General features: G+C 33.6%; 1 long non-coding RNA gene across 1 annotated transcript; it reads left to right on the forward strand.

The window, feature by feature from the left end:
- The first annotated feature begins 12,602 nt into the window (after positions 1 to 12,602).
- On the forward strand, positions 12,603 to 23,232 carry LOC120892291 (uncharacterized). The gene is made up of 3 exons (XR_013425560.1): positions 12,603 to 12,733; positions 13,480 to 13,591; positions 20,291 to 23,232. It is a non-coding gene; the product is annotated as an uncharacterized LOC120892291 (long non-coding RNA).
- The last annotated feature ends 48,857 nt before the right edge of the window (positions 23,233 to 72,089 follow it).

Raw genomic sequence — 72,089 nt, forward strand, 5'->3', positions numbered from 1 at the left:
GGAAAAATCACTATGAATAGTCAACTTCTCAATTTATGAATAGTAAAACTAAGATTTAAAGAAGTTTAACTAACTTGCCTCAGTGGGTGACATAATTTAGGAAGAATTCATACCAAAGTTTTGTCTTTATACTCATTCTTCTTCTAATACTGTTTCCATGGTAGGAGTTTTCCCAGATATTTTGCAACATATTTAGAACTAGAGGAAACAATAGAATTTGGAGTCATAGACAAGCCTGATCTCTGTTTTAGTTGTAGAGAGAAGGATGACAAATGTCAGATTTGTATCCTACATCAGTGAACAAGAACAACAAAGCATAATATGTCAGCATTTAAATTGCTGAGGTTATCTTTTTGAAAGGGTACTGACCAGTGATGAATTGCAAACATACTAAAGGCTGGAAATATTTAAGGGTGGCTAACAAGATGGAAACCCTGAAAATGTCCCCTGGAAAACATGGAAGAATTAATTGCTTTTCTGTTGCAGTGTTGTACTTGGCTGAACAGGCTTCAAGTTTAACCTCGCTCTTCTTGCATTTACATCAGTGTTGTTTTTACTGTTCTGCTCTAAAAATCCAGACTTGCTATTTCACAAGAGAAAACTTATATTTAAACATAATTAGTGAATATGCTAGAGATAGCCTCAAGCACTAAAAGTCCAGCATGTCATCAAAAAAAATTCAGCGAAAGATTTACTCTGATATGTTACCTAATAGGAAGAAACTTGGCAAAGAGAAAGAGTTATGGTGACCTCCAAAGACAAAGCAAGAATGTAGGAAAAATATTGAACATATTGCTTTTTCTTTCTCTTCACATTTAACAGAAGGACTCCGAACATTTAGAAGCACCAAGATTACTTTATAGTTAATTTAACACCTTGGTAATATTCTTCTCCTTTCAAATCATACTTTGTCTCTCCTGTACAACTTGCTTCCCTAAGATAATCAATTACACTGGTGATGGCAACAGATGTTAAGCTTGGAGTTTCTTCCACGAAACTTCTTTTGAAAGAATCAGAAAAGGTAAATGATTTTAATTTACTCTTACATTTAACAAAAAGACACAATTGTGGATTAATGGCAATATATTTCATTCAAAGAGCATGAATGTTTTTTCATATTGCAAGAATGTTTTTCATAACTTGACTTTTAAGGCAAATGGCAGCAAAGACTTTAAGAATTGGAAGAGAAATTATTGATACCCTCAAAAGAGAGTTCTTTTGAGTGCAGGGAATAGCCACTGTTGCAGTGAAGTGCTGTCTTTTTACAAGCCTAAATATCACATGGGAAGAGTTCCTTCCTCCTTCTTTACTGTTGCTCAACTTCATGGTCATGCACTCACTGCTTTCAAATCACCTTTTATAAGGGAGAAAAGAACATAGAATTCTGGATTATCTAGTTCTTTAGTAAAGGGAGTTTTTGACATGTTAAACTTTATTATATCTAGACAGGCATCTTGTCAAGGTCTGAATGTGTCTTCTATATCTATATTCATTGAAACGTTGATTAAAAGGAACTTAAGGTCTAAACATCTTGATTTAACTGATCCCCGAATCCCCTCTAGCTTTCTACTTTTAGGAAAGAAATGTGATTTGTTAAGAAGAAAATTTTAGGAGCTTGTTATAAAACGTCGACTTTCAACTTCTTCTTCTTCCAGCCTTTGAGTCCTTCTATTTACCAGATTCTTATGTACCACTTATTTTGTCAGATAAAGAAAATTTGAAATTCCCACCATCAATATATTCAAATCCAACAGCAAAAAACAGTTGGGTATGAGTGACAAATTTAAAGGTAAGACAGTTTTACCAAGTCTACTGGAAACAAAGGAAGTGTTAGGAAAGGCTTAAGAAGAGAGAGAATTTTTCTAAAGTATGCTATCTTTGCTGTCTTTATGTAATTTTCATTGATTTTGAAACTCTCCAAGATTATATATTTCCAAACAATAATTAATATTCACTTTGAACTAAGGAAGTAAACTGTACTCAAATGTCATAATACACAATTAATAAATATCATAGGTATAGAGATCAGTATTCATATAGAAGAAAAGTGATCAACCACAACTTTTACCTAATGCACTTGGTGAGGATTTTCCCCTATAGAGCCAACACTTTGCCTTTAATTTAGGCTATCCTCAGGTTTAGCAAGCACAACTCAGAGGTGTAAACAAATATTTCCTTACTATCTCTTCAAGTGTGTTCTCTGGAGCAGATTTTCCCCATGTTACTAAAAGAGATTAAAGATTGGGCTTGCCTGACATTCTTGTGACATTTTTGTTTGTTGTTTTATTTTATCTTTGCTTTTGGGTAGTTGAAAGTTTCTAGGTCATCAGTGTCAAATTCAGTGTAATCGCAATAATAAAATAAAATAAATAATATATCAAAACAAAGTAGTACAAAAATGTATTGCAAATTATTTTCATCCTCTGTCCTGTGAAGGTTCCAGTTCACTGGTATGATAGGGAAGAAGTATGCTCCTATTCTCTCCCAACATTTCTTTCTTTCTTTCCTTCTCTATTTTGCAATCAGCCACTTCTGACTCCAACATGTAGAGACAGATGGCTTGGAAACAAGGGCAGTATAAGAGCAAAAGAGTTAAATGAGCTAAAAAAGGATAACTCGGCCAGCACTGACATAACTATTTCCCCTGGCTTTAGAAGTTGTATTGCTGACGCTTAATTTTATGGGTGTAGTATTGAGTTTCTTGGAAATACACTTACATGCCTGATAGCAAAATATTTCCTACCTCCTTTGTCTTGATGAAATGAAGTCTTTTTTATTCTGAATGATGTTTACCTGTTCACTGACCTGGAAGCAGCTATAGATCCCTCTTGCTACCTTACTCTTCATTACAGAGGACTTGGAGCACTAACCACCAGAGCCAGTGACATGATCCCCTTTCATGGTATTGAGTCATTCCTTCAAAGTGACACCTTAGCGGCTATATTTTGGAGCCCCTCCTTGCATCTATGTGGGGATATGGACAGGGAGAGACCGAATGTATATCACTTGCAGATCAAAGTGGACATGAAGATGTGCCTTACCAGCAGCTTGCTAAATAGGTAGAATTCTAACTACTTATAGTAATCATGAAGGACCTTCCATCTCTGAATGGAATGCCTACGTGGAAGAAAGTTCCATTTCTACCTGCTTGTGCTTTATGGAAGCCTGAAATAAAATTTTATCTTGTTAAGACTTGAAAAGTCTAAGTTTTAAATCTTTGTAGCAACAACCCATCAATGACAAAATTAAACTGACCCTCTGTGAAGATGTCAGGTATAGGAGCTTAGAAACCTTATGCCTTTTATTTGTTAATCTTAGTGTAAACATGATCAAAGATAGACCTTCCACATTGTCTGCCCCCACCAAGTTTGGTCACTCAAATTGCCCAAGTCAGCCACTTTTCCTTTGTTCTACTCTTAACATAGCTACTATAGCTGTGATAGAAAAGGATAGGCAATTGAAAGTAGAGAAGGGACAACAGGAGAGGAGAGCACTTGCAAGAACAGCCATTTTAACACACCTGAGTACGTTATAAATCAGCTCCCGTTTCCAATTCATGGAAAGCAATATCATGATCTGGGTTGCTTCTCCATGAGGACAACTAAACTATCAAGAAGCAACCAACCTGGGCGAGGTGATGTACACCTATAATCCCGGCATCTCAGGAAGCTGAGGCAGTTGGATCGCAAGTTCAAAGCAAGCCTCAGCAACTAAACCAGGCCCTAAGCAATTTAGCGTTATCCTGTCTCCAAATTAATTAATTAATTGATTATTAATTAAGAAAAAAAGGGCTGGGGATGTGGCTTAGTGGTTAAGTGCCCCTGGGTTCAATCCCTGGTAGCAAAAGCAGAGAAAGTTTAAAAAAAAAATTAAGTTCTCTTTATGTGCCTTTAAAAGAAGGAATGCTATTATGGTTAAATAGCACTCTTATCCCTCCCAGGTACTGCAACCAGAGTTCTGAGCCTTTTCTTTCACTTTCCTTTTAAATAAAATTTCTGTATCACTTGCTTGTGTCATTAGAGGTGCTCATTCTTTGATTCTGTGGAACAGGAACGGAATCCTGACTCCTGCTAGTAATATAAATTTCCTGTGAGTGACTGTGGAATCTTACAACCATCACTATGCTCCAAAAACTTGAGGGTATAGTGATACTTTTTCCAAGTGGACTTCTAAAAGCTATTTTTCCTTAACCACTAACATTCATCTGAGTAATATAGGAGTCATAGAACCTTCTTTTTACCTTCCTTCACAGGTCTTAGGCAAGAGACTCACAACTTATTTTGAAACGTGGTATTGAGCTTTTAGCAAAACTGCTAATGCAGTCTTTTCTTATATTTATATAGCACTTTGAAATAGTCCAAACATTTTTATATTTTGTATTTGATCTTACGATAATACAATAAAATACTTAGGTATGTTATCAGGAAAAAAATGTACAGTTTAAAAAAGGAACAAGGGAAAAAAAGAAGAAAATGAGAGAGACAGAGAGACAGAGAGAATGCTTCCAAAATGAAGTTCAGAGTTCTAATATTTCCTGAGCCTGTGCCAGTTACACTTTCTTAAAATCCTCCTATAATGACTACCATGTGTTTACATTATTTAAATAGAAAGGACAAGACCACAAGTCTTTGAACAAGTACCATTTTCTCCTCTCAGCAGATGCTAGCTATGCTAGAATAGTTGTAAAGAAGAATAATGCTAAAATAAATAAATGAAATGAAAAAGTGGGAGGAGAAAAATTTAACACTGCACAACACAGTAGTATTTAAAAGCTACTCGTTACATTCCGTAGTATGATGTGCACTCTATTCTGTCCTCTGTTTTCCTCTTCCTTGGTGTTTTCAAGTAAAAGGAGCTGTTCTCAATAACTGGTGTCCCGTAATTGATTTTTAAATAGTGCAGGGTGAAGAGAGGTCAGCAATAAAACAAGGAAGAAAAAAAAAAAAAACAGACACGGAGTGTGAGGAATCCTACCAGGAGAAGATATAGGTCTTCTTAATTGTATTGAAGTTTAATCCTTGAGGCATCATCAACTAGCCTGGCAAGTCAGAACCCACAGCATTAAGTTCAAGGACACACAGCAATGAATTACAGAATGCCAGACTCCTGGTAATCCAGGCAATGGCCTCTCCTATCCCCTTTGCATCCTCTCATTTAGTTTGGTTTCTAAATGAGGACATAGACACCTGTTCCAGCAGCAGGTGGTATTTGTTTATTATAGCTTTACCTGCTGGGTTTTAATCAGTCTGCAGCTGTAGGAACCCGTTAAGTAACAGTTTATAGTACCAGATTCTTACAGAGTGGTATTTTCTATGAAGAAGCAAAGTTTTATATAACACTTTCATCATACACAAAACGTCATATAAGAAGATTTTATTCCTCTATCCCTCTTCTCTTAACATTTAGGACTACTAATTAGTGAATCATTTTGCAAGCAGAGTTGAAAAGCCAATTTCTTATTCTTTTTCCTTGAGGGAGACTCAGTTATGTGCTCTCATTACAAAACCTTGTTTCTTAGGAAGAGAACAACTAACCTCTTTCTCGGCCTGTGCTACATCTCTTTTGTGTGCCTCAAAAGGATTGTTAAGGCAACTTTCTCCTAAGAAGGGAAGAAAAAAAAATAAAAAGAATCAAAACAATCAATAGGAGAAAAGAAGCACTGAATGTGCTTGAGAATGAGTCTTTGTACTCAAATTACATCACCGCTCCTTAATGCCAAACAGGAGGATTTGAAAATGGCTTAAATATAATGAGTTCAAAAGAAGTTATAGGAAGTGAGTTTCCCTCATGATGGATATTTTTGCTGATTTTAAAGAAAGCACATATGCTTGTCCTCTTTTTGTGGAAGATGATAATCATTCCATTAAAAACTGTACAGCAATTGTGGAATTGATGAGTCAATCAATTACAATATATTAATGATTCTAAGCTTCAGGGCAGAGACTCCTGTGTTCATACTTTTGTCTCCAGTGTTCAGCAGATATGTTGCCAAAAGTAAGACTCTGGAATCTTTGAGAAGGTAGTGAATGGGTAAGTGATGCTGCTCTGAAAACTCCACAGAGCTCTCTTTCTCCTGCTTGACTGAGGTCTTTGCTGAGCCAACATCTATCTATAGAAGTCTTTCTGGCTCAAAATAACTATCCATGCTCTTATTTGCTTTATTTTTTTTCTTAGTATTTATTATCCCTCAACATAATATGTACTTGTTCCTTTGTTGTTTATCTTAATCTATTTAAAGTAAACTCAATTAGAGTAGGGGTGAAGGAATTGTGATCACTAATCACTATGCCCAAAGAACTTCATATGTCAGGACCATTATTAGTAATGGATACATATATGTTAAATGTAAACATGAATGAATTAGTGCATGAATGAATGAATAACTGTGTTTTTATTTTAGCTTCAAAAATCTAATCACAAAATTATGTTAGGGCAAAGTGTCAATAATCATATAAAATTTTGTTGCATTCTCAAAATGAAATGAGAAACTTTCATATACAAGGAACTGGAGTAGTTTAAAACACACTCACACATATTTTTTTGTGTACTTTATGTAAGTCAGAGATGTAGACAAAAAAAAAATGAGACTTCCTTCAAAGTAGGAGAGGTGAGTCACAGGCAAATTTTAATGCAATAAAACTCTTCTGTATGAAATTTTAATGGTGAATACATAACATTATAAACTTAGCAAAATCTGGAGCATAAAAAAGGAAATCCTAAGATATGCTAAGAGCATCAGTTAATACTGCATTGATAGTAGTTCATCAATTGTTAACAAATGGACCAAAGCAATGTAGATGGGATATGGTGAGGTAAGTGGGAATGCTCTGCACTATGTGTTTGATTTTCTAGCAACCTAATATGCTCTCAAAAATAAAAATCCATTAATTAAAAAATAAATAAATAACTGAGCAAAAGCAGAAATTTCAGGAAGCAAGCCACACTATAATTGCTATCATCTCATATAAAAAAACTATGGAGATCTATACATCAACTCTGTAGAGATACAAAAGATTATCTGAGTGCAGTCTCCTTCTAAAACTTTAGGATGCTAATTTTTCATAAGAACGAGTGACATAAAATGTTTGAACTTTCGGAAAATGTGTATAAAATAAAAATATGGAACTAAATAATATATTTGCAGATAATAAAACCATACCAGAAAAACATGGTTACAAAGCAGAACAAAAATGAACAGTTCCAAACAACTAACAGATATTAAAAGAATTATGGAAGATACAAAATAACAGCTCAAATAGAACTATTCAAATATAAATGATAATAAAGAAACAAAATAATGCAATATGCAAATTAAGGACACAAAATTGAACATATATTTTAATGACAGTGATAAAGTATTTAAGAGAATAAAAAAATATTTCAAGGTGAGGATGTTATCATATATGGTAGTAGAAGTTCCCAAAGAAAAAAATCAAAGCAAATATAACAAAAATTTATTATAGCTATCATAAAATTTATGAAAAATACTTGAAACGCAAGACATATGCTTTACAAATTATTGTTAGTTTTACAAAACCAGTACTTATAGAATCTAGGCACAAAGAGTAAGAACTTACAAGAAAAAGAAAATTGGATCATCTTTTCCCAGAGCAATGTATTATCATAAAAAAAAATGAGGGGTCATTTTTGAAATGTTCAAAGGTAAAAACTGTTCAGGGACTTCTTATTAAGGAAGTGTCACCTCTAATGACAAAGGATATGAAGAAGCTGCAGGATTGACTTGCAAGCAATTGGGGAATGTTTGTACCTGTGCTGTACCCAAGGAGTGTCTTAGGGGAAGGGCTCCAGATCACAAAGAAATACAGAAACACTGACAGAGGATGGTAAAAATATGTAGGTAATTCTATGACCAAGACTAATATAGATTAAAAAGGAACAGCATAATAAACAGCAACTTTATATTACAACTGTTCATAGAAAAGAGTGGAAGAATGGAACACAGCAATATTTTAAAGTTATCATTTCTAACAACTATATTGATTATGAATATTAGTAATCTGAGTATCTTTAATGTTACTCTAAGACCATTGTGTGTGTAACTTGCAATAAAATATACATTATATATATATATATATATATATATATATATATATATCAGGGACCTATATATAATGTATATATTATATATGTATATATTTATGTGTATATAGATGTATATACATACATCTCTCTATATATATACATATACAGGGGTGTTCTATGTATGTGTGTATGTTTATATATACACACACACACACACACACATACATATACAGGGTGTTTTAGTGCTTTTAGCTCTGTGTCCTAGAAAATCAGAACTCTGTGCATAGGAAAGGAAGACTAAATTAAAATAATATAAAATATTTACAATATAGCCTCATAGTTCATAATTTGAACTGAAACTGCTACAACTGAGTTACTTTTTTCTTTAGAAAGTATATATAAAATTGTCTAAGAGTTTGCAGATCTACTTGAAGAGGTTCATATTGGACAAGATGGATTAAGATTGTTATCAGTTGGGCTGATTTAAAACTCATAAAGTGTATTTAAATTTATTTTCTGCACAAACATATACACACATATACATATATACATGTATACATATGAAATTATACTGATTATAATGGAGCAGTAATAAATACTATCACTTTAAATCTTTAAAATAAAAGGGAAATAAGCATTTACTTATATTTCCCATGTTAACTTAAAAACAAACAAACAAAAAAACTGAAAAAGGAATATAGTGTTCAGGGGAACTTTTAATTTCTTGTAAAATTTTCTAACAAAAAAATAAAAAAGAAATTTGTAGGTTTTGGCCAGCAGTAATTTCCCACTTCTGATGTATTAGTGAATCTCAGCATAGAACAAAAATGGTAGTATGACTAATAATAATAATAATAATAATAATAACAATAATAATTTATCTTCTGATGGAAGCAATGTAATAAGCCAAAAACACAAATAACAGCTTCCAATCTTGCCAAACTAATTCAACATTAAGCATGGTCCCGGATAAACCTGTATGCCACATTTCCAGAAAGAAAATAAAAACTCAACTTGCTCAAACAAAAGGTATAGGATCATCCTCCATCTTTTCCTTCCTTTATTCGTCTGCTCTTAGACCTGTTTCATCAGTCACTTCCATGAGGGTACAGGCCTGGCCATCTCATCACTGATATGATCTGGCTGTATCTACATTACTTGTCAAATAATTTAAATTTTTTTTTGATTTTTTGTAATTAGTTATACATGACAGTAGAATGGATTTTGACACATTGTACACAAATAGAGCACAACTTCTCCTTCCTCTGGCTATACATGGTGCTGAGTCACACTGGTAGTATAATCATACTTGTGTATAGAGTAATTAAGTCCATCTCTGAAAGAATAAACTGGAATGTATAATGAACAAATACATAAAGACAGATACTATAAAAACCACAAGCAATAACTTTTTTCCCAGCAATAATTCATATTTTCAGGATAGCATTACATTATATTTTTGTAGTTAAGAGCCTATGATCTTCTGAGTTCAAATCTGTCCTCTATCACTTAACATGTCCCTTAATCAAGTTCTCATGTGTAAAATGGGGATAAAAGAGTTCTTAACTCATAGGTAGTTTGTAAAGTTAAATAAGTTAGTATGTGCAAAGTGCTTAGAAGGGTGGTTTACATATAGTGAGTGCAAAGAAAATGCAACTTAAAAACTTAGCATCTCATATTAGGGAGGCAATCCTACATGACATGTTTTGGTTTGTCCCTTTGAACTCACACTCTTGATAAAAGTGTGATACTATCTTTTCGGGTTTTCTTGGTTTCTAGCTATCACTAGTACAGTTTCCCATTATTTGAGAATGCTTTTCTCCGAACAACAGGGCCAATGGTGCAATTCACTGAATAGTTTTTTATCTCACTGCACATCTTCCTCCTGATATTGAGAGATCGAAATTATTCTCAATCTTTTATCCACAGAAGAGAGGGAAGTGTCTGATGTCTGGATCAAGGAGTCGACAATAGTATAGAAAGAAAAGAGAATGAGAATAAGATGGGAAACACAATGTGGTTGAGAATCCGCATCAAGTAGCAACTAATTAGAAGTGGTTAGGAAGAGAAGAAAGGAGGCGGGAAGGAAGGGCCTGAAAAAGGGAAGGAGGGAGGAGACGTTCCCGAACAGTGACTCCAGGGAGGAGACCAAGGTTGTTCACTGATGTTAGGTGAGTAGCTGAGGCAGGAAAAGAAGTCTCAGTAGAAAGTAAACTGGAGACTTTTCTGAACCCTGTCTGGATTTAGTACTAGGATACACTCTTGAACTCCTGAGATCAGGGAACATTTCAGACAAGTCAAGTAAAAAGCAGACTTCACACAGCCTTATAGAGTGGAAGAGGAGAAGATAGAGTCACAAGAAAAAATCTTCAGGGCACTAGGAGGGGTGAAAATTATAATAAAAATACAAGATATAAGAAGGCACAGGGAGGTGGAGAAAGAAGCGGGCCACAAGAAGTCACAGAATAGATGGGCTAGTACACTTTGGTCATCAACAAAAAAAATTATGTATAAAAAAAAATCTGGCCAAGGAGTATAGGTTGTAAGAGGATGAGAGGTAGGTAGAAGGAGAAAATGAAGTGGAAGCAATTTGTGTGCACAATTCTTTTCCAAATTACGAGTAACAATTTAAGCTTGGTGAGGATAAAGTTTTCTTTAGTTAGAGTTTATTCAAACTGAGACTTAGGGCATGGAAACAAATATTAAAAACACAAAAATAGAAAATAATATATGAATATAGATCTGGGGTTATAATAGAGGATGGCCAGATTGGAGAAGCACTGTAGGGTCTTAAAAAGATCAGTGGACTAGCACCCAGAGACTAGATCCCCTTCAGCTCTGTGCAGATAGGTAGTATGGACTGAGTTCACCTCATCCCTCTGAGTCTCATTTGCTTCTGTTTAAAATGAATGTCATGATAGCATATGAAAGGTCATGGATTCATTTCCCAGTACAAAAAAAAAAATAAATAAACATCTTGAACTAATAATGGCTAATTTACATTTTTGTAACCAACAGAAATAATACTTTCCCTTAGAGATATCATTTGAATTTTGACACAACATTTACCAAGGAAGGAAGGTGATTACAAACAGAAGTTTCCAGGAGGGACAAACAATGGCACCACAGTATAAAAATATTTGGCCATACTCAAGATGGTTTGTCAATTCTTTGAGCTTTAACTTTTTCAAAGTACATAGGTACTACTGATATTTTGGGAAAAGTCAAGTAAAGTGAATCAAAACATGTATATTCCATTTCTATCCAGAGTATTTTGTGGAAACACAGATGAACGTACTGATTGTTAGTGTCATAGCAAGTCAGATATATTATTGCTAGGAAAATGTACATTTCTGAGTTTTATTTTTCTTTTATACACCTACAGAAATTTTCAAGCATTCTTGCTCACCTCTCCTTTCTTTTTTTTTTCAAACTTTAGCCATAAACAATTCATTTATTTACCAATTTAATTAATTTATTTTTGTAATACTGGGGATTGAATCCAGGAGTGCTCTACCACTGAGTTATATGCCCAGCCCTTTTTAATTCTTTTATTTTGAGACAGGGTCTCACAAATTTGCCCAGGCTGGCCTCAAACTTGCAATCCTCTTGCCTCAGCCTTTGGAGTTGCTGGGTTTATAGGCATGGGCTTCCATTCCAGGCTAAAATGAAGGCTACATATTTTTTTCTGCAAAAGGTGAAATAGTGGGCTGGGGATATGGCTCAAGTGGTAGCGTGCTCGCCTGGCATGCCTGCAGCCCAAGTTCGATTCTCAGCACCACATACAAAAAAACAAACATGCTGTGTCTGCCGAAAATTAAAAAATAAATATTAAAAAATTATCACTCTCTCTTAAAAAAAAAAAAAAAGTGAAGTAGTCCAGATTCTGAGCTTTGATATCAATGGTCTCTATTTCAATTGCACATTCTGCCATGGATACAAGAAAGCATCAAAGTATGTAAATGAGAGGGCATGGACTCCAATCTAACTTAATGTACAAAAGCAGGTTTGAGCTGGATTTGGCTGAGATTACCTAGACTTTGCCAGTTTCTGATCTATACTGCTGAAATATGGTTATGAAAAAGGAAGTAAGCCTGATATTGCTTTCTGGTTCATCCCAGAGTTTTTAAAATGTCACAAATATCTGATGTCATAATATATAGTAACGAAAATAATTAAAATTTATCAAGTATTTTATTTTTTCCCCTTCTTATTTAAGCCCCACTGCACCCTTCTTGAAATACGTGATTTTTATTTACATCTGAGGAAATGCCAGGTCAAGGAAGTTAAATCATTTGAGCAAAGCCACATAGCCAAATAGCAGAGTCAGGATTTGAAAGTAAAACAATCCCGTCAACCTCTGGCCATAAGGAAATCACTCTGGTGCTCCTTTTCTGGAATATTCAGAAAAATGAGCTGGGCATTAGATGTATGCCTCTTTGAAATTCACTTTTCTTCTTAAGCTTTTTTCCTAATTATACTTTAAAGATGCTGGTGTTGAGTCTGTGAAAGGAGAAATTGTTCTTTCAATTAGGAGTGGTTGACAGGATTCATGCTAATTAGCCTAGTCTCTCACACCAGAGTGTTATTGACTACAGGAAAGGAAACTGCAGCAACAGGTCTGGCATTGGAGTTAGTCTTCAGTGGCTGTTGACAGATTAAAGGAGCTCCACAAACGGTTCATTGTGAGGTAATAATTTAGAACCTTGGATTTATTTTAACATTCTCTTGGTTTGGGCTGTTTCTGCCCTCCCTCCTTGTTTTTGCCATTATTCATTTTCCAGAGACTGAATAGAACACATTGCTCTGTTCTGCCCTCATTACATAACAGGAAGCGGGGAGTGGGGAGGGGGGACCACATACAAATAGAAATCATACTACTTTGGACATTTATCTTTGGATTTTACTCCCAAGTAAAGACAGTACAAGGAACAAAAGAAAACATTCTTAATTGTCCTTTTATTATTTAACAAAATGAAGCACTATAACCCACGTTGTCAAAGGCAAGACCATTTTTAGGCATCTTTCTCCTCTCCCTGTTGTGCTTCTCCTGGGAGAATAAAGTCATCACGGTTTCTTACACAGTTTCTTTTGTCAAGGCAAAGGAAAATTATTAAGGTCTTATCTGACCAGGGACCCTCTTATTTGGGCCATCTGTCTTTTTGTGCTTTCTTCAGGGAATACAAGAAAGAACTTTTTTTCCCCCCCTCTCATTAAGTGTTTTATGAGATTGTGTGTTAAGCCATATTTTAAGAATTTGAACAAGCAGAGACCTTGCCACTTTGAACATTTTTTTTTTCTTTTCCTTTTGTGCTGGCCATTTCAGTTGGAGAAATCACACGTTTTTTTCCCTCTAATAATATTAAGGGAAAGGCTATCTGAAGATTACTGCTCTCAAGGCCACTTTTGCTCTCCTATTATTGTTCTTACTTCAAGGATGTGATCTCAGGATTGATGTACACAGAAGCCAAACCTGCCAGGTGGACACTCACAGAAAATTAAATGGCATTCACCCACTCCCCAAATGGCCAATTGAAGCTATGCCGAGGTGAGATACTTTGCCTCCTTGAAAATAAATGGGAGGATAAGAGGGAGAGAAGACAGGAAAAGAGGCTCTTAACCAACTGAAGAGAAATCTTACCTGTTCAGTGTCTTAAAGGTTGTGGTAAGTTTTCTCTTCTCAATATAATTGACTGAATGAAAAGGATGGGTGCTTGTGACCATTCAAAAATTGAAGAGGTTGAGTAAATATTTTTTTAAGAAAATCCATCAATATTTATCCCCTGATAAAACAATGCTTAATGTTTGTTACCTATATTGAAGCTATCACAGATGTAAAAGAAATGTGAGACCATAAACTAACTTAATCACTACCTTCTCAGTTTAAAAACTCTGTATACCACAGTCCCATGGCTTCACAGAACAATGACAATGGGTGATGATGCCACTGAGCGTAAATTATTGTAAGAATTGCTTACCCAGGAATAGTTTTATAGTTATTAATCTTATGTTGGCATTCTTGATAACTAATTGTTTCTCCTGATTTTTCAGTAACAATATTAGCCATTTAGTGTGTACCAAGCACTGTTTTAGACCCTGGGGAAGTAGAGGAATAAAAGACAGGTTTCTACCCTCATGGAATTTATGCTTTATACAAGAACATATCATTTTATAATACTATAAGATTACTTTCATTGATATTTATTAAACAGATATTTATTAAGCTACGTTTCCAGCACTGAAATATCAAGATGCAATAGGAGAGTGGAAACCAAACATAATTTGTAAGAAGATATCTTAAAATACACTGCTATTTACTTCAATAATCTGACATACCATCATTGAGTAACTACTATGTTTGAGTACTTATGCACATCACTGGTAAGCTGCACAAAATAGGACCTTCTTTCTGCCTCAGGGAGATAGTTTATAGACCAACAGCATGAAGAAAGTAAACTCAGGTTTCTTTACGAACTCAAAAGAGCCTTCTGTAGAAGTAAAAAAATATATATATTTTTAGAAATTACTTTGTAATCAGGAGTTGAGAAAGAGAAAATAAGTCAGCAAAAGAAGGAGTTGGGATTATTGAGCATATTTCAAGGTGATAGCAATGCAAACACCAAGAGGAAAGAAGGTGCATAATTGTGTGTTTGCCACCCACTGACAAACTTTTGGTAGGTTTGGGACTTGGATTTCAAAGGTGGTTTAAGGAAGGTGGACCTGAAAGATAAGCAGAATCTTCGTAAAAGTCCTTGTAAGCTATGTTTGGTTGCTTGAATTTTAAATGGAAAACAGTGAAAATACACAGAATGGTAATATGAAGCACAATGTGTTAAGTCTCATGGATGACCACGAACTCCTACCAGGCTTTTCCTTGAGAATCACAAGATATATTAATTAGGTTTTCAATGGACATCTCTAACCTCCATTTTTCTGTCATTTTGACCATAAACAATTTATCCACATAAAGATATTTGACCCCAGTTCAGAATCTCAAATCTGGCAACAGAGTGATACACAAACTGGGACATCACCAGAGTTCAGTCATGCTACTGGCATAATAAGAGGGACAAGGACAATCCTTTCCAGCTTTTCTGAGTATTAATTACTCTCTGAAATTTTTAATTTTTTTAAAATTTGTTTATTGTTTTTTAATTATTGCCTTATAGTTATACACGTAGGTAAAATTCATTGTGTTATATTCATATATGTACTGTTTGATACAGTTTTTTTTTCTTTTGCCTCTTGCGACTGAAAAGCCTAACAAGAATAATTAGAGGAGGAAAAGTTTATTTGGTTCATAATTTCAGAGGTCTCAGTCCATAGATGGCTGATTCCATAGCCCTGGGCCTGAGCTGAGGCCAAACATCATGGTGGAAGAGTATGGGGGAGGAAGCAGCTCAGGCCATGGCAATCATGAAGCAGAGAGAGAGCTGAGCTCAACAGAGACAAAATATAAACTCCCAAAGCATTCTCTGTTCTTAGTAACCTGTAGCTATCCAACCTGCTTATAGTTAGCTTTCAGTTAATCCACATAAGTGAATTAATGCACTGATCAGGTTAAGGCTTTCATAACCCAATCACTTTATGTCTAAAATTTCTTGCATTTTCTCACATTTGAGGTTTGGGGACACAGCATATCCAAAACATTAGTATGTACATAGCATAACTTTATCAATTTAATTCAGTAATAATTCAGTAATTCCTTCCTTTTCCTATCTCTTCTCCGTCCTCCTCCTCCTCCTTCCTCTATTTCAAGACTATCTCTTCTACTTTCATAGGATCTACCCTCCCTTATTTTATTTTGCTTCCTCAAATGAGAAAAAAAAAATCCTCTACTTTCTCCGGCTGACTTATTTCACTTAGCATAATATTCTCCAATTCCATTCATTTACCAGCAAATGCACTAACTTTATTCTTTTTTGTAGCTAATAAAACTTTATTGTGTATACACACCACATTTTCTTTATCCATTTACCTGTTGACAAGCACCCAGGCTAGTTCCACAACTTTACTATTGTAAGTTTCACTGCTGTAACCATTGATATGCCTATCTCACTAAAGTATGCTAATTTTAACTCATTTGTATAAATACCAAGGAGTGTGACAGCTGGGTGATATGATGGTTCCATTCCTAGTCTTCTGGGAACTCCATACTGCTTTCGAGAGTGGTTACATAAATTTGCAGTCCCTCCAACAATGCATGAATGTACCTTTTCCAACACATCCTCACTAACATTTATTATTATCTGTATTATTGATGATTTCCATTCTAACTGGAGTGAGGTTCAATCTCAGTGTACTTGTAATATGAATTTTTGTGATGGCTAGGAATGTTGAAGACCTTCATATATTTGTTGGCCATTTTAATTTGTTCTTTTGAATACTGGTTTAATTATTTTGCCAAGTTATTGACTGGGTTGCAGCTACTCTCATATCTGACAAAGTAGTACTCAAGTCAAAATTAATAAGGAGAAACAAAGAAAGTCACTTCATACTAGTTAAGGAAATCATTTAACAACAAGATATATAGTTTGTAAATATTTATGCTTCAAATGTCAGCACACTTACCTACATAAAACAAACCTTTCTCACTGTAGATAATCAAATAGACCATGATACAGTAATACTGGGTGATTCTGACCTACCTCTCAACATCTGATAGGCAATCCAGACAAAAACTAGGTAAGGACTTTTCAGAAGTAAAAAATATTGTTAATCAAATGGACCCAACAGATGTCTATGAAATATTTCATCAGTTAACAACAAAATTCACCTTCTCAGTTAAAATGGACTTTTTCTCAATAGACCATATTATAGGACACAAAGCAAGTCTTAGCAAACACAAGAAATAAAGATAATTCCTTGAGTTCTCTCAGATTGTGATGGAATGAAATTAGAAATTAAGAGCCAGATAAAAAACAAAACCCTTTTTTACACCTGGAGACTAACTAAGTAATACATTTTTTTGAATGAGGAATAGATCATTGGAGAAATTGTGGAGAAATAAAAAAATATGCTTATAAACAAATGAGAAAAGAGATACAGTATATCAAAAATCTCTGGGACAGTCCGAAGGAAGTTCTAAGAGGAAAGTTTATAGCATTAAGTGCCTACATTAAAAAAAGAAAAAAAATTACAATAAATAATCTAATGTTATACCTCAAGCCCCTAGAAAACAAGAACAAACTAATTCTTTCTTAAATTCTTACTGTTTTTTCTTTGGTTAGCAGTTATGTTTTTACCTTAGTCTTTTACATTCAATACTCTTTTGAATAAGTTATTTAACTTCACCTTTCATAAGTAGCAAATAACAGTGTTGATATATTAACTCATCATTGATTCCTCCCTTGACTAACCCAAGTTGGCTTATCTTCTCCTTTTTGATTCTGTTAAAGCCTATGCTTATTTCTCTGTAACACTCAACAGAGAGTTTGTAATAAATTTGAGTTCAACTTTCTGATAAATAATCTATACACTCTGTCTAAGCAATGATTTAACCTCCCTGAGTTCAAATGTTATTTATTGTTTACCTCTAAATTCTTGTCACTTAGTAAAGAATCTGGCATGTATTATGTGCTCGTGAAATTTTGCCAAAAGATGGGATGACTGAAAACTTTTGAGACTCAAAAATTTAAAAATCTTTCTTCCATGGTCCACAGTCTGGGGGGCAGAAGAGAAACTGAGTATGCAGCTGTGATTTTTTAGATCCTTAGTACTGTAACAAGTTATGTACAAATACAGTAAGTCAAATTCACTTAGAGAATGGCTGACAAGCAAGATGTAGTTTGCTTTCTGCCAATGGAAGCACCCCTCCTAAGCTTATCAACTTCCATATTACAGCAAGTCTTTTCAGATACTTCTGCTAACTGATGGTTTGATTATTTCAGATTATTCAAGAGTTTGTATATGTCCCTCTCAGTTAATAGAATGGAAAACTGACTTCTATATCAATCTTGAACTTGGGCAATGTGTATCTGGGCCCAAGACCTGGCCTAGTGTTAGCATGCTATTAGATAAAGAAAGAAAAATACTATTGATATTAGACAACTAAGAACCATGTCTTGGATGATAGCTGTAACTAAGATTTTTCTATTGCATGTGTTTTTATAAGAGTTCTAATCAAAATGTTACCAATTATAACCTTTTGGCATTATTATTAAGAATATATTCCTTTGGAATGAAACATACTTGAATACTCCAGTTTCAAGAAGTGCATTATAAACTAAATATACCAATGCAAGTCACAAAAGGAGATTTTGCATTTAAAAGCAAACTGTGAATTAGAGTAGCTCATTCTAAATTAGGTGACCAGTGATTAGTACCTGAAAGAGGTTTGATCAATCATTTTGAAAGGCCCCACTTTTGTTTTCTTGTTCTTGGTGACATTTTGCTTTCAGTGAACAATGGAGTCTTTAAGAGGAAGCTTCTTCCACCACATTTTTTTAAATCAACACAAGTCTTAGAACATTTTTGTCCAATTACCACTTTCTTTAGCCACCAGAGCTCAGTCAGCAGTCAGCATAGAAAAGTGATAATGAAAAGATAATATCTAACCAGGCCACACTACCCTTCAAAAGAACAAGACACATATAGAATGCGTGTTTTTGTCTGACTTTGACTTTCATTTCCCATTATGCTTGGCTTAGAACATAGCAGATGTTGATAGCCACCATAACAGAAGAGAAAGCAGTGACACATAGAGGGATAACACTGAAAAGTATCTTATGTTGTACTGATAGCTTTGGGTTATAATACTTCAATAGTTATTGGCTCTTTCTCTGAGTTATCATGTGCAATGACCTGCCTCATTCGGATACTGAAATGAAGTTCATTCTACTTGATAAATGAGATGATTTAAAGAAAGAAGAGTTATCTGAGACTATTATAAAGGCAAAAATGGGATGTTTCAAATTGCTCTTATAATTGCAGGCAACATGGAGATTCATATAGATGGAAACTAACAGATCATTTTACTGCTCTCAGACTAGGATAACTACTTTATGTATGTTATAGAATAGGATACTCACAAAGGTACTCCAAAGTAGGGGTTATTAGATCTATTTTAGAGATGTGAAAATAGAGGTCTAGAGAGTTTAATTAACTTGCTTAAGATAACCCAGTTATTAAGTGAAGCATCAAAGATTGAACAGATATACTTCTGTACTAACACCAATGTCAGCTTCTCAAAATATAAAAGACTCAAGAAATAGAGGGTAATTTTTAAACCTCATGTGAACAGAAGAGTGTCCTAGGATGGTCACTTATACTAAAGGATATTGAAGTACTAAGCAGCAAAAAATATCTTTAAATAAGTGATTTTAAGTTATCCTGAGTTAAAGAAGTTAATGAATCTTCTTTACTATTTGAATTATTGTAGTCTTTAATGTGAATGATACATCTCTGAATATGTATAGAGGATGTAATATTCTTCAATTTATTTGTTTTCAGAAACTTTTTTCTTCAGAAACATTTTATAAGATTAATTCTTCATGAAATATGCAGTGGAAAGCACTTACTTTTATGGGTTAGATCTGGAATATCCCACAAAGGATCTTTGCTCTCCAGTTCAGCAATATTCGGAGGTGAGACTTTTGAGAAGTAGTTGGATGGTGAGGGCTTTAATCTCATTGGTGGACTAATCCATTGATGAATTCAGAACTATTATGGTTTAGTTATGAAATGTCCCCCAAAGCTCATGTGTCAGGCAATGCAAGAAAGCTTAGAGGTGAAATGATTGCCTAATCTGTACATTAATCCCCAATGGGGATTGATGGAGTGGTAACTGTAGGCAGGTAGGATGTGACTAGAGCAGTTTGGTCAATGAGGATGTGCCTTTGGAGTTTATATTTTGTCCTTGGTGAGGGAAGCATGCTCTCTCTCTGCTTCATGGTACCATGTCCCCAGCTGCTTTCCTCCACTGCACACTTCTTCCAGGATATTCTCCTTCAACTCAGACCTCATGGAATGGAGTTGGCCATCTCTGGAATGAGACCTCTGCAAAATAAATGTTTCCTCTTCCAATTGTTCTTTTTTTTTTTTTGTCTTTCTTTCTTTCTTTTTTTTTTTTTGTTGTTTTTTGGGTTTTTTTTTTTTTTTTTTGGTCACAATGGTGAAAATGTTGGCCAAAACAGTAACTAAATTGACTATTGGAAATTGTAGGAATTGGAACCTATTTGAAGGGAGTGGTTCCTTAGGGACTCTATATTATCACTAACCTCTTTCACTTTCTCTCTTTGTTTTTCAGGAGTCATAAAGTGAGAAGTTTGCTCCACCACATTCACCATGATGTGCTGTTTCATCACAGACTGAGGACCAATGGGCCCTGCTGACCATGGACTCAAACCTCTAAAACCATAAGCCAAAACAAACCTTTTCTTCCATAGCTTGATTTCCTTGGGCATTTTGTAGCAGAAATAGAAAACTGACTAACAATACAGAAATAGAGAATTACATTAAAAACTTATTTGGTATTTATGCTAAATGGGGAAATTTTCATTAATTTCAAAAAGGTAGAAATATTATAGTCCTAGGGACTGAGTCTGGCAATAATTAGAAATTAATACAAATACTAAAAATCTAAATTACCAATAGACTTCTTCTGAACTCACTCCATTTTCTACACATTAGACATAGAAGATGGATGGATCTAACAATGTATTTAGGGACACTAAAATTTAATAAAATGGTTTGAAAGTAAAAGAGACAAAGTAATATACTGAACCGTCCACAAGACCTTTCCAAACTTTATATCTTGTTAACTTTGAAGTGCCAAAATCTTTACTTATTAGCTCATTTAATTTTTTATAAACCTTCTGAGGAAGGTATTCATGTTATCTCTTTTTCACAGAAAATAAAAGGAGATTAATTTCTCCAGTATTTTATAACTGTAAGTGATGATACTAGAATTTAAACTCAGGTCTATAACTTTGCACTGAAGCATCAGATCAGAGGAATTCAAACATTTATAAGCATGAAAATTCCTAGTAGTGTATCATGGAAATAATTGGTTTCAGCTGTAATATCCCGACTTTGTATGTGAATGAGAAGTGTCTAGGAAAAGACATTTTTACAAATCACTCAAGAGATTCTGATACTGGTGATTCACAGAGGACATAGCGAGAAATAGCACTACTGTTTAGATGGCATCACATATGCACAAATAGTAATTCAGTTTTTAACATATAACCTGTATGTATTTTAAATAAGAAGAAAAAGAAACATTAATGTTAGAAAAACTTAGAACTGATTTTTCAATTGCGACAGCATTTTTACTTTCTTATTTGCTAGTGACTGTTAACTCATTCTCTGGGTACAGTCTCAAAAAGCTTTATTCATATCTACTCACAATATAAGGGTAAGAAACAGAGTATAAGTAGGCATACAAGTCTACCACTTTAAATAAGTTTCAGAAAATAATAATCTAAATAGTTGGCTTACAGAGACATTTTACATATATGAAATCAGCCTGTATGTTATTTGCAAAGGCAAATAAGACAGAAAAATAGTCCACAAAACCTCAGGCTCTGCCAGTATTGTTATTAATAACCAGGATCTGTTCAATGACCTTTAATCTAATTAATTATCAGGAAAGGGTCATGAATTATGACTTATATACTTAAAGCACCTCTAATCACAGTGTTACCTTGAGCAAATCATTTACCCTGTCTGGAGTTCCATTTCCTGATCTGTCCAATAAAAAGTCAATAATTCAATCTAAAATACTATCTGCTATCAAGCATTTACCTGGGACACAGTTTTGAGCTAAGTGCTTATTCCTCATTACAAAACAGTTGATGCAGTCATGTTCCTCATTTTATTGTAGATGTAACTGCAGCATTGAAAGGCAAATGGTTTTGCAAAGTGACAAGCAGTAAGTGGCTAAACTAGGTTTCAAACTCCAGTATTTCAGCTAAATGCCTATTTTCTGGAAACCATGTTACAGGTTTTACTTATACAAGAAGCTAATGACCCCGTTAGTTGTATAATTCTTCTATATTCAAGGTCTTAAGAACACTACCTTAAAGCTACGATAGAGTTCATAGAACTTCTTATAATTGACTCATGCTTGCAGGGCATTTTACATGGAGGAAATCTGGCTCACAGTTGCATAGAAAATTGGGAAGAAATTTTGCCTTGCATTTCATATATTTGACAATTATAATTGGTAGAAATAATAATACTGGGAATAATGATATTCTTCAACTTGATTTTTTTAAAATACCTACTTCCTGCCTGTAACCTTACTAAAGAAAAATATAGCAAATCCTAGAGAAAGGCATTGTTGTTATAATATTAGACTTCACTAATTTTCCTTTGACCTCTCTGAAGCAGGTTTTTTAATCTTGGAATATGACCAACAGTGTTCATCTAAATATTTTTTTCATCTTCTCTAGGCATGGGAAAAATGCCAGATATTGAAGTTCATTATTTTAGCTCTTTTAAGCTACTTCTGAAACCCAGGCAGAGGCAATTATATTACCAAACAGAGGATGCAGAAGCCCCATGACATGACTGTGTGCATTTTCTGGGATGTTCATAGTGAAATCTCAATATTCATTTTAGCTTATCATGAATCACTGAGCTGGAAGGAACTTAGGTGATCAAGCATTTTGGTTTTCTCATTTGAGATAGCAGCAAAATAAAAAAAGTAAGAAGTTACAGAAGGAGGAATGGAAATAAGAGAAAGGAAGAAAGGGGAAGTAGGAAGGTGAGAAAGCAGGCAAAGTAAGGCAAAAATGAGATTGACATAACTCTTTGCCATTACTATATTGATTATATATATTATCATAGTCAATGTGTTCATGATTAAGGTAAAAATTAAGGGATAAAATTTGGAAGTTTGTCTATAATAAATAACTTGCTGTAGACATGTTTCATGGTATAGTACTGGATTAAAATATGATTTTTTTATACCATGCTGCTCATCATGATGCTCAATATTGTTTATCAGTTTTCCACACAGGTCACACAATAATTAGTCAAAGATTTGAAACTTGAATCAGTTTTCTCCCCTGGTCCTCTATTATCTCACCACCTCTTCTCATGACATTTTTGCCTATGAGGCATTTCACATATGATCATAAGCTCCAAGGTCATTGAATTGTATGTCCATTATAATTGTAAGAATACTAATGGAAATGCACATCTTTTAAGGCCAAATATATTCCAAATATATTCTATGTATAAAACCAGAGATATGAAAAATTGTGCTCTATGTGTGTGATAAGAATTGCAATGCATTCCACTGTCATATATAAATAAAAATGCTTTAATTTTTTGGTTCTTTAGACTTAATTATTTTTAAAACAACAACTCAAATAAACCCTGGGTATCTATTATAGTCCTTAGTTTTAAAAAGAAAATGCAGCTTTGAAAATTTGAATGAGTTCTTTGTAGACTTACTAAATGGCAAACATGAGTTCAAATCCAAGAATTCTGTATCTAGAGCACTTTTACTGTACATAGCCAGTGTGAACTAGCAGATAGCTTTGGAACTTTCCATCCAAATGCAAAACATTCAATCCAGATGAAGCTGAATTCTTCATCAAGATAGACCACATTTTTTTGTGAAGACATCCCACCATTAATAACTTTATTAATTAAGCTAATAATTTTATTAATTATTAAGCTCATTAATAACTTTATTAATACTTGTCTATTAGTACTTGTTCTGCAAATTTTAACTATTTATGTATAGTATTGGTGCTTATTTATACATTGAGCTATTTTTCCAATTATTAAATATATCACATCAAGTATTCAGTACCTTTGGAATTCAGAACTTTGGGGTAACAATGATACTGAGAACATGTTTTCAATAGTCTGACTATGGTATATTCCATAGAATTCATATTATGCAATTGCCATAACTCAATAGAAAGAACATGAAGTCAGTAATTACAAACACTGACTTTTAATTTTAGAAATAGAAGCGATTTTTTAGCCTTCACCAGATCCTTTGAGGTTTCAATGGAATCACATTGTTTGCAACACAACTAGCTAATGATTGTATCAGGGATCAGGTTATACAATGCAATTCATTTGTTTGATACAAATTGTATGCACTCCATGTACAGACATGCACTATCTGAGGACATTTCATTCAGCAATAGAACACCAGTAAAACAGTTATCTCATTAGATTACATTACATAGTGAACCATAGCCATTTTAGTTTGTGTAAATATACTCTATGGCATTCACAAAATAATGAAATTCCCTAAGTATGCCCATCATTAAACACATTGACAAAAAACTGAACTAGAATCAGATATGTATCAACATTTTTCTATGAATAAGAGTATCACTTGTATAATATATAAATAACAGGGTTGAATCCTCGGTTTTTGAGTTGATACAACCACTCAGCAAATGGATAGACTGAGGAAGTGTTCCTCATCTTCCTGACTACAGGTTTCATTTCAGAATTATGATTACCTGTAGCTAAGTTGAATGGTGGGTAGTAACAAAAGTTCTCAGTTTAATGATTCTACATAGTAAATACTAGGAAAGTACCAGCAAAAAGAATATATATATATATATATATATATATATATATATATATATACACATATATATACATATATGTATATATATATATTTTTTTTCTAAATGAATACATTTACCAAACATTGAGAGTCTATTCTTTCATTTAAATTTTAAGAAAATATTTATTAAGAAGATATTATAGAAAATCTATGATTAAAAAAAACAGAATATAAAGATTTAAAATACTTCAGGACCATTCATAAGTGGTATTTATCAAACATTGGTGGATGACAGAAGATTTATCACAGATTCTAATTCTCCTCTAATTGCATAGTAGGTTTCTTTTGGTTTTCTTCATGGAGCTGATTTTGCACTGCAAAAGTCAGGTAAGTACACAGGAATACACATGTGAAGTAACAGGCGAAGGCATCCTTAGGTAGCACTATCATGTGCGTGTGGTTTGTTCATTATGACTGTGTGCCATAAGTCTTACCTCCTTATTTTTTTTTTTGTTCTAAAAGAAGTATAATGAAAAGTAGAGTCATTTCCCATAGCCAGTAATAATATATTTCATGTAAAATTGCTGACTTCCAGCTGTGTGGAAAATATTTGCCCATCCCCTGCTTCTCAGCCTAGTGAAATACTGTCTGTCCACCTTTCAAGAACTAAGCCTTTTCTTAACCCTACACCTGAAGAATTTGTCAATCTCTCCTGTGTATTCCTGTGTATAAGCTTGGTTACTTCATTTGTCATATTTATTTACTTTATAGTAAGGAAAGATGGTCTTTGTTTTTCCTCAGAAGTAGAATATAAAATTAGAATCTCTCTGTAGCAATTAATAAATATTCCCATAAAAGAGACCTAAAAAAGGATAAAGAAAGAAAGAAATCAGGAACATGAAAGGGAAAAAGATGGCCGACATACCATTTCAGTCAAAGTCCCAAGATAGTCCTGATTAAGGCTTTTTAGTTTATAAGAAAAAAAAAGAAAGTTAAAGAAGTGGTGTTTTATGCCTCCTCCAGCAGCCAAGCACTACTATCTCCATTTCCATGCTACAAATGGGGTCTTGCTTCAGGAACTTGTCATTCCTCTGATGATGAGAACTTGATAGAGTTCCATGGAAAACAGACTGTAGATTAGGGAGACTTGCTCAATTTGTGAGCACCACAGCTGTTCCAAAAGACATATCACGTCCACACCTTAAGAATCCACTTCCATTTTGGAGTTTTCTTTTACATGATTGTAGGATGGCCGTTTTGTTTCTTTCTTTCATAAAACAAAGATTCAAATGAAACTATTATAAATAGAAAAGCATTATCAGTAGAAAAGAAGACTTGATGGGCTCATCACTAGGCCAGTCATAACTGAGGAAGAATCAGTAAATTCAAAGATAAGTAAAGAGAAGTCTTTCAAAGTAAGACATAAAAATAGGGAAAAACTATAAAACTCACCAGAACCAAGCAAACAAGAAAAATCCAACAGTTTGGGATGACATTTAATGATTGGGTATGTGTAACTGAAACCCTGCAGAAGACACACAGAACAAGAAAAATAATTTTAATGAAACTGTTGAGAAAACAATTTTCAAAACTTAATGAAAAATTAAAAAGAAAAAGTAAAATTTCAGACTGGGGATATAGACCATTTGGTATAGTGCTTGTCTTGCATGCACAAGGCCCTGGGTTTAATCCTTAGCACAATAACAACAACAACAACAACAAGGTAAAATTTTAAAGAATCCCATGCAAAATATAAAACAAACAAAAAACATATCTAAACACATCAAAGACAAATCAATGAGAATCAAAGAGAAATAAAAAGTATAGGAGTCAATCAGATAAAAAGGAAGATTTAAAATAGTAAAATCAAGGGTTACAATATACTTCTCATAAGAAACCAAAAGGCAAATGATAATGAGGGGAATCTTCAAGTACTGAAATAAAATAAAACAAATAATCTTTTATTCAGAATTCTATATACTGTGAACATTTTCAAAACTAATGGCAAAATAATGACTTTTTCAGTAGAGTAGTACTCCCAACACACAAAATTTTGAGATTTTTTTAAGTCTACACAGGTGAAAACTTACACTAACAAAACAAAATCATGAAAACATAAAATGGGATACACACACACACACACAACTTTATATGTGTACATATATCTATATATATACATATAATTTTAATAACATGTATATAAGTTTCAAAACAAATACAATAATGTATTGTTAAGTTTATAAAATAAAATTAAGTGTTTTACAATGATAATATTAGAAAATAAAATAAAGTATATGCTTTGCAGGGTTGAATGTGTGAAATACTTTAATAATACTTGAAGCAGACAAATATGATAGAATTAAAAACAGAACACATTAAATTTTGATAAATATGCAAATAATGTTGAGAGAGAATAAGAAGTAGTTGGAGGACATGTAGTTAAAAATATTTTAAAACATATTTAATTATTTGTAAATTAAATCAATGTATTTTACATAAATCCTGAATTAAATATTCAAGTTACATAAAACATGATAATGAGTGATATTAATAAATGGATTATGTATTACAGTTATAGTTTTTTTTTTAAATTTTTATTTCAATTGACATAATATTTCTACATATTTATTGGGAACACTATGATAATTTGATAGTATACCATGTGTATGATCAAATTGGGGTAATGAGCATTTCCGCGTCTCAAAACATGTATATTTTCTAATTACTAGGAAGCTTCAAACTCTTCTTTTCCAATAATTTTGAAATATATTGTAAATTCTTAAAGATAATATTTATCATGTTGAGCTCTAGAACACTAGAAATAACAGGCTTGAAAGTATAGTTAGATGAAGAAATTCGTTTTAATGAATTTTTAATTTTAATAAGATATACGACAGTGTGATTATGTTCAAAACAAAATAAATCTTGTATATTAACCAAATTATTTTGAGATAAAATGATAAGGTGTCTGAAATTGGCTTCAAAACATTGTTCGATGTGGAAGAATTGTTTAAGAGAATGAACTAAACACAATTGACAATGGTCTTCTAACTCTTGAATCTGAATGAGAGTTAAATTGGTAATTATCCAATCAAACCTCGTATATGGGATGTTTTAGATTTGAGGTGTCCCCAAAAAGCTCAAGTGAGAGAAAAGACAAGAAAGTTTAGAGGTGAAGTGACTGGGTTATGAGAGCCTTACCTAATCAGTGAATAAATACCCTGATAGGCATTAACTGAGTGGTAGTGATAGGCAGAAAGAGTATGGCTGGAAGAGGTGAGTCTTGGGGGCCTTTGGGACGGAAATGTTGTCCTTGGTCTGCATTGTGTCTCTCTCTGCTTTCTGATGTCATGTCCTGAGCTGTTTTCATCCACTACACTCTTCCACCAGGAAGTTCTTCCTCTCTAGGGCCCTGAGCAATGGAGCCAACTGTCTATGAACTGCAACCTCTGAAATTGTGAGCCCCAAATAAACTTTTCCTCGTCTAAAATTGTTCTTATCAGGACTTTGTTTGCAGCAGCAGAAAAAACTAAAACATGGTTAAAACATTAGAGTGAGTGAACTAAGTCTTCATTTTTATGTAGACCTTGATTAAAATGTATAAACCAAGTTATAGGAATATGAACATATTAATTACTATAACAACTTGAATAAAATATAAAATATTAAGGAAGGTGGTACAGATATCTATAGTATGCTTTACTGCTTTGCTTGGACTTTATTCTAATTTGTATATATTACAACCTAACCTAAAAGTAGTTGGATAATAAAAAGGCAAAAGAATAAATAAACAAATTTAAAAATGGAAAAAGAACCTAAGTGAACTTTTTAAAAATATAAGACATATAAAGGGCAACAAGATTATGAAAAGTTAATGAAATGTCTGTGAACATACTCAACATCATTAATCATCGGGAAAATTTTAATCAAATCACAATGCAGTATGACCTCCCATCTGTCAGAATGGAGGATAACAAAAAAAGGTAAGAAATAACAAGCGTTTTTGAGAACGTGAAGAAAAGATTAACCTTCTAGACTGTTAATATGAAAACAGTATGGAGATTCCTAAAACAATTAAAAATAGAACTATCACATGATCCAGTAACCCCACCTGTTGGTATGCATCCAGAGAAAATTAAATCATTATCTTGGAGAGTCAGCTACATCCTATGTTTATTGCAGCATTGTTCATTACATTCAAAACATGATACCACTCAAGTGTCTATCAATGAATAAACCCATAAAGAAAATGTGATATATACAGCCATTAAAACTAACATTTTGCCATTGCTACAAATAGATGAGTATGAAGTTCTTGATGCTACATAAAATAAGCCAGACACAAAAAGTGACATACCAGATAATCATATTTTGGGGAAATGTAAAAATAAATAAATAAATAGGTAGATAGAATCCACAGAAGTAGAGAGTAAAATAGTGGTTAACTGGGACTGGGGTTTGAGGGAAATGTAATATGTTGCTTAGAGGGTTTAAAGTTTCAATTTAAGATGATTAAGTGCTAGAGAGCTAAGATAAAGTATGATGACTATAGTAAATAATGCTGTATTGTTTAATGAAATTTGCCAAGATAGTAAATCTTAAGTATTCTCACAACACACACACAATAGTAAGGATGTGAGGTAGGCGATAATTAATTTGATAGTGGCAATCAATTCTCTATATATTATGGGTAGATAGAAAAAAAATCATCACATTTTACATTTTGAATATATACAATATTTATTCGTCAATTATATATCAATAAAGTTAACAAAAAGCTTTCTAAGAGCATTTCCATTTTGAAAAATATGACAAAAGTATGCTTCCTTTTAGATTTAGTTTATAATGTAAGTATCTAATTTAAAAAAAAAGTATTGGTAAAGTAAAAGTTACACTTTGAAACTTAACTCTGATATTTTTGCTAGCTCAACACTGGAAAACTGTGATCATTATTCCAAAAGGACAAGTATGTCCACTAAATTCAATCCTCAGTTTTGATAATTAAGAATGTAAATAATATAGCTTCACTAGATATTTTCCATGTGGGGCTCTGGGTTCTGACAACTTCAGAATATGAAGGGATATGTGCTTTCAGCAGGGAGAAGTAATGCTTTGAGTGTTTATTAAACTGCAAGTAGGTTGAATATGTTCATGTCAAAAATATCCCTTGACTTATCACACCTGATCATAAAATCTTTAGAATATTCTATCTCTACTATTAAACTGCTTTTGCATGTACCACTGATAAAAATATCCCAAATGATTATAATACCTACCCAACTTATTAGTGAATGCTTATTTTCATAAAATAATATTATCAACATTTCTCCAAGTGTTTTGCAGTATTAGCAACATAATAGACTTATTTTTGTTCCATAGTAATCTGAGTGGGATAATATACAAGGACAAAAATAGTAGAATCATAACATCTAGAACTTTACTGAATATAATGTGTGGAAGTATGTGGCAAAATCTAAAACCACCTCTGAAGATCAGTGATTCCTTTTCTGAGTGGATGACTCCATTAATATTGGTGCTTACAAATTCTGTTAATGTGTGCCATGAGGGCAGAGAAGTTCCAGGATGCCCCGAAGAGCCAAACGACTTACATGCATGTTCTTATATGAGTTAAGCAAGTTAATTCTCTTCTTCGGTCTCCTGAAAGAATTTCTTCCAGTGAAGCAGAAACTACCAAGCACTTGGCTGAACTCTACTCTTGACACTACCAGTGTCCTCCATGAAGTCAAATCAGCTATCTGATTTCACATCTTCTTTTTGCTTCTCCTATAGTGATATCCAAGAAATCCATCACTCAGACGCTTTCCCCTTGATGGTACATCAGCCTCCAGGTGTTTGTTCTCCCTTGATGGCTTCTTCATTCTTTGCACATCAGAGGTAACATTTTTATCTGACACCTAAATCTTGAAGTTGCTGCTTAAGACATCTCATCCATGTCTATGCCTTTAAACACCATCTACATGCCAACATCTCCAAACCTTACATTTTTAGATTAGACATCTCTTTTGAGTTCCAGAGATTTGCTTGACAAATCTGCTTGAAAACATCTTAAGGATCTCGTATCATGCCTATTTAAAACAGAAGCTGTGATTTTTCCCCTTGATTCAGTTCTTGTCAGGATTTGGATTGTCTTCTTAAGAAATGCCAACATGTGCAAACAATTTCTTAGATAAAGTATAGGGTGACCTCCTCTCCATCTCTAATACCACTATTCAACTGTAAGGTAATATGATTCAGCAATTAATTGATTTCACAATTTCCTCCCATCTAGAAAAAGTTCATTCTTCAAGTAGCAAGCAAGATTATATATATAATATATATATAATATATATATATATATTTTTTTTTAAATGCAAGTCATAGCATGTAAGACCCTGGCTTAAAGTTCTTCTAATGCTTTCTATAGAATATAGAATAAAATCCAAAATCCTTTTTGCAGCTAGGGAAGTCCTTCTATTCTCTCTCTCCATACAATTTCATAACTTTATGAAACTCTACATTTTTTTCTTACTAAATTTCAATAAGTATATTTACTCTTTTCAACTAAAGGATTAGACAGGCAGGCCAGTTAAATCTTTTCTATGTCTACTACCTCAATTTTTCTGTGCACTTCTTCAGCATGACAGATACTACATTGTTTATGTTACAAACATTCTTCTTTTATGCAGGTCTTTCCTAACCACCCTACCTAAAGTAGACTCCTTGTTTCTTTTCATGTCATCTATTTTTATTTCCTTAATGGTATAAATTTTTTAAAAAATCAGTTTACATGTCTGAGGTTTATTTTTAGACATTCCATATTCAGCCTGACTTAGCTTTGGAGTCAGTGACCCTGTTTTCTATTCCAGTCATATTCTATGTCATGCTCATTGGTGATTAAGCTCTCAAAAAAAAATATCTGTGAAAGAAACAAATTAATGAATACCCAAATCAGTGGTTGTTTGGGTGACCTTTCCTCAAAATGGAGGGAGAAAGCAAAAGCAAATGACTAACATGGTTATGATCATTCCTGGGCTTTGTGGAATAATATCATACAGCCTCTCTGATCGATAAAAATGAATAAAATGCTTTGTGGATGTCAGTTAATGGGAGAATTGTCAATTTATTTTTGTGGCTTCTTTTTAATAAAGAGTTCATATAAAGGTGATTACTTGGAAGAAAATGAGAAAAAAGAGTAACATAAGAAATAGTAGAGGTTTGAGGGATTCAGATACTATTGCTGTGCTTGTATAGATTGTTGAGTTAAACTATTCAGTTACATATTCATTTTCTAATTAACTGATACAAACAGTTCAAGTACAGTCTAGTAGTTTATTGCTGCAGGTCAAAATGTCTCAGTGGATATGCAGTTCTAAAAATGGCTTTTCAATTACAGTAGGTTTATTTATCCAAAGGCACTTACAGCAACAAGCAGCTTCTAATTGTTAACAAAAGACCTACCTTTTTCCAGCCTGTCTTCCTCTCTGACCTATATGCAAAGCACATATTGTCAATTCTGACAAGAAGAATGAGCCCAACCACAAACAATATATGACAAATGCAGCCAATTTGTACAAATGAGGACCTATCAATCCATTGTAGCAAATTATGCTCTTGGGAAGAATTTCACATAACAGCTCATTTTCTAGTCAAGTTCCAGCAAAATTGGTGAATGTGAAATATACTGCCCAACTTTATAGAATGTAGTTGCCTCTGACATATGGCCTGTGATATCCTAAAATTAGTATAACTGGTTCAGGTAACTGTGACCTGATAGACAATTACTGTTAAAGACATAGCCTATTTAAAAGAAGTTACAGAAACTGCATATAACATAAGGAAATAAGGACATAGATTAAGGTAGCATTTTAAAATTCTATTGCAAATGGGTAATTAGCAAGTAAAAATAGCAAATATGCTTGCTCCAACTGTCTTTAGTTAGAGGGTAGGTTATTATTGGAATCCAGATGGATTTAATATTGGGCTATGTAAAGCCAGGTTAGTATAGCAAAGGTTGTGGAGTTCAGGTGAAAAAATATCAAGAAATTTTTTTTCTTGTTTACTTGAATTGTGTATCAAGTTCCACTGATAGAAACACCTTATGTATGCTATTCATAAAAGAAAGGTATATTTCTTATGCTAATGCATGTCTCTTGGTAATAAGACTATTAATATATCTTTTTTTTAAAAAAAAAACATCCTTATTAAAAAGCCTTTGCAAAACAGTCTATTTCTTATATTTCTACCTGCTCTTATAATGATGGTGCCTGAGCAGGGATGAAATAGAGGTAAAAAGGAGCCATGTCTTATCTTACCTTATATGTAGCATCTTTGCTATGCCATTAATCGTAATTCTTTTTATTGCTTAATTTTCTTTCTTTATCTTGATATGACATACTCTAAGAAAACTATAAAACAATTCACAAATAAAAACATAATTTTTGCTGAGGGCCATTGCCAAGTAGGAATGAGGCATTGAAATTTCCTTGCCAGCATACCCCATGCTGCTTAGAGGACATTCAATGGGACATTGCATGTATGCTTTAGTAAGGTGACCTTGCTCAAAGACCAGGGCGGATCCGGGTTTAGAGCTGATCAGGTCTGAGGAAGTTTCCCGCTCCTTGAGTTTAAGGCGTTCCTGGTTTAAGACAATAGGGGTTTTAGGGAAGTTGGAGGTTGAAGATTATTGCTGCTGGGATTAAGGTGTTCCTGCTGCTTGTTCCCCTTGAGTTCTCGTGAGATTCAAATGGGATTTGGAAAAAAGCCTCATGGAGTAGGTAAATTGTGCGGGCAGAACTTGGATTTCCCCAGAACCTGTTTCTGTAGAGGCTGGTGTGAGTTCGGGAATAAAGGATTGCTGTTTGAATCTACAAGGTGTGTGGTGGTTCGTGATTCTGTGCCAAGCCGAGACTTTGGCAAATTTTCTCTTTTCACATGAATTTTTAAAAATAGCCAGTGCTTTCCTTTATTGGCCTATATTTTAGGACTCTGCAAAAATCTCCCCATCAGAAAACAAACATGTCCATTGATTAATTTTAGTTTTCCATTAAATGAATACAAATAGTATTTCTATCATGGGTTCAGATGAACAAAGTCTATGGCTAATAATTTTATTCTATTTCAAAATGTTACAAGAATCTAAGAAAAGCTCAATATTATTCACCCTCACCCTTTTAAATTATTATTTAGATTTGAGTATATATAATAATGTCTTGTTGTATATTGATTGTGTTTTTCAAAAGATGTTCAAGTTCTAACTTCTACGACTATGAAATGTGACCTTATTTGGAAACAGGATCTTTGCAGATATTCAAGTTTCAATGAGGTCATACTAGAGTAGGGTCGTACCTAAATCCAATGTGTCTGGTGAAGAAGATAAACACACAGGGACACACATGAAAATCCCAAGTGATGATGGAGCAGAAACTAGAGTTTTATCTCTAAAAGTTGAGGACTAGAACAATACCCAAAGCTGATACAAAGTGTGTGTATTCAGAGAGCACAGTACTGCCAAATCCTTGATTTTGAGCTTATAACCCCGGAGAAGTGTGAAACAATAAATCTTTGTTGTTTAAAACTGTCTAGTTTGTTGTACTTTATTATAGTAGCCTACAGAAGCTAATACACCCCTGGAATGTGGTATTGTTTTTGTTTTATTCAAAACATACTTGCTTATATATAGCTATATATTTACTAATACCATGACTTTTGATCATATCTTCCATGACAACATTTTTTAACTCTAAGATTCATTCTCTTTCACAACAGCATATTCAAACAAATATGTATAATGAGAATTCATTTCTGATAACAAAGACAAAATTGAGAACAAAGGGAAAATAAGAAAGCACTCTAAATTTACATTTGCCTATGGATAGTGACTCAGTAGTGGTGGGAGGTGGCAACTGGTTTGTTGGTTGTGAAAGATATCATGGAGTCCAAGTGCAAGGCTAAATACACAAGTTGTATTCACTGTCCAAGGGAGAAAAAGGACCAGTTACCACAATCAGCATTGGCAGGTCATGGAATGGAGAGATCAGGTGATTTTTAAGCAGGTTCTAAAGGTAGGGCTGAGGTATGGTGATTTTTTGTTTGTTTGTTTGCTTGTTTGGTTAGTTTTATCTGCTTGCATGAACCATGAAGTTGGAGTTCCTGGTCATTGACTTGGAGACTTTCTGCTCTGTTAAGCAGCATACGGGTGGGTCTGTGACATTTCACTAAATATCTTGTGTATGTGGCAGAAAATGGAAGTTTTACCCAGAAAGAAACAGGAAGGGAGTGTGTGTTTTCTTCTGCAGACAAGATGGTGTAAGATCATAAAGTAGAGTTGCTTATAGCAAAAGGACAATTATATTTGATCTCAGAGGTGGAACACTGCATGTAAAATGATATGTACCCCACCCCAATTGTCCTACCATTTTAGTTCTTGAAAAGTCTAGCTTTTAGCCTTCCTTAGATATTGATATTATATATTAAGCATTCGTATTTTAATTATTTCAGTTATTTCTCCAAAATATTATTAGGGCTTTTGTTTTTATTCTTGTGGATAGTTTCTTTTATTGTTGGTTCTGTGCTTTCTTTCTTTTTTTTAACTGTAGTTTTATTTCAGTTCAAACATTATCTACAAGATTTTTGTAAGGCCTGGCTGAAAAATGCATTTCTCTAGAGGGTACTTATGTTTGCTTCTACCTGATGCCTGAAGGTACTTATATTGGATCACTTAAAAATAAATTCTCAACTTGAAAGTTTTGGATCACTAGCTGCAAATCCATATGAGGTCCAATTTGTGAGTAACAAATCTCAAGAGGGATTCCTTTTCCTTCTCATCCAATTCCAAGATCCCAACAGGCATAGTTTTTTTTTTTTTAGTTTTTTTTCTATATAATAGATTTAATTCTTTCACTTTGCACTATTAATAGAAGTGCAATTGTGTACAATTTATTATTAAACTGTTTTGTGATTATTAAATTTGAATATCCATGTTCTCAGAGGTTAAGAAATTTCTGTTCTCTATGTGCAACAGAACTCTGTACACAAGTGCAACAAAAGTGTACAAAAATGTTGATTTATGCATTATCTTTACAGCAGAAAACAGACACAACCTGATAAGAGAATCAATAAATAAACTGAACTGTGGTCACAATATAGAATATTATGCAGAAAAATAGTTGAGCGACCTACTGCTGCCAGCAGAAACATAAAACAGGCCAAAGTAAGGCAGGTGCAAGAACATCTTTTATGTGACTCCTTTATATGAAGTTTAAGAGAGTTATTGAACCATTACTGGCTGCACTGGCGGGTCTCACTGGCTTCCAGTCCAACATTTCACATGAGCATTCTTTTGGTTCAAAGAAAGAAGCTCAGCTAATTGGCTACATCTATTATCTTTTTCTAAGAAAATGTAGCATGTATCTTAAGGTGTGTTTTTGTAAAAATTTTGTGTTTTGTAAAACTTTTGTAAAAATTTGTTATTTTGCATTTTTACTTCAAAACATAAATTATAAATTTAAAAATAATAAAAAAAAGTTTTAAAAAGTCAAAACTAATTGTAAGTGCTGGATATAAGGAGACTGTTGAACTCTTGCTGTTATTGTTTGGATCTGGAATTTTCCCACAGTCTTGCTCAGAGGTGGGGCTCTTGGGAAGTGATTGATTCCTGAGAGCTCTGACCTCAATGAGTGGATTAATCCATTGATGGCTAAATGAATTAAGCATATAGAGAACTACCTGGAGAAGTTAGGTGGCTGGGAGTTAAACATTCTGCTCTTCCGCCCATTCCTCTCTCCTTTTTCTGCAGCGAGCTGAAGAGTTTTCTCTGCCATGCCCTTCAGCCATGTTCTGGTTCTAAGACAGTTGTAGCAGCTCACCAGGAACTAAACTTCTAGAAGCCACAATTGATTATTTTTAACGTCTAAAGAGTTCTTATCAGATATTTTTGTTACAGTGAAGGACAGCTGATTAACACATTTGTAGAAACTCAGGCTGAAGACAAGGAGAGAATAAAAGAGTAGTCTCTAATTAATAGGTTCATGTTACAACAGTGTGTTCACTTGATTATTATTATTTATATACCTATTTATAACTTATGTACTTGTAAAATTCTTAAAAGAAAAATAACAAACTATATCCTCAACTTTCTTAAACTCTATCACAGACTCAATGTTCACTGAAGATTTGATGAGTATGGTCATGATCTTCAGGACAAGACCAGGCAATGAGGCTGATTAAGAAAAAAATGAACAGAAACATAAATAGAGAAATAGTTGGGACTTGGTGGATCATTGGCGAACCTGGTAGGAAAGCAGTGACCACGAGCTAGGTCAGCACATTTATTATATAGGTTTTAACATCAAAAGAATTTATTGTGAGAACTTTTCTTTAGGATAAACAGAACCAAAGTTGAGGGTAAAAGCAGCCCAAATAGAACTATCAGCTTGTTCCCATAATTCCCTCCTCTGGGCTGCTGCATTTGAACCCAAGGTTAAGAACTGATAAAATTTTGAGGCTGGCACAGAACTTCCCTTTGAACAGGGCAATCACCATAGCAACTGGGCTATCTCAATCAGTGCCTTTACACCAAGAGCTCTCCCAAGGGGCATCACCTCTGTCACAGGACAACTGGGGACCCATAATTCAGGTGCTGCTCCTGACAGAATACTTCTCATCAAGACATTCCTAGCCTGCTTCCCACCTTCCTCTCCAACCCAAAGTAGGGTCATTTTCTCTCTCACTGGAGACAACTCACAGCAATCTTTTTTTTCCTCCAAATGCCAGTGTCACCAGCCACCCCCAAGGTGATTACATGTATTTTTCTTTCTTTCTACCATTCTCTTCCCCATGATTGCAGTCTGTTTTCTTCCTAGTCAGTTTTAACTCTCTGGAAAATATCAGTTTTAACAGTGTAAGTTTATGGACCCCCAATCTATATTATAGTTTATTTTACCCCAAATTTCCTTGTTTATATGCTATTAATAGCATTTACTATAACATACAACTTGTATAGTGAGGTCAATTATATGTATCTTCCTCTGATTTACTATGAACTTCATGATGTCAGAGTTCACTTTTATTTTAGTTGCTATTGTCCACTCTGTTCTCAGCCTACCACATCAGTTTCTAAGTAAACAAAATGTTTGCTGAATCAAAAGATTTGAATCATCTTTATTGTAATAGAAACTAAAGGCGGGATAGAAAATAAATTAAGGTATCATTTGTAATTTTAATGTATGCATGTATTCATTCATCTGTTGGTGGTGAGAATTGAACCCAGGGTCTCATGTATGCTGACTAAGTATGTGCTTCACCCCAGAACTAACCTCTAAACCTTACCACCTTAATTTTAAGGAACCATGAGGGTCACTGCTACTGATAATTACTCTTTACCTCCAATATCTATGTAAAATCAGAATTCCAGCAGCATTAAAAAAATTTAAATAAATTATGTATGGGCAATGCTGAATTTAAAAAGAAAAGTTGAATATATAATATCATCTATAACAATTTCCTTAAGAATTTTGTTGCTTATCATGTTTATGCACGTATACTAATGACTAACTTTGACTAAAGAGGATAATATAGTACAAATTAGAATGAAGAAATTAGAAATTAATATATTGTAAACTTGAAGACTTTATTTTTCTATGAAATCAAATTAATCCCAAATCTACACAAAATAATTTCCAGAAAGTGACACATGAAAAAGAAGACAACAATTAATTCTATAGAATATTCTATCAATTACCTATTTCTTAAAAGAAAACTTTTTTTTTTTTAACCAGGGGGCTCATGGGTCTGGGGTAAATGTAAATTTCCAACCTACTTATCAGGGTAGGCTGCCTAGAGCCTGGTACACTTGTACTTGTTGTCTGTCATGCTCCAAAAGGCTAATTCAGGATTTTCCTTATAATGGAGGCAGAGAAGAGATAGAAAGACAAAGAAAAGAAGGAGAAGGATGAGGGAAGAGAAGAAAGAGGAGGATGAAAACTGGTTATTAAGGATCTTAAGAACAAGTCTGGAAGCACTTCTGTTCTACTTCATTGGCCAGAGAAAGTTATAAATCCAGCACATATTTAAAAACTGGGAAAATAATTTCAGTTGGTGAAGAAAGGAGCTGCAAAATCATGCTATGTAGTTACAAGAAGCCATTATTTAGGCCTATCATTTTAACCAGTCTACACATATATCAATCAGTCAATAGTGTTTTCTAAATAAATAAATATAAATAAACATTTATTAATGTAATTAAAGATCAATATATTAAATCATATACTTTTATACATGTATTTACTAAGACATGTATAAAAGTATATAATTTATAAAAAATATAATTTATAAAAGTGCTTGCATACAAAGTCCATAAATTCTTATATATAAGCAATTTAAAACATTACACATATATAGTGTATATATAAAGCATATGTACCCAAAGCTATACAAAATAAAGAAATATGACAAATTACTTCCATTCATTCCTTCCATGTATCCAATTTAATTAATAATGATATACTGTAATGATTTTCCACCTATTTTTACCCAGTCGAATTTGTGGCATATTGTACCATTTCCTTGTGCAAATGGTATAGTTACCCAGAGATTTCCAAGAGAAAGTAATGTAGACATTTTCAAAAGCTCAAGCTGGTGTTCAAGCCAACTATATCTCAGGCACAAATAATTGATTGAGTGATAAAAATGTTGATAAAGTCATAAGAAGCGAATGAAAAAATAAATTATAAATGATTCTGGCTCCAATTCAGAGTTGGTAACTTTGAGAATTTCTTTCTCTGTTTCTGTGTTTTCATATGAATTTTTGATCCCTTAATAGAAACTGATGATTAGATACCAGCATCAGATAATGGGTAAGGAAAGAGATCTACATGGAAAGTAGTAATCAAGACATACAGATGATTCCCCCTTGTTGAGCATCAATATAACAAAGAAATATAAATTTATATATTTTATACAAATGTATTATGTTAAGATATAAACCAGAAGTCCTGTATATGGTTAGTATACTCTAGGTTTTACCCCAAATTGTTTTTAGGGTACAAACTGTTTTAATTATAATAATAAGCTAGTATTTCCATTTTTTATTAACATTTAAATTGGTATTTCAAAAGTAGTGGGGGGCAAACAGTTGTTTCCAAACTGTACTAGTGGTTTTTGAGTTTTTCATTGCAGCATTTTACCATTTAAAATTAAATATTCCATTTTCACTTATGAATGGTATTAATGAAGCAGTAATCATCTTACTTATACTAAATTTCAATCTTTAGTAGTAAATATGATGAAATGGGAAATACATATTAGTAACTGGTATTTCATACTTAAGAATAATTATGTTTTGGATTATTTGAATTGTTACCTGAAGTCATTTATTTGTCTTAATGTCCCACTTTAAAATTACAGAAAGACAAACCATGGCTAATACAACTTTCAAATTTGACAGTTTCTGAAAAACGTGTAAGTTGACTCTGGCACTTTAAGGAAAGCAGTATTTTGTGTCAAAGACAAAGTTTGAATTTTCAAATTTGAATTAGAATTTTGGAAACTTGTATCCATTACCCAAACTAGGCAGGTTTTCAATAGTAAAAACTTTTCTGGTGATTGGGTTCGTTATACTAATATATATATATATATATATATATATATATATATATATATATATATATATATATATACTGATATTTGTTTGTATTTTGTGTAATGAATTACATCAAAATTTGAAAGACCTTTACTACTCAGTTACTTATATCTTCAATAGGACCAAATATTAATGTTGCTTTATCATGCATGAGTAAAAACAATATTTACAATGAATTGGAATGATATAGAATCTAGTGTCATTTCATATTTCACATTGTAGCCTTTAAGAAGCTATCATTTTTTTATTTTTGGTGTAATACCTAATAACCTAATAAATACACTCATTACTAAAAAATTATTTAAAAAAATAAAAAAAGTGTTCCCTCTTTTTCTATTCTTTTGTTTAAAATTGAATTTTCCTCATCTAATCAAAACCAAAGTAACATATTGTAAACAATATGAAGAAGCAGATATGAGAATATTGCTGTTTTCTGTTAAACCATACATTAAAGAAATGTATAAAGTAACAACGCCATACTTCTCAGATTTTTGCTTCACAAAAATAATCAATTTTCATAAAAAAAGTTTTTAGCAACCTGCAATTGGTCTATTGTTTTTACTTAAATTGAATTAATAAATAGATCATTATTTTCAATGATCATTATTATTTTATTCTAATTTAAATTTATTTTAGTTTAGTATTATTTTATTTAAATTATTATTATTAGTTGTAAGTTTTAATATCTAATAGATATACCCCATATTACCTCTACTTACTTGATATTTTTAGTAATTTGCAAAAACGAAAGGAGATTGTTAAAAGCAAAAAGGTGGAGAACTTCTGATACAGACAATGTACTTTAATAAAATGAGAAATAGATTATTGTTGGTTTGCAATCACTGAATAAACAGGCATCTCAGGATGATTAAGGGGTGTATGTAACATTCCCTTTTCCTAAAGGAGAGAAAGAAAAATAATAGCATATATTTCTATTTAATTAAAAGCTTACAAACTATTTTTTATTAGCTTCTTATTTAAGTTTCTATGGTTTTCTGAATAAACAGCATGAACAAACATGCAAATCTAGGAAAGAGCCAGGTACATTCTGAAAATAGTGTAAACCCACTGTATCTGTGGAGAGAAAAAAGCAGAAAGGGAAGAGACTGCAGAGCAAGATGCCAGTCAAGTTTGAGGTGTGTGGGAGTTGGACTGCCTTCCTTTGGGAAACCTTCAAAGAGTGGTCTGAAGGTAATGGAATAGCTGGGCTGGAGTTTTTAAGAAGCACCTGTTGGCAGTATGTAAGCCTCCAGTGACATCCTTTGTGAAGTGCATATGCTAATCCCGATGAGATGATGAAGACCTTAACTAAACAAAAGTAGGTCTGCCTATCCATGAACAGGGTATATTTTTCCATATTCTAAGATCTTCTTCTATATCTCTCTTTAGGGTTCTCTAGTTTTCATTGTATAAGTCTTTCACCTCTTTTGTTAGGTTGATTACCAAGTATTTTATTTTTTTTGAGGATATTGTGAATGGAATAGTTGTCCTCATTTCCATTTCAGAGGATTTGTCCCTGATATACAGGAATGCCTTTGATTTATGCCTGTTGATTTTATATCCTGCCACTTTGCTGAATTCATTTATTAGCTCTAATAGTTTCTTTGTAGACCCTTTTGGGTCTGCTAGGTATAGAATCATGTCATCTGCAAATAGTGATAATTTAAGTTCTTCTTTTCCTATTTGTATGCCTTTAATTTCTTTCATCTGTCTAATTGCTGTGGCCAGTGTTTCGAGAACTATGTTGAACAGAAGTGGTGAGAGAGGGCATCCCTGTCTTGTTCCAGATTTTAGAGGGAATGCCTTCAATTTTTCTCCATTCAGAATGATGCTAGCCTGAGGCTTAGCATAGATTGCTTTTACAATGTTGAGGTATGGCAATATTACCAAAAGTTCTCTATAGGTTCAATGCAATGCCAATCAAAATCCCAATGGCATTTCTTGTAGAAATAGAGAAAGCAATCATGAAATTCATATGGAAAAATAAAAGACCCAGAATAGCAAAAACAATGATAAGCAGGAAGTGTGAATCAGGTGGTATAGCCATACCAGACTTCAAACTATACTACAGAGCAATAGTAACAAAAACAGCATGGTACTTGTACCAAAACAGGCGGGTGGACCAATGGTACAGAATAGAAGACACAGAAACCAATCCACAAAACTACAACTATCTTATATTTGATAAAGGGGCTAAAAGCATGCAATGGAGGAAAGATAGCATCTTCAACAAATGGTGCTGGGAAAACTGGAAATCTATTTGTATCAAAATGAAACTGAACCTCTTTCTCTCGCCATGCACAAAAGTTAACTCAAAATGGATCAAGGAGCTTGATATCAAATCAGAGACACGGCATCTGATAGAAGAAAAAGTTGGCTATGATCTACATACTGTGGGGTCGGGCTCAAAATCCCTCAATAGGACACCCATAGCACAAGAGTTAATAACTAGAATCAACAAATGGGACTTACTCAAACTAAAAAGTTTTTTCTCAGCAAAAGAAACAATAAGAGAGGTAAATAGGGAGCCTACATCCTGGGAACAAATCTTTACTCCTCACACTTCAGATAGAGCCCTAATATCCAGAGTATACAAAGAACTCAAAAAATTAGACAATAAGATAACAAATAACCCAATCAACAAATGGGCCAAGGACCTGAACAGACACTTCTCAGAGGAGGACATACAATTAATCAACAAGTACATGAAAAAATACTCACCATCCTTAGGGGTCAGAGAAATGCAAATCAAAACCACCCTAAGATACTATCTCACTCCAGTAAGATTGGCAGCCATTATGAAGTCAAACAACAACAAGTGCTGGAGAGGATGTGGGGAAAAGGGTACACTTGTTCATTGTTGGTGGGACTGCAAATTGGTGCAGCCAATTTGGAAAGCAGTATGGAGATTTCTTGGAAAGCTGGGAATGGAACCACCATTTGACCCAGCTATTCCCCTTCTTGGTCTATTCCCTAAAGACCTAAAAAGAGCATGCTACAGGGACACTGCTACATCAATGTTCATAGCAGCACAATTCACGATAGAAAGACTGTGGAACCAACCTAGATGCCCTTCAATAGATGAATGGATTTTAAAAAATGTGGCATTTATACACAATGGAGTATTACTCTGCATTAAAAAATGACAAAATCATAGAATTTGGAGGGAAATGGATGGCATTAGAGCAGATTATGCTAAGTGAAGCTAGCCAATCCCTAAAAAACAAATGCCAAATGTCTTCTTTGATATAAGGAGAGTAACTAAGAACAGAGTAGGGATGAAGAGCATGCGAAGAAGATTAACATTAAACAGGGATGAGAGGTGGGAGGGAAAGGGAGAGAGAAGGGAAATTGCATGGAAATGGAAGGAGACCCTCAGGGTTATACAAAATTACATACAAGAGGAAGTGAGGGGAAAGGGAAAAATAATACAATGGGGAGAAACGAATTACAGTAGAGGGGGTGGAGTGAGAAGAGGTGAGGGGAGGGGAGGGGGGATAGTAGAGGATAGGAAAGGCAGCAGAATACAACAGACACTAGAATGGCAATATGTAAATCAATAGACTTGTAACTGATGTGATTCTGCAATCTGTATACGGGGTAAAAATGGGAGTTCATAACCCACTTGAATCAAACTGTGGAATATGATATATCAAGAACTATGTAATGTTTTGAACAACCAACAATAAAAAAAGAGAAAAGTTCACGAATGCTGAAAAAAATTAAAAAATAAACAAAAGTAGGGTAATAGAACACATGACTAAAGGTATATAAATGACACGTGTAATGGGCTGCCTCACATAAGACTGAAAAGGAATAAGCATTTACTATGAATGAATGATGTGATCCCTCCACCTAAGATAATTTCTATTCCTGTTTTAAATAGAGAATTAACACATATGTCAATTTAAAATGTGCTAGGTAGTTACAAAGCACCTACACACTCCAAGTGCTATGACTCAAAGAGGTCAAGGTTAGATCAGAAGGGAAATGAATAGACATAAGTAACAATGACAGGGTGGTATAATTTGGATCTGGAATGTCCCCCACTGCCTATGCATTAAAGTCTTAAGCCCCAGCCTTGTGCTATTGGAAGGTGGTGAAAACTGAAGAGGTGGGGCTTCATGGGAGCTCTTCTGGTAGTTGGGAGAATGCAGTGAGGGAAATAGTTGGACACCATACCTTTGCATCCTTTGTCTCTTTTTCTGTCTCTCTGTCTCTGCCTTTCTGTCTCTCTCACTCTCTTAATCCTGCCTATGAAGTGAACAGTTTTATTCTGTCACGAGATGCTACCTCATCACAGTTCTAAAAGCAATGAGGCCAAAGGACCACAGACTGAAATCACTGAAGCTATAAACCCAAACAGACTTTTTATCTTTATAAACATATTATTTCAGGCATTTATTAGAGTATAGAGGATGTGAATACACTAATACACATGGGAAAGCAGTAATCCACTCAACAGTAAGAGGTGCTATTAGTAGATAGTAGACAGTGGAGGGAAACTAACAGTGTTTAAGTTAGAGAGTTTAGGTGAGGAATGGGCCATGGGCCATGTTAAGAAGTGATTTCCAAAAGCTATTGAGGAACTGGCTGGAAGTTGAAGACACGCAATGCAGATAAGTTTACTGAAGGAATGAATTTCATCACCTGAGTGAAAGATATTTAGAAAAATACTGATGTGTGTCAAACAAGAAGGAAGAGACAGTTGATCAACTAGCTAGACAAAGGGGAATTAAGGGAAGGGACAGGGGAATGGGAATAGCAAAGATAGCAGAATGAATTGGACATTATAATATTATGTGCACATGTGATTGAATGACTGATATAATTCTACATTATGTACAACCAGAAGAATGAGAAATTATACTCCACCTTTGTATATTATGTCATAATACATTCTGTCATAAAAAATAAATTTTAAAAATGTCTATACTTGTATATTTTAATGCTAATAAAGGGGTTAACCTAAGAAAACAGAAAAATAAATAAGTTATTCTTATTAGTTACAATAATTATTTTAAAATTTGGTCCACTTGTACTTATATCAAAACTTGTACCCACTTTCAAGATCTTTTTATAACATAATGCAAAGCATAAGTCAAGTGTGACTGCTTTTAACTTTGAGATATATTTATTTTTAAAATAAAAAAACTATTAAAAAATCAACTTTATAAGGCAAACTCTTTAATATTGGCATAAATTTCATTTGTTTCTTGGATTTTCAGAAACAAATAAAACTACTTATTTATGAAATAAAAAAGATTTACATAAAAAGATAGTAAATTAAATGTTTTTAATACAAGAACTTACTTAAACCCCAAAAGGTAAGGAAGCGATATGCTGTGCTGATTTCCACAGTTTGAAATAAAGTAGAACTGATTCTTTATTCCTTCATGAGAAGTGTTCATTAAACAATGTTTTTATTTATGTAAACCACCAAGAAATTACTCCATATTTATTATATTTGACAAAAAAATTTCACATAGTTGTTGATGAATTACAAGGTGGTGTATTTTAATGAAATTTCATTGTGCTTTTAATATACAGGCAATATATAGCACTGATTTGAAATGAAGTATAATGTACAAGGTTCATTTCTTTGCATCATAATATTATGTACACTGTTTCAATGTATACTTAATGCAATATATATTTTATAGCTTAGGTCATGCAGATACTTAATAAGTTTTATGTGTATATTGCAACAATTTTACTTACTATCTTCTATCCATTCTTAAATTGTAGTTATAAAGGGAAGAACACATTTTAAATATCAGAAATTAAAGTCCTTCCATAAGTCTGTATATTCACAGTACTTTGGGAAGAATTATTTTGAAATTGAAGAGAGAATGTTATAGATCTTGAGATATCTTTTAATAAAGCTAACTAGGGTAAATAATAGGAGAAAAGTTTAATACTGAATGATTTGCAAATCCCCAAACACTGTAATTTTTATTACCTGCACATATTTCTTACAGCAATATCTCCAAGTGTGGAATATACTTGACACAGTGAAATGCTTTTCTGTTAGATTTAGATTAGAGATAGTGACACTTTTAAAGTTGTAGGAATTTCTGGATTACTTGACCAACCTCTCTTAGAGATGTCATGGGAATAAATTAGTACATTTGCAAAGCACTTGCAAAATGAGCAATTTGTAACTGAGTTCTAAGCTTTTGTGGGTAGAATATCATGTTTAAAACTATGTTGGATAACATTTTCTAATTTTCTAGCCTCGCTTTATGTGGAAAATGCTTGTTTTTCCTTTTGGGAAAACCATGTCTAATTTCACACATAAGCAAAATCCATTATAGTAATATACGAGCCACAGTGGAAGTAATACGAAAAGTAAAAGTTGAAATACGTCTTGCAGTGCAATGAGAATACTATGCACACAATTATTTGAGCTAATTGTCACAACTGGGATTTAAACAGAGTCAGAGATTATTTAGTCATTGAGAGGAAAACTAAAATGATCCTGACCAATTTGCTAACTCAGGACAAGCCTTTCTGAGTGTTGAATATTCTAATTGACATCTTACTTTTCCAAATTGCACATTAATTCTTCAGGCAATTTCTATCGAAAGAAAAGTTTCAAATGGCAGACACAACATACAAATCATAAAGTGAAAGAAAGGAGAATTGAGAATATGAAAGCAATTTAACCAGGAATAAATACACATGAGAGAGATAAATAGAGGAGACAGATAAATAGATACATACATGTATACAGACACTGATATTATAAAGATCAGCTTTAAGAAAAACTTATTAAGGAGATCTAGTTTTGATAAACTGCTTCTAACTCTTTGACCTTCCAATTTAGTCAAGAGTGGTGCAGACTATGAGTCATCCTTTCCACTCCTATCACTGAGGAATGGACATTGAGATTCAAAATTTCAAATTCAGTACCTTATGGATAGAGTAGGGATAAAGAGGAGACTTTCATGACAAAATATTTTTACATATATAACTGATAAAAACAATGAGAAATTGTCAATCAAGAAGAGAGTCTGTTCTAAAATCAGTAAAAACATTTGTGTTTTTGAATGGCGAGAATGTAGGAGATATTGAAGCCAATCTTTCATGTCATAGATGAGGTAACTCCAGAGGTAGAGTCACCCCTGTACTCAGGACTTGTGTTCCATTATATTTAGCTCACAATAAATTAATCTCATGGGGGTTATTACAACATTCTTATACTTAGTGTCAGAACATCTATATGCATAACACAGGTGTTAATTCTTAAATAATTTTTACTTCTCTAAATTTCTAATCCCTCATCTGCAAAAATGAATGAGTGGTATCTCTTCTAAAAAAAATCTCTGAGAAAATCAAATCAAAATTGCCCAACTGCTCGTAAACATGTTTATAAATTCATTGCATTTTTGCAATTTAATGAGTGAACGTTAGCATGGAAAGCAGAAAAATTGTATTGTGGAAACATATTCCTCAAAGAGGGTCATAAGAGTCAGAGAGAGGAGGAAATCCACTGTGAAGGTAACTGGTGTTGCAGGAAACATGAGTTCCTCAGAATGCTGGTGAGATTGTAGGAAAACCTACACCCCTTAAATCCATAGTAAACACATTAAGAGAGCAATCAGAGGGCTGGCTTAGCACAACATCAGTGACTTTTCTTGTTTTGTTTTGTTTTTATGGTATAAAATACTATGCAGGAGTGACTGCAAGCATGGAGATCAACTTCATCTTACTCCTGCCAAATACTTCCTCTCAGGAAATTCCCCCAACCATCCACAGAACTCCTTGAGTGGTGCACCTTCTTTGGTGTAAGCTTGAGTTCTGATTATGTGAGATGGTTGCCCCCTTCCACAGGGAGTTTCCCAACAAATTATTTATTACAATTTTTATATTGTACAGCTTTGCTATATTTTACTAAGGAATTCCTCTGTGTCTCTTAAATAGTTGATAGATCATTTTTCAATTACGAGCATTTAAGAATATGCTAGTCTAAAAGAATATGCTAGTCTGTCACATTCACACACACACACACACACACACACACACAAACACGAGAGAGAGAGAGAGAGAGAGAGAGAGAGAGAGAGAGAGAGAGAGAGAAGAGAGAAGAGAGAAGAGGAGGAGGAGGAGGAAGAGGAGGAGGAGGAGGAGGGAGAGGAGGAGGAAGAGGAGAAGGAAGGAGAGGAAGGAGAGGAAGGAGAGGAAGGAGAAGGAGAAGGAGAAGGAGAAGGAGAAGGAGGAGAAGGAGGAGGAAGAAGAAGAAGAAGAAGGAGAAGGAGAAGGAGAAGGAGAAGGAGAAGGAGAAGGAGAAGGAGAAGGAGAAGGAGAAGGAGAAGGAGAAGGAGAAGGAGAAGGAGAAGGAGAAGGAGAAGGAGAAGGAGAAGGAGAAGAAGAAGGAGAAGAAGAAGAAGAAGAAGAAGAAGAAGAAGAAGAAGAAGAAGAAGAAGAAGAAGAAGAAGAAATGAGAACATAACTCTGAGCTTCATTTTGTTTTTTTAAAACAGGGGATGAAATTCCCACATGAAAGGTACCCTCCCTATACTGAAATGAAATTGATATTTATACAGAAATCCAAGGCTGAGGGAAATACAACCAGCCATGTTAAGCTAAATTCTGTCCTCTTAATTGCTTCTCCATCCAATTAACACTTCTACGCAGGCCCCTTAGCTTTTCTACATTTCACACTTTGGCTGACTACCCTTTGTCCAAGTCACTATGTAGGTGCTGGTCTTTAACTTCTTTCTTGAGTCTCCATTTCTTTTGAGGGCTCCCTTGTCACCTAAAACCTAAACAAGTTTGTATGCTTTTTTTTCAATTTTATGTCTCATTTTAATCTAATTTTTAAAGACAAGCTGGGTTACACACACACACACACACACACACACACACGCAAAGAGGTACAATTTTGCCTTTCCAAACTATAGTCTGATTTCTAGAAACTCTCCAAAATCCAAAAGTGCTTAGTAATAGTATCCCCTCCCCAACCCTGTCACCACCATTTCTACTGTTTAACATATAACCTCATCCCACACAGGCTCCTCTGGCTTTTGACAATGATTCCTTTCTTGTTCACAAGATATCTTGTCCATTTGTTAAACTCAGTTTAACTTTCCTTGTCCTAGACTTTCAAGCAGATAGGAGAAGAGGTACCGAGTCTTGGCACCGACAGTATGTCTGCCTCACGGACTTCTGTGATGGTCACCTTTACATTAAGTCCCCACATGACATTTCCTTTGTGCATGTATACCACTCCTGTTGATTCCTCTTCTTACAAGACACTAGTTCTATTGGATCAGTGCCCCATATTTAAAACCTCATTTAACCTTATTTTCTACTTAAAACATTATCTCTAAGTGCAGATCCTTGGGGATTAGAGCTTCAGTCTAAGAATGGGAGTGGTGCACAAATCCATCCATAGAAATAGGAATAAACCAACTGTGGAATAGGAAGATTACTTATACTGGTTATCAGCAATGAGCCTGACCTAATCACAAGGATCTTTTTAAAACAGGAAGGGAAGAAAAGCCACTGTCAGGGTGATGTGATGTGAGGACTCAGTCCATTATTACTTTCTAGCATTGAGAATGGAAGGGGCCAAAGGCCAAGGACTATAGGCAGCCTCTCAGATTTAGAAAAGGCAAAAAAAATGAGTCTTTCCCTTGAGCCTCCAGGAAGTAATGTGGTCCTGCCTCCTTAACATTAACCCAGTGAAACCCACATCAGATTCTGACAGAAAAAGTTAATATAATAATCCATGCTTTTTTAAGTGACTAAATTTCTCACTTTATTATAGGAGCAACAAGAACTAATACTGATAATAAGAGAATAAAGCAACTACATCTACAACTCCCATGTATCGTGCTACATATAGCCATCCACAAGCAACATTACCTTAACTTTTATATATATATATATATATATATATATATATATATAAATTTTTTGAAATTTTCTAAAATTGAGATATAGTGATGAACAAAATACAATCCATAGTCCCTTGAATGTATACTCTTCATGGAAATAGAGACACATAAATTGGAATCAGATCATGCATTTATAACCTAACCTTAAGAGATCAGTGAAACCATTATGTAGGAAATTGTATCTTTATGAACTCCAAAAGAACAATTAAAGTGATTTTCATGAAGTCAGAGATAGAGATGAACCTGTGCAAAATCTGAGCAATAAAATAAAACATTAGAGAGAGAAAGTATCATGGGAGTTTTAGATTTTTGAGAGCATAAAGTTGGGGAGAGGAAGGAAAATAATGAAAAATTAATTCCTCACAAATAATTGTAGATTTTTTTCTCAGTGGTTTTAAATATCAATTACTTTACACTTTATTGAACCCTAAATTTTTAATGCACAGTGAACAATTTCTAAGACTGATCCAAACTGCATAATAAAACTATCTGAAAGAATTTAAATAGCATGAATGCTTTGTGTTTAAGCCAGACTACTAAGGTTTTAACCTGGGAACACTGTGTACTCTGACATCTAATAATGTACAACTTAATTTTCTTAGGCTGAATTCTGTTTGTTTATTGGCTTCCCAGCTTAATGTACCATTTTTATAATCAGTCACCTATTGAAAGAATCAGGAGGGAATTTGCACACATAAGCTGTTTGAAAGCAACCCCCAAAGGCTGCTTAATCAGCCTGCATGTTTGAGTGCCTATTATATACCTACCATTATGGTAGGCACTGCCATTACTACTTCATTTGAAACAACAATCTGATAGTCATTTATCAATTTTGAGTGTATCAATATTTTGTTAGGAGTTTCTGAACTAAAAGAAACTATTTAAAAATAATATAATGGTAAATATTTAGAAAAATACTTTTGCATATTTCATTCATAGAGTTTTAAAACCAAACTCTACTTTCTATCTCTAATGTTTTATTTTATTGCTCAGATTTTGCGAACTCTTGTTCCTTCTTATCCTGTCAACACTGAAATGTGTCTCTTAGGAGCAAAGTCCAACCAGAAGTAGAATAATTTGTTTCCTGAAAATACTAAATCTCTCCCACAAAATCATGTACTTTAAATATATATATATGTATATATATATATTGATGTATCAAAATTAGTTCATATTTGATCTTGTCATCTCTAATCATCTCTAATAATTATAACTTGAGACTGAATTTCTCAAATTGTTCTTTGAAACTTTCAGAATTATTTTGTTTTGTTTAAATTTCCAAACTAAGGAAAAGCAAATTTTAATTCTTTCAGTTTTTTTTTTTCCTTTGAAACTATTCATTGCTCATTTGGAGATAAACTAATTAAACTGAGCACTTAATCAAGTTAGGTTTAAAATATTATAAAGTAATGAAATTGATTTACTAGATGCTGAGCAATGTTTAAAAACATCTATACTAAGTGGTAACATCCCAAAATACATTAATTAGCAAATTTTTATGTAGTACCCATTATTTGACATGAAGTATTGTACAAGTTTAAAACACACCTATCAAAACAACAGTAATGACAATATCAACCATCACCACTATAACACATAACAATAATAATAAGCAAATGTCCTGACCCATGGAACCTGTAATAAATAAGTGATTGCAGGGAGAAGAGGAAGGCAGAAAAACACCAGAGACTAAATTTTTAAAATTAAGTATATAAGCAAGTGATTAATAAATAATTTTTAAAATAATTTGAGAAATATTAAAGAGAAGATTAGTGTAAAACGGTTTGGCTTGTTGGGAAATAGAGTTGAAATATTAGATAAGGTGTTCAAAATATTTTGATTATAACTAGGTCTTCCATGGTTAACTATTTTGAATGCCAATAATATTTGAATGTTTGTGATTTTGTGCACTTTACTAAAAATAAAAATCAACACCCGCCCCCCCCCAAAAAAAGTCACTAGTTTGACCAAGGGAAAAAATCTATTTTCTCTATCAGACGCCAGCTCAAACAAAAATCAGAGTAATAACATCTCTCAAACAACCCTTCTCTGTTCTAGGCAGTTTGTAATTTGAAAGACTACATTTTACTCTCTCTGCTTGAAGGCACTTTACATGTATAAGAGAACAATTGCAGAGATACTTGATTGAGCTAGGTGTTAAACATGATTACCTTTATTTTACAGAATTGGAAGTAGAGTTGACAAGGCTCCAGGGGTCAAGCCAAGTGGGAAAATAAAAGCTGTTAATCTAAATCAACAGAATAACAACAGAATAACAGGGCTGCCCTATTGCCCTTGAATAAATCATTTAAATTTCATTTCTCTGTCTGAAGACAATGATGAGAGTGTAAAAAAAAGAAAAGGGGGGAGGGTATCAGTGTTCCAGTTAAATATAGAATATATATGAACTCCTATGATGACCCTGGTGTCATCTATGGCAAAAGAAGTTTTCATTGGTTCATAAATGGGACATTAAGTGTCTAAATAACTTTATCCATAGCATAAGGCAAGCAAGTTATTTCTCCAAAATGTTTAAAACTTAGATCCCTGCAACTCCAACTGAATGCATGCACACACACAGACACACACACACACACACACACACACACACACACACACACACACACACAGGCACACACACACATTTATATTGAAACTTTACTTTTGATTAAAGTTTCAGCTGTCCTTAACTTAATGTGTTTTTAGTATGATTTAAAAATAATGTATGGGCTGGGGATGTGGCTCAAGCGGGTAGCACGCTCGCCTGGCATGTGTGCGGCCCGGGTTCGATCCTCAACACCACATACCAACAAAGATGTTGTGTCCGCCAAGAACTAAAAAATAAATATTAAAAATTCTCTCTCTCTCTCTCTCTCTCTCTCTCTCTCTCTCTCTCTCTCTCTCTCTCTCCCCCCCCTCACTCTCTCTTTAAAAAAAAAATAAATAAATAAATAAAAATAATGTAGAAGATCTAACTACATTAGCATTGGCACTTATTAAGTTTTAAGTGTCTAAGCTATAACATTGCAGACTATGGAATTTTAGGTATAATATGTGAGTATTACAGATTCACATTCTTCCCATATTGCCATGCTGTACTCGCTCCATTTTTTGGACTAAAATCTATAGAACTCATCAAGTCATTTGTCATTTGAGGATAACTCACTGGAATCATTCTAAAATGTGTGTATCTGACATCACTTACTTCCTTTTCCTTCCACATTGGTGTGCCAAATAAATAGTCTTTCTTCTTCCTTTTTTTGTTATTTTGAGATGTAGTTTCCCCATGTTGCCAAGGCCGATCTTAAGCTCTTACACTCCAACCATCCTTCCTCCTCAGCCTTCCTAGCATCAAGAATGACAGTTGTGCCAACATGTTAGTTTTCTTTCAAAAACAAAAATAAACGAAATGGTAGTAGTAGTAGTAGAAACAGCAGACACTTTTAAAAATTACTTTATTGTTTTTTTAATAGAAGATAGGAATCTTAATTGAATTTAAATTGATTCCATTTCTCATTTTTGATTCATTGACCAGAAATTAGTTATTGTAGTAACCCAAAGATACATTTGAAATAACATAAGTATTTTCATATAGAGATAATTTTTCAGAAATTAATTTGCAATTTGTGGGATAGTTTACTTTGCTATTTATAAATTTTGTATGTGATAAATGCCCTCTTACAAACCAGTTAAAGCAAAATCATTTACTTCTTCAGGCGTATTTTAGAGTATTAAAAACATAAGTTATTTCCATTTTATTTATCTAGTTTTACATAAGAATAGGTTGTAATTCCCTCTATCCTCTGTCTAGAATACATGTATTTAGGTAAGGATCCTTAATTTATTTTACCATGACATACTCTTTTAGAGGTATAAAATGCCCTTTCTGATAATACAGATATAACTATTGTATAGCTTCTTAGGACTGCTATAACAAGTTACCACAGGCTGGATGGGTTAAACAAAATAAGTTTATTTTCTCATAATTTTGAAGGCTAAAAGTTTGAGAGGAGAAGTTGGTGGGTTTGATTTCATTCTGAAACCATGCCTCTTGACTTGTGGATGGGTACCTTAACCCATTCTTCTCAGGGCCTTTCCTGTGGACATTGTATCCTAGTCTCCTCTTCTTTTAAGGCCACCAGTCATATTGCCATAAGCTCTACCCTGATAACCCCATTTTAACGTAAGTACTTAAGTACCTCTAAAAGTCCTACTGACAAATGCATTCTGGGATATATGGGGTTAAGACACACACAGAAAATTAGGGAAAACATAATCCTGATCATAAGAGTTATACTATTTTGTCCTTGAGTTATTTATCTCTCCAATCTTTGTTTTGCTTTAAACATAGTCATAACACTACACCTCCAAATCTTGTCTGTTAATTTCTTTACAAACATATGAAGATTTGGTAATTTTTGTCTCTAGAGTGCTTCAATGCCTGAAGAATAAATCTTGACTTTTTGTCAAGGAATGCATTGTTGACCAACTTTTTAACCCAGAAATCATTAATGTAAAATGAATGATTTGAAAAAAAAATGGATGTTTCCTTTTTGTAGGCTATCCAGCATGTGAAACTATCTTGATCTTAATGAAGATTTATTTGTCTACATCACTTGTCTTAACTTTTAAATTCTGTTTTTCTTACTCAGGAAGATATTTTTTTTCTACTTCTATATGTACAGTGATGTTTTTCTTCTAGCTTTTAAAGTAAATATTTTGAATACAGTAATTGTTTCTGAGAGATTCTTATCTAACGATTTTTATGGATAACTGTAATATTTTGTATTATTATCATCCAATAATTTGGAAATGTACTTCCAAATACATGTATTTTATTCTTTTATATTTACTTATTGTAATTTTGTAGTTGAAATTTTTGAGTCTGATTTCATATTTATCATTACATGCATGCTTAGTAAAATGTTTGCTTTATACTTTTGCATAAATGCATGTTGAATGAGCAGTTAACAATTTTTATGTAATTCTGAGGGATTTCTCTTACACCATATTCATAATTTTAATACAATTACAAATGCTCACAACATGTATAATCTTGACATGTGTACTGATTGAATAATAATCAGTAATAATAAATTGAATAGTAATGTCATTTCTATAGTGTGTTGAGAATATGGGATTTTATAATCTTCATATTTCTTTTGTTTTTACTATTAGAAATGGACATTTGTTTAGTGTCACAGATAAAATGAAAGTATTTCTATCTTAATACACATTGAATTATCTTTGATATCAATCATCTACATTTGTTATTTGAAGTGCTTTTTCTTGCTTTCACTCTTTTCCTGTCATCATTGTGTGTGTGTGTGTGTGTTTGTCTGTGTGTGTTGCAGTTCTCTTAGTCCATGTCATTTGAAGTGTATGCACTATAGTGTGATTAATCTTGCTATATCGTACAGAATAATGGCTTGCTTCTCTTAGCTCAAAACCATCATAATTGTTCAAAAGAATCTTTTTCTCCTAGGTATACAAAAATGCTAATTGGAATCCATAACTTTCTTAATATACTTTAAATCAACCTCTTCACAGAGAGTTGTATGATATTTAGACCTATGAGGTGAACTTGCAGCATGTTTTTTACTTAAAATAATAAGAACAACTCTATTTCTCTTAAGAAATAAACCTATTTAGAGGCACACATAATTGGAAATCCCAACTAAGGGCACCATGTGAAAGACAGATTAACCTGTGCTAATCACCTTAATGTTCAGCAATAATCATCAGGCTGGTTTTGCTCAAAATGATGAAGTGTCAATTCCAGACTTCAAATCCATGTCTAACCATTATTTAGAAAAAAAAAAATAGAGTACTTCTATCATTTACATGGTCCTGTTTCTTAAGAACTAAGTTGATTTTTTTTCTTTTGTTTTTCCTTTTAATCTCAAAGGCTTCCAGTGTATCTCAACACAAGTTTAAACAATTATTGCCACTTGCTCATTTTACAATGATAAAAGGGATATTTGGTAAAAGGGATATTTCTTTTTTCTTGGATCAGAATTATTTTGAACTTAGCAATCATGATAGCTGCAAACTGAACTGGAATATCACATTCAGGTTGCTCCATGAAATTCAGGACACAGAAAACATAAAGGGAAAATGAATGTTCTGTGGATATCAGCAATGCTGAGTCAACTTTATGTAGACAATAATAGTACTTAAGCTTTTTTTGCTTGATGAATGAATTTTTCTTTTAAGCATTGTATTCTTGCAACTTAACAACCTTTCTTTTTGTTATGTATTTATTCCTAAGAGATATACCCCATTTAGTAAATTCAGGTGATAACAAAGAAAGAAAATAGGAAAGAAAAGAAGAATAAATGAAAGAAAGAGCATAAAAAAGATAAAATAACTCAAGAATGAAGAAAATAAGAAAGAAAAGAGGGGCTGGGGATGTGGCTCAAGTGGTAGCACACTCGCCTGGCATGCGTGCGGCCCGGGTTCGATCCTCAGCACCACATACAGACAAAGATGTTGTGTCCACCAAATACTAAAAAATAAATATTAAAATTCTCTATCTCTCTCTTAAAAAGAAAGAAAAGAAGGAAGTTGATTTAAAAGTAAGAAAAATAACATACGCATTTGACATTTATTATTTTTAAAAGTTTATCATATTTGTCATATTTTACTTTATTAATGTTAATGCATAGTTTATGTATCTTTGTAGATAACAAATGCCAATGCTTTAACATCAAAAATCACATGTTGAGTTGTTTAATAAAATACTTAGAAATTCCTATATTAAATAATATCCTATTTTTGTATGATTTTTTGATATCATGGTGATTTTGTTAATCATTAACGGATGTTTAAATCCTACATCCAAGAAAATTGATTTAACCTTCTAACTAGCACACTAGATAATTTTAATATGAAAGCACATGGAACAACTACTAATAAAGATATTAAATCAAAGTTAATGTCAAAAAAAGAATCACAAAGTGATCACCACATATGTTGACAAATTCTCAGATGAGTTTTTAGAGATGTTCACATACTATTATATATACAAATAGTACTCAGTTCTTTCCTAAGAAAATGAAACCTGATACATAAACATATATATATATAAATATATACATATATATATAAATATAAATATAAATATATTTTATATACATATTCCTATGCATATACTTTTTTATTTTATTGGTATTGGGATATTGAGCTAAGGTGTTTAACAACTGAGACACATTCCCACCCTTTTTGATATTTTATTTAGACTCATGGTCTTGGTAAGTTGCTCCAGGGCCTCCATAAGTTACTGAGGCTGGCTTGGAACTCATGATCTTACCGCTTCAGTCTCCTGAGCCACTGGGATTACTACAGGCATGCATCACTGTGCCCAGCTCACTTACACGTCTTAAAACTCTATTTCAAATCTTATATTTATATCTATTGGGTGACAATAGCCAAAACTATTGTTTCTAGTGTAACCAAATAAGTTTTGTTTTTGTTTAATTGATATTCTGCAGATTACCTATTAAATTAGTGTTTGTCAAAATTTTATCATAAAAGGAGGGGTAGAATAATACGTGTATTTGTAGTACTAATGTTCAGATTGAGTTTATAACAATCATGTTCTCCATGAATTTGTATGTAATATCCAAAAAAATCAAAATCATAGTGATTTTGTGTAGATTGCTAAATGTATCTACTTCCTTGTTATCATCCATCATCTAACATGAGGCAAATTACCTAGAAAATTATCAATTAAACATCATCATGGGGGGCGGGGACAAAGTACTGGGGAATGATATTGGCCAAATTATATTGTTATATTATATGCTGTGTGAGTGTAGGAATATGCAACAACAAATCCCATCAGTATGTACAACTATAATGTGCCAATAAAAAATTGGAAAAAAAATCATTATGCCAAAATCATGAAAATATATAAATTCTGATATAATCTCAAATGGTGTCTAGTAATTTTTTGCAGGACTGTAAGCTGTAATTTAACCTTAAACTAAACATATTTAATAACTATTAATTGTTAACAACTTAACTAATATCATTTTCTCCTATTTTGTTAAATTAAAAAAAAATAACCTTTAGACACTTACCTGTTACTAAATGTCAAATGGTGGAGGTTTAAGAATCTAATGATAGAAATAAAAATGATAGAAATAATGACAAAAATAAAAATGTGTAACACAATCAAGCAGAAGTATAGGCAAAGTTTGCTTGAAAGTAGGAGTGTCTCTTGTCTCCATGGCAGTAGTGGGAAATTTGTAGTTTGATTTCCATACCTTTAAGTATTGCCTTGGGCCTCCCATTTTGGAAAAAATGATGAATTCGTCTAAAAGAGGAAAAAAATATGTAAATCTGAGATCTGAATTTTTATTTTTCTATCATGGTAATTTGTAAAGATTCCCATGCAGTTCTAGTATGTAAAATAATACTGCTCTTTTCGTTGCAAACCAACTGTGTCATAGGAAGCAATAGGAAAAACTATTTAACTTTTAATTCAATAATGATAAAATGTACAGTGTGCATTTTTGGCAAAAGTTTCTTTTTATCTAATTCCTTACCATGACTTTAGAAACGTTTCCATATTTCATAAAATATACTACTAATGAGAGTTGGTACATAATTTGAGGCAACCTCAAAACTTCATGTCACAGCCATTAACCTTTCAAGTTTTTTCTAAGAATTTCCTTGTTAGGATTTTGAACATAGCATAAGATATTTTCTAATAAGTAATATAAGGATGCCCTGTTTCAAAGCAGTAATCAGAGTGACAGTTCTCCATCAGAAAGATCTGTAAGCTTCATGGGCAGTTTGAATATCTAAGCCATCAGCTGATTCTGCTTGATTTATAAATAGACAGGCATTCAGTAGTCTGAGCTTCATCAGATGTCGCAGGTTATATTTTTTAAAGTTGACTGATTTGTGTTTATGAACAATTGTACTTTATAAAACATTGTCAAATTAACAGATGGCAAATGTAGTTGGCAAGTAATTCTTTTTGATTCTACTTCTCCCTTCCTCTTCTGAGTACCTCCTTGATATATCTTTTATCATTAGTGCTTAAATCTGGTACTTCCTCTTTGCCAAGTTCGCGTTCAAGTTCATATATTTCCTGTCCTATTACTATTGCTTCAGTGCACTGGCCTTCTGTTTCAGAATCTTTTCCCACCTGCTTTGTTGTGAATGATCTGCCAAATATAGTTTTCTCTGTGTCCATGACTCTTTATCTTTTCCCCCTCCCCACTATACAGTTTGTTACAATTTCGACCCTCATTGTTATACAAAATTACATATAAGAGGAAGTGAGAGGAAAGGGGAAAAATAAAAACAAGAGAGAGAATTGAATTACAGTAGATGGGGTAGAGAGAGAAGATAAGAGGAGAGAGGAGGGTAGGGGAGGGGAGGGGGATAGTGGAGGATAGGAAAGGCAGCAGAACACAACAGACACCAGTATGGCAGTATGTAAAAAAGTGGATGTGTAACCAATGTGAATCTGCAATATGTACACGGGGTAAAAATGGGAGTTCATAATCTGCTTGAATCAAATGTATGAAATATGATATGCAAAGAGCTTTGTAATGTTTTGAACAACTAATAATAAAAAATTTAAAAAGTCTAAGAATCAAGAGAAAAATATTTAAAAAAATAAAATAAAGACAATAGTATTATAGCTCTCCTTATCTGTGTTCCGAGGTTGTACCAATGTCTACAACAAGGTATTTAAATAAAACCTTTATGTATCTTCAGCTAATTAAACTGTTTTATTCTCTTTCCTCTACTGTCTGTTACCTGTGGGTTTTTTTTTTGTTGTTTTATTATATATGATTCTTTTAGATTTATATATTGTTAGTTTTTAACTCAGATTTTCCCTTTCTTCCCTGTGGATTGAGATAGAAATCTATCTCCACTAAGAGATCATTTTTGTCTCACTTTCCCTCATGATGAATCTTCTCTGGGTACCTATGAGAATTTTTCAAGTCTATCAAGGAAAATATTCTAAGGAGGTCAACATTTCATTTGGGTTTGGTTTAATAAACTCACTCAAGGTTGAGCTCACTTCAATGAATAATGTTTCTAGTTACAACCAAGTAGAAAGTCTTTAGGAATTTGACTTCAATTTGTAAAAACAGAAATCATGTAAAAATATTGTACATATTGGACCTGAATTATGTGAGTAGTCACAGGCAAAACAATAAGTTAGAAGTATATGACCAGAAGAATATGATCAGAAGATAACCTGTGGGGAATTTATAATCATTGTATGTGTATCTAAATTGGTAATTAGTAAAGATCCCCATGTAGTTCTAGGATCTAAAATACTATTGCGCTTTTCATGGCAAATCCACTGTGTCATAGGAAAAACTCATTAATTTCCAATTCAATAATGATAAAATGTACAGTGTGCATTATTTTTCAACCAATTTTAAATGTCCAGTTCAGTAACATTTACACTATTCTGTGGTACATCATCCATCCATGCAACTTTTCTCATCTTGTAAAGCTGAAACTCTCCCATTAAAGAATAACTCTGATTAACTTTTCACCTCGCCTCTAAAAAACACCAGTCTACTGTCTGTCTCCATGAATTTGACTTCTTTGAGAACCTCTTAGGAGTGGAATCTCACAGACCTGTCCTTTTGTAAGGGACTTATTTCACTTGCCATAATGCTCCAAGAATCATCCATGTTGCTGTTGTGTGTCAGAATTTCCTTTCTTGGTGCTGAATGGTATTATTTGCATATGTGTTGGTGAGTATGCATACAGCACATTTTGCTTGTCCATTTGTCAATGAACACTTGGGTTGCTTCCACCTTTTGACTGTTGTGAATAATTGCTGTTATGAATGTGAGTGTACATGTATGTTTGAACCGCTGTTGTCAGTTGTTTTGGATATATACACACATGGAATTGCTGAATCATGTTGCAATTCAGCTTTTTGCTATTTGTGAAACTGCTATAGAAGCAATTTTATAGAAAAACTTTTTTTTTTTGCTTTTTCTTGAGGGAAAACAAAACAGAACCATGTAAGAATTAAGTTATCTTTCTCTAATCAGAGATTTAGAGCGTCATGAGGGTTATGAGTTTTTCATTTAGTCATTAGTTCCTTTTCTAAAACATTTAATTCTGTTAATTGTTTGACTCTAAGAGACACATGCTTTTAGGACCCCTGACCTAGAGGCTAAGAAGAGCTCTATAAAAGCGAGTGACAGCTGGGTGCGATGGTGCACTCCTGTAATCCCAGTGGCTTTGGAAGTTGAGACAGAAGGATCACTAGTTCAAAGTTAGCCTCAGCAAAAATCAAGGTGCTGAGCAACTCAGTGAGACCCTATCTCTAAATAAAATAAACAATAGGGTTGGGGATGTGGCTTAGTAGTCAAGTGCCCCTGGTTTAATCCCCAGTAACAAAGTGAGTGACAGGAGAAGAAAGGTACTGGGGTATGGATTACAACAAGACATATTCCATACTTGTATAATTATCAGAATGGATCCTAATGTCATGTATAACTATAAAGAACCAATAAGAGAGAGAGAGAGAGAGAGAGAGAGAGAGAGAGAGAGACCATCAAAATGCCCATGAGAAGGTGAAACTGACTTAACTATTTGAGAATGATATGAGAATGAAAATTAACCTGTTCAGTTATTGCCATGGTTTATATATTAGATGTGAGACAATGCAAGAAGGTTTAGAAGGGAAATGATTGCGTTATGAGAGCCTAAAACCAATCAGTGAATTAATCCCCTGATGGGATTAGCTGAGTGGTAACTGAAAAAGGGTAGGGTGAGGCTGAAGGAGGTAGATCACTGTGGTTGTGCCTTTGGGGTACACATTTTGTATCTAGTGAGTGGAGTTTCTCTCTCTGCTTCCTGATCATCATGAGCTGCTTCCCTCCATAACATCCTTCTCATCCTTCTTCCATGATGCTCTTCCTCACCTCAATCCCCAAGGAATGGATCTTGCTCTCTACAGATGGAGACCTCTGAAACCATGAGCCCTCAAATAAGCCTTTCTCCTCTAAAGTTGTTCTTGTCGAGTCTTTTAGTCACAGCAGCAAAAAGGTGACTAAAACATTTAATGAATTCTAGTCACCTGAAACACAACTCAAGTTTCACATTCCATATTAACTGTAAGTTATTACCTAAACACTTTCCCACTAGCTCTAGAATGCACAAATCAATATGTAAGTGCTGGGAAAAGCAGTTTCATGTATACGTATTTCTTAAAACCCACTTGACCACATAAAAATGGGCCCTGGGTCTGTACCACTTCCTAATTGAGATTCCATGCAACCTGTGATGGGTTTATAACATTTGTGAGAATATATTTCCTAGTTTCAGGCATGATTTATGTCCTTGGTTCTGCTTAAGGATGTGTATCTTTTGTTACTTGGCCAAACCAGCAGCTCTATATGTAAGTCCCTTTCAGAGAAGCCATGGGATCCTTCTTCTGCAGTACAAGAGGGGTGCATCCAGACCAGTAATCCTGTTTTGTTGTCAAAGGTGACTCACTGACCATGGGGAACCAACAAGATCAGAATGTCTTTTCTCTATGTGAATAGTCTTGTTCCATCCAGTATAGGACTATGCCGTGTGTTTCCCTGACAACTTCATAAGAATATTCAGTGAGTTAAAGTGTTCTAACTTCTCCTAATAATAGGAATAGATACCACTTGCTTGATAATAACTACCAGAAGTACAGCATGATCATGACTAGTTATACTAATTATTTCAAGTATCATCATCAAGCAGTGACTGCACATTCGTTAGGTCAGATTCAGACAGCAAAGCATGTAGTTGTGTTACCTCTTTGTGGTTCTTCAGTGGTAAACCACGTTCTTTTAAAAAAAAAACTTGAAAATCAGGAGAGAAGTGACCAGAAAGGTAAAAATACAATAAAGAAACAGAAAGTTACAGTGAAAGAAGTAAAATTTGAATATAATACAACTGGGCTTGCAGATTTGAGACTCTAAGAAGCTTAGCAGAGGCAAGTTCATCTACATAAATGAGGAAATGTGTTGTGAAACTAAGGATCAAAATGTTCCAGAAGAAATAACACTGGCTGAAGAAGGGGAAAGAGGAGGAGGATTATGAGGAACTCTCATTAAATAAATTTGTGGAAAGTTTTTATGACATGGAAAGTGTAGATGATAAAGGATTGAGAATCAATCTAAACTTATAAAAGACAATTTGTATCATGAGTTAAGTAAAAACAAGAAGATAGGTACTATCTATTATTCTTAGTGAATATTTTTTTTAAAAAATAATACACTTTATTTCCCAATGTTTCTATTATTTTGAGTTAAATTTACGTAATATTATTTTTATTTTTATAAATTGATAATTCTACACCATTTATAATGAACAGTAAGAAAACTTTTAATGTTGATAAAAAGTTTTTGAAGATCATGGAACAAATACAACTTTTCCCATTGGTAATGAATATGCCTTGACATTGTTCATTTTTATGTGACCATTCTTATGGGCATGCACTACTGTTCAAACTGGGCTTTTCCTTATGTTACCTGTTGGAATATTCTATTTGGTAAAGAATTTCCTGAAATTTTACATTTATATGGATTTATATCTTCACTGATTTTTTCTTTCAAGGTGAATAAGTACAAGCAGTGAGAAGAAAGATATGTTTCTGGCACATAAGTTTAAGGAAAAATATTAGAATGTAAACAATTTTTTAAAAAATCATCGGAATTATAGGTTCATTGTGGACATTTACTATCAATGCAATTTGGGGCAGAATATTTGGTCCATTAAGACTTCCCTTGGCTGTTACAATGTAAAACACAAGCTACTTGTTAGGAAGATTACTTCTTAGTGACTAATAATACAGGGTTTACTATAGCAGAGGTCAATTAATGAATTGATATTGGCCTGTTTTTAGATTGGTTGGTAGCTAAAAGTTTCAGTGCCACATCAATGGATTGGACTTTATTTTATGATAAAGAGGAATTCATTGGCTTTGTGTACTAATCTGATAAAATTAGTGTCTTATGAAAAATAACCAGGAAATCTGGACAGAACAGTTAATAGAATGGAAGGACTACTGATAATGTGATAAATTGGGAATTCAGAGTAATAAAAACAGATGCATGAAGAGCATTATAAATATTGTGTAAAAAAGTATAAAGGAAAATTGAAATTAATGTTTTTTTTCACTTGGTTAATAATTTATACTTCAGAGAAAGAGCTTATAAATATTGACAAGACTTTTTAACTTCTTAGGCAGGTATCAGACAGTGGTAGAGTATGTGTCACACTTCAGTAGGTCTTTAGTTTGTGGTTGTTGAAAGAATAATTTAAGTTTTAAACCAAAGATTTTTATTAGGTATTAAGAAAAAGTAATAAAAAATGAAGTGATGTTGTAAGAAAAACATAGATAAGAAGAATCCAGAAAGGCAGGAAATGTGTATAATTATTTAAAAAATCACTACATGACAAAGTTGGGAGAGTCTCATGTTTGACAGTAGAAATGTGATAACAAGAACAAAAGACTTGAGAGTGACTTGAGAGAAACAGCTTGAAAGTAAATCTGAAATACTTCGAGATGAATGTTGTATAATCAAGAACTTGCAATCACTTATCCAATATTTTAAAGACAATTTTGAAATCTAAAACTTTGGAAAATCTAGAACTATATGGAATGGGAAATCTGCAACATACTTTAATAAAGAACTAGAACTTCAAATAATTATAAAATAATGTAGAATGAGATTCAAGGTTAAAAATATTCAGAAGGGATATCATTTAATTATGGATAGGTACAATTTAGAAAAGAGGAGAAAAGTTAATCTGTGAGTAAAGTCATCAAAACAAAAAAAAGCAGATAAATGTAAATACTGTAGCCAAGATATGAATTGACCCAGGTATCCATAAGTGGATGAGTGATATAGGAAATATGTTATATATACACAATGGAATATTATTCAGCTATAAAAAGAATGGAATTCTCTTGCTTTGGTCATCTTTCTGTTGCTGGGACAAAATATTAAGGAGGAAAACAAATATTAAAGGAGGAAAAATTGATAGCAGCTCACAGTTTGAGAGATTTTAGTTTGTAGTCACTTGTTTTCACTATTTTGGGGCCTAGAGCAAGGCAGAACATCTTTGGCAAGGAGCACATGGTATAGAGCAAGGCTACTCACCTCAGGATGGCTGGGAAATAGAGGGAGAGGGTACAAAAGGGTACAAAATATCCCCTTTGAGAGCTTGTCATACAGTGTGACCTACTTCCTCCAATTAGGCTCCATCTCCTAAGGTTTATTTTATTTCCCAATAGCCTATTTAGCAAGGAATCCATTCAGTGGAAGAACCCATTCAGTGGATGAATCCATGTATGAAGTTACAGCCCTCATGCTATAATCACAAAAGACTCCACCTACAAACACTGTTGCATTAGGGACCAAACTTTCAACATGTGGGCTTTTGGGGGACATTTCATGTGAAAACTATAACAAATTCTGTCATTTGCAGCAATGTGGATAGCATTGGAAGTCATTATGCTAAGTGAAATAAACCAGAAACAGTAGGACAAATAACATGTATACTCAATCATGTGTTAGAAACTAAAAAGTCAATTTCATAGAAGAAGGGAGTAGAATAGGGGTCACTAGGGACCAGTAAGGGCAGGGGCAGGGAGATGGAAAAACATAGAGAAGGGATACTAAAACACAGCTATAAGGAAATAATTCTGATTTTCTATAGCACAGGAGAGTCACTACTGGTTATATGAAATTATGATGTATTTTTAAATAATTAGAATAATGCAAAAGTTCCTGACACATAGAAATAATGTTTGAGGGAATGGAAGAGATTATTCATCCTGGTTTGATCGTTACACATCGTATACATATTTTCATGACTTACACCTTCAAAAATGTATATAAATGTTATATCTTAACAAAAAGAACAATAAAATTAGCTATATTTTTTAAGAATGTGAAATTCTTAAGTGCTCAGAGGGAAGTTGATTACAAAAGGGAAGGGTGGAGAAATTCTGGGATGCCCTGATGTGTCCAGATAAGTATTAGTTTACCATTGTATAATGTGACATTTACACAGGACTATTCTGTTGGAGATTTTAGAAATTTTTTTTTTCAATTACAGCCATAGTTGTCAGGCAAGATTCACAGTGATTTGACCCATATCACTGTGACTCACTAAAATAATTTCTATTTTTTTCTTAGACTACAGAAATTCTGTGTGGCAAGACCAAGCTTTATTCCATACTATTTGTCTGCCTGAATTCCTCCTATAGATCCACTGGTTCCTCTGAATCAGCCTAAAATGGGTACAAGGAAGAGGCTTCTCTGGGAGGAAGTGGAAGCTAAGCTTCAAGTGACGTAACGTGCCATTAGCCAAAATCTAGTCAGTACTCACTTAATTATAAGTATGGAGAGTTGTTTTTGCCAATGGAAACACAATTATTATTGTCTTGGAGTACACAAATTGAGGTTGCCCAGATATTTGTTCTCTCAAAATAAGTTTTCAGATGAAATTCAGAGAATGTGACATCTTAACAAGGCTATTAGGGGATAACATGTGACCAAACTATTTTACATTAAAATGTTAATGTCTGCAATCAGCTTTCAAAATTGAAAAAAAAAAAGTGAAGAGAAAAGGGAACAGATAATAGTGTGAAAAATCTAAACCACCCTCTAAAGGAAAGAACAACAGTCATTAGAGAAATCAGAAATGGCAAAAATTCAATCTCAGAATTTTGGGACAAAAAAAGAGGAAGTGATACCACAGATGGGATTCGTGGTCTGAGAAGGTACAAATCACATAGCAGCAGGCTAATTGTATATTCCAATTTGGCAAATTCTAGTGTTACAGTTGTAGTTCCAGGAAAAGAAATATCAAAATTTTCCCAGTTAGAATGATAAATATTATGGTCATCTTATGCAGAAGGCAATAATAGCTCAGGGAATTTAATCAAGTAGTCTTGAAATAATTTTCTAAAATGAATTGCCTTAAGATTAACTATTAAAACTAAAATTGCATAAAATTAACTGAATTTTTTTATTAGGACTGTCACCAAAAAGACACTGGGCATTATCTCAGCATCTAAGAAATGTAGGCTGCACATGTTATATGTCAATATATCCACAGTGACCAGGAGAGCTACTTAATAAGTTGATATTGCTGTGTGGTCTGCTGAGAAGAATTAAGTCTAACCAGAAGATAGATGTACCATGAATAACTGATGATGTCGGTCATTAATATCTTCCATGGATTCTTCTTGTCATGGATCTATCCTTAACAGAGATTCAGATTTTCCTCCTAGTAGAACTTTGTTTCTGGTAGATGTTGCACTGAGCTTCAATGGATACATTTTGTTTAGTTTGTTCATTGCATTATTTTTTTTAATAAAATATATCGAACCTCTGGTTTATTTATATACTCTTTCAGCTTTGTTAATATGAATCATATCCCCTGGAGAGCAATCACATGTAGAAAGAGTACAGCTGTATTTTCTAGGCCTAAATGTCAAAGTCAAGAACCTAGCAATTGCTATCTTACCCAAGAGATTGTCCTAAACAGATGCTATTAAACAGCTAGCTAGTCTCTCTGGATGAAAATTTAATCTTATTTTGTTTTCTTTTCTATTTTTTTTTCTTTTTTAACATGACCAATGCCAATAGTCAAAATAATGAACGGAATCTAGGATGCTTCCTTATTGAAAACTGTTCTCATGAAACAGGTATTTGTGAGTTTTCTGGTCTCCTCTGATGTCAGATTTCTGAATCTAATTGGAAATAGCTGGACAACTGAACCTCTAGGTCTGCCCTATCATCTCATCACAGAAAAAAGTACAATTCTACTCAGAAATTTGAAAGCACCTGGGAACTCTGCAGTAAGGAGGTTCAGTGAAACAGAGATGACTTTACTTAAATGACAGAATGAGCTTTCACCAACAGCAGTTAGTTTGAAGGAGAAAGCATTAGTGCTTATGTGACAAAGCTGATAAAGCCATCACAGCCTTGTAATGTAAGAGAAAATTTAATGATTCCCAATCACTTCTTTGCAATTGAATTACTCTGTAGACTCCAGAGCATATTCAAAAACAGCTTCCTTCCTGATGAAGATTTCATATGTTATATGTCAAGACAATAGATATTTCAATGGCAAAGAAGACAGCAAACAGAGCTGGTAATGCCCAGTCAAGCAAAGAGAGAATGTGTCCAGTTTTCTTAACAAATTTGTTTCCTTACTAGCATCCCTAACGACAGGACTATGAGGAGAACATACACACAAAAAAGGGTAGTGAATCAGAATTGATGCTTGTCAAATAAGAACAGAAAAGATATACATTAGAAAGGCTTTTGGCATTTACACTTAGAATTTGATGAGAAAGCATCATGCTGGGATATGGAGGAGGAGGAATGAATATGTTGAATGGGGAAGAAAGAGAATATGAATGGCTATGGCATCAGCAAATGGATGTAATTGCTGGTTTGGAGATAAACAGCTTCTGTGTATGTATTAGGGATGATTTGATTGATAGTGATAGCATAAAAGGCATTAAATATTGAACTTGCAAGTGGGTTGTCTCACTTCATCTCTTCTGTCTCTCACACATACATGCATAAAACTGTACTTGAATGAAAAAAAACCCTGTCTATAATATTTGCATTTATAGACCTCTGTGCATACAAACTCATATTTATACTATGTCAACTGTCGATAAAATTATTTGAAGGACTACACATATTTCATGATAACATGAGATGAATTTTTCATTATCTAAGCCTAAAGACGAATGTAAGATATAATAAAGAAGTGCTGATGAGATTGGTGAAATTATTGTCTGGGACAAATGAGGTATGATTAACACAGTATCATTTGTTTTAGCATCAAATATTTATCTCTAAATCAGGAAAATAAAAATGCTTTTCTAAGTCCAATTGATTTTGTTGACCTAATACTTTGCTTATGTAAATTATCTTTTTCCTAATCGACATTAGGTTATTGTTTCATAGTTCTGTGCCATATAAAGAATATATTAACATGTTGTGACAGAATGCATTGTCTGATCATTTTTAAAGAAGAAAGCTGAATATAGAAGAGTAACTGCAAATTTGTAAAAGTTCAGCTGATTTTCAAAAGAGCAAAAAGCATAAGCAAAAGAGTATTCACATAAAACAATATAGGTAAAATGTTTAAAGTAATTTAAACAAATAAGCAAATAAAACAAAAAACATATTTAATTATGCACACTATTTGAACTACAAATTTATTTTCAGTTATATATAATTGAAATTAATCAATTGTCTTAGGGTTTTGAAAGTTCAGAAAATTGCCATAATCTTATTCACTGCTGGACTTGGTACCAGAATGACATGGATTTAGGCTATCTCCCGGGTTACACATAAGTCATCTGACACTACAAATGAAGTCTTATTGTCTTCACTATTTCTCTTCATAGCATCTTTGTGAAGTCATCTCAAAGATTTTGAGATCTTATTCAACACAGAGCCCTCCATCTAAAATTGCAGCCCTATTATTAAAGGACAGTGCCTTTAGTTGGGCTCCTGAATGAAAACTGTGACATCAGCTCTATTCCCAGAAAATTTTCAGGTCAAAGGGATATGAGAGAGACACCAAAAGTAATTTCAAATGAAAGTTCTTTCCTTCTGTTTCTTAAAATCTGCAAAAATGTTGGCAAGTAAAACCCATTGTTTCAGCCCATTTACATTCCTTGTTGGCCAGATCAGCTCACACCTGCATCCCCGCCAGCTGGAATTCTGCAACCAGCAATACTCAGAAATCATCATTTTACATAGCTTCTGTCTTAAAATCAAGCCACTGTTTAAGGAACAAAGCTAACAATAGTTCAATTTCTTCTACTACCTCGTCTAGGATTCTCCTTATTTTATTACAATCCATGTTTTATTTCACAAATATCCTTCCTTTTCCCCACAAATGTCAACTAGCTCACAGTCAACACTAATTTAATAATGATTATTGATTGAATGTCAAAGGAAATGACTTTCAGATAAGACAGCACTTTAGCCAACTATACTCATTCTAAGAGTGAAAATTTGCAGTGTGTGGTTTCCAACTAGTTTGTGATAAGTCCTAGCATAGAGGAAAACTTATTCTCCATCATGCAGAAAGCTGCCCTTGGTTCTGTTGAAATAATAAGGCTGCAGCAGCAAGAGTCCCTGCAGACATTGTCTTAAAGGAAGAATATTCTGAATTTATAAGTATAGGTGGCTAAACAGAAGAGGAGAAATTGCTTCCATAAATTAAAATAAGTTTTGTAAAGGATGACAGAGGAAAGATGACCGAAGTCAGCAGGAGAGGGAGAAGGGAGTCAGTGTCTGTGGACTGACTTCAGGGTGTTATCTCATGAGCAGTCAATTTGCTTCAATATAATAGGTTTCATCTTCTTCATTTTATAAGAAAACTGAATTCAGAACATTTAAGAGACTGAAATAAAGTAATAAAAAATAATGAGGGAGACGGTATTCACAGGATCAGCAATTCTTTACAGATACCTATCTAACAATAAATTGTCAGTGCTTTATTGAATTGCCCTTAGTAATTCTTTGACATTTAATCTAAAGATTTGGTAAATATGGACTAACTCTATTCCTCCTAAGCCCTGCCCACTTTTTTTTTTTTTTGCTAAAACAACCATGAACATAACACAACCAGCCAACATAAGATGTTAGGAGTTTCAAAGAAGGAAGCAGACTGCCTAAGGATCTCAGAATGTGATCAATCAAATGTCTTGTGATTATTTTTCTCCCCTGTACTAGGGGTGAGGGGCTTCAGAGCTTCCAGGAACTGCCAAGACAGCAGACAAAGGTAGCTCTAAGAAGAGACTCATCTCCAGTCAAGGACTAGAGAGCAGGATGGTCTGTAACAGCAAACATTTTTGGCAACAACTACCCTATTCCACCTATACATCATTGTAAGACTTTGTCTTATCCCTCTAGCATTTTAGTGAGATTGAGCAGGTAGCCAATGTTCCAGATGACTCTTCCACTTCAAGGAAGCAGGTAATAGTGATCCATTTCCTCACCTGGTTGTATCAGCCAGCAAGGGAGGTAAGCTTCCATCCTTTGCTTGGTTAAAACAAGAAGTGTTGATTCCCCTGCCAGAATACGTCAACAGGGTGCAGAAACTGAACAAAGTTGTGTGAGCTAGGGTTTGTCAGCATTCTACTTTCCCTGGACCCTTCTTTCAATTGTTTTCAGTGTGACCTATGAGAAACTGAAACTCCACACCAGCAGTATGTATAAACGTGGCTGTATAACCAATGTGATCCTGCAATCTGAACACGTGGGAAGAAAAAGAATTCATACCCCATTTGAATCAAATATATGATATATGTCAAGATCATTGTAATATTTTGCACAACCATTAGAAAAAAAAAAAGATTGGTTGGAGCATATGAAGTGCTCCTTACCACTCTGTTCTCCCCACTTCCCATCTGTTCAGGAAACTGAACTTGAATCTCCACCTGATTCCAATAAGGTAGTGTGCTTCAGAGCTCCACTATTGATGGCAGGCGGGGGTGTTCAATAGCACCCAAAAGAAAACTGAGTATCTAGCCAACTCAAGACCTCAGCATTAATACTAAATGGAGAAACTGCCCACTGAAAGGAAACTAAGACAGAACTTCAAGACAAATAATTATGTCTTAAAATTAATCTACTAAAAAGAGTATTGGGCTAGGGATGTGGCTCAAGCGGTTGCTCACTCCCCTGGCATGTGTGCTGCCTGGGTTCGATCCTCAGCATCACATACAAACAAAGATGTTGTGTCTGCCGAAAACTAAAAAATAAATATTAAGAATTCTCTCTCTCTCTCTCTCTCTCTTTCTCTCTCTCTCTCTCTCTCTCTCTTTCTCTCTCTCTCTCTCTCTCTCTCTCTCTCTCTTAAAAAAAAAGAGTATATAGCATGAAACATCTAAAAAGTTCAGGAAACAATTATACATTGCTCTCACAAGATGGACCAGATCAATAGCAATTTGAATGAGAAAGAAGTCAACAGGAATTAA

This window comes from Ictidomys tridecemlineatus, chromosome 9 (assembly GCF_052094955.1).
Source record: "Ictidomys tridecemlineatus isolate mIctTri1 chromosome 9, mIctTri1.hap1, whole genome shotgun sequence".
Taxonomy (NCBI): domain Eukaryota; kingdom Metazoa; phylum Chordata; class Mammalia; order Rodentia; family Sciuridae; genus Ictidomys; species Ictidomys tridecemlineatus.